General features: G+C 37.7%; 6 protein-coding genes across 12 annotated transcripts in view; all 6 read right to left on the bottom strand.

Annotated features, from left to right (window-relative positions):
- Positions 1–577, bottom strand: part of ola1 (Obg-like ATPase 1) — a 9,150-nt gene extending 8,573 nt beyond the window's left edge. The window contains exon 1 of one of the 2 annotated variants that reach the window (XM_079840740.1): positions 461–577. The gene's annotated coding sequence lies outside the window, so the exon portion shown is untranslated. The remainder of the gene's footprint in view (positions 1–460) is intronic. The other variant, XM_079840739.1, reaches the window with a different exon arrangement.
- Positions 578–916: 339 nt separating this feature from the next.
- Positions 917–18,647, bottom strand: gpr155b (G protein-coupled receptor 155b). Its single transcript, XM_079840738.1, has 17 exons — positions 18,496–18,647; positions 13,921–14,392; positions 13,636–13,814; positions 13,329–13,549; positions 11,526–11,694; positions 11,280–11,435; positions 9,487–9,570; positions 8,911–9,031; positions 8,678–8,762; positions 8,416–8,506; positions 8,112–8,313; positions 6,599–6,670; positions 6,392–6,495; positions 6,138–6,233; positions 5,977–6,041; positions 5,754–5,891; positions 917–2,816 (listed from the first exon to the last, which is right to left on the bottom strand). Exons 2-17 carry the CDS (start codon positions 14,336–14,338, stop codon positions 2,768–2,770), a joined length of 2,250 nt encoding a protein of 749 aa, XP_079696864.1. The 5' UTR covers positions 14,339–14,392; positions 18,496–18,647; the 3' UTR covers positions 917–2,767.
- Positions 18,648–19,626: 979 nt separating this feature from the next.
- On the bottom strand, positions 19,627–38,645 carry wipf1b (WAS/WASL interacting protein family, member 1b). Of its 2 annotated transcripts, XM_079841249.1 has the most exons (9): positions 38,585–38,645; positions 38,250–38,323; positions 29,194–29,273; positions 28,131–28,260; positions 27,633–27,803; positions 26,452–27,204; positions 26,151–26,363; positions 22,299–22,412; positions 19,627–22,115 (listed from the first exon to the last, which is right to left on the bottom strand). In XM_079841249.1, exons 3-9 carry the CDS (start codon positions 29,236–29,238, stop codon positions 22,063–22,065), a joined length of 1,479 nt encoding a protein of 492 aa, XP_079697375.1. In that variant the 5' UTR covers positions 29,239–29,273; positions 38,250–38,323; positions 38,585–38,645; the 3' UTR covers positions 19,627–22,062. The 2 variants fall into 2 exon arrangements, with proteins under 2 accessions (XP_079697375.1, XP_079697374.1); XM_079841248.1 differs by lacking the exon at positions 38,585–38,645 and having other exon boundaries at positions 38,250–38,377.
- Positions 38,646–39,093: 448 nt separating this feature from the next.
- On the bottom strand, positions 39,094–51,688 carry chrna1 (cholinergic receptor, nicotinic, alpha 1 (muscle)). Of its 3 annotated transcripts, none has more exons than XR_013818355.1 (10): positions 51,431–51,634; positions 50,144–50,286; positions 49,962–50,006; positions 48,708–48,817; positions 48,369–48,564; positions 47,824–48,061; positions 44,201–44,424; positions 41,428–41,667; positions 40,697–41,237; positions 39,094–39,750 (listed from the first exon to the last, which is right to left on the bottom strand). XR_013818355.1 is itself a non-coding variant. In XM_079841763.1 (9 exons), exons 1-9 carry the CDS (start codon positions 51,474–51,476, stop codon positions 41,109–41,111), a joined length of 1,371 nt encoding a protein of 456 aa, XP_079697889.1. In that variant the 5' UTR covers positions 51,477–51,688; the 3' UTR covers positions 39,094–41,108. The 3 variants fall into 3 exon arrangements, 1 of the variants encoding a protein (XP_079697889.1); XR_013818356.1 differs by having other exon boundaries at positions 39,094–39,663; positions 40,777–41,237; XM_079841763.1 differs by having other exon boundaries at positions 39,094–41,237; positions 51,431–51,688.
- A 502-nt stretch (positions 51,689–52,190) lies between these two features.
- On the bottom strand, positions 52,191–54,556 carry atp5mc3b (ATP synthase membrane subunit c locus 3b). Its single transcript, XM_079839938.1, has 5 exons — positions 54,482–54,556; positions 54,185–54,272; positions 53,449–53,526; positions 52,768–52,958; positions 52,191–52,488 (listed from the first exon to the last, which is right to left on the bottom strand). The coding sequence occupies exons 2-5, from the start codon at positions 54,221–54,223 to the stop codon at positions 52,374–52,376; spliced, it is 423 nt and encodes a 140-aa protein (XP_079696064.1). The 5' UTR covers positions 54,224–54,272; positions 54,482–54,556; the 3' UTR covers positions 52,191–52,373.
- Positions 54,557–55,474: 918 nt separating this feature from the next.
- On the bottom strand, positions 55,475–67,881 carry lnpk (lunapark, ER junction formation factor). 3 transcript variants are annotated; one of them, XM_079841882.1, is made up of 14 exons: positions 67,832–67,868; positions 67,344–67,392; positions 67,220–67,261; positions 65,332–65,519; positions 65,056–65,114; positions 64,902–64,942; positions 64,687–64,770; positions 63,998–64,049; positions 63,699–63,911; positions 58,784–58,889; positions 58,583–58,653; positions 58,285–58,449; positions 57,570–57,656; positions 55,501–56,481 (listed from the first exon to the last, which is right to left on the bottom strand). In XM_079841882.1, the coding sequence occupies exons 2-14, from the start codon at positions 67,368–67,370 to the stop codon at positions 56,297–56,299; spliced, it is 1,320 nt and encodes a 439-aa protein (XP_079698008.1). In that variant the 5' UTR covers positions 67,371–67,392; positions 67,832–67,868; the 3' UTR covers positions 55,501–56,296. The 3 variants fall into 3 exon arrangements, with proteins under 3 accessions (XP_079698009.1, XP_079698010.1, XP_079698008.1); XM_079841883.1 differs by lacking the exon at positions 57,570–57,656 and having other exon boundaries at positions 55,475–56,481; positions 67,832–67,881; XM_079841884.1 differs by lacking the exons at positions 57,570–57,656; positions 67,832–67,868 and having other exon boundaries at positions 55,475–56,481; positions 67,344–67,599.
- Positions 67,882–70,706: the final 2,825 nt, after the last annotated feature.

Genomic DNA, 70,706 nt, shown 5'->3' with positions numbered 1-70,706 from the left:
TAGAAGCCACCCAACGTGTGACTTCGCCTGGCTAACTGCAGAAACTAGCTGCCATTTCACGACAGTGAAACTAATGGCACCAAGGTCCCAAAATAGCCCCCTCATTGAGTGTAAACTGACCGGCCTTATTCACTGTAAGAGAGGCTAAATATATGCTGCTCCCTGGACCAGAGAAGGCATATATCATAGCACTGCTTATAAATCCTGCATCGTAGCCAAGTGACAGCCGGGTTAGTAGAGGTAGGGGTGCTTCATCGTTTGCTAGGAAGCCAACATAGAGCCACATGTGCAGCCAGAGCATCAATACCCCTATCCCCAATTCAGTACTGTGTGCAACGTAGCAGGTTAGCATGCCGGTCATACGAAGGGGACAATATGCAATGAAAACAGACAATTTAAACACAAATACCACGTCTTAGCGATGTATTTATGAATATGATAAAGCCTACGCTTATATCACCTTGATATCCCACTATGTCTGTAAGCAGATGGGGAATTTCGCTGTACTCAAATGAACACACGCTGCTCCACACTTCGGCTGATGAAACGCAAAGAACGTGCATACCGGAAGAGTCCTGAATCCTCACATCGTGATTGGTCGAAACCAGTTACGATAGATTGACGTTAGGGTATGAGGGTATGACGTACACACACACACAATAAATGGCAACATTTCGTTGTATATCTCATCATTACAACAAAATTAAGGACATTAATTTACGATATTGCACAAATTTTACCCTGTTAAGCACTTTCTATCTAAGTTTAACCAAGACATAGAAGTACATGTTTTTGTTTGTTTGTTTGTTTGTTTGTTTAGTGCAAACAGAAACTGTACCTCATATTTTCTGGCATTGTCAATAAACGAATATTGCGTTAGTAACTTACTAGTACAGGCACTACAAACAAAGTTGTTAAAATGCATTTTTAATACATTTTTGATTTACTATTATTTTAAATGCTACAGGCTATTTCTATATACACCACTGGCACTTTAGTTATATAATTGTTGTTCAAACATGTTTGTGCTTTTTTTTCTCATAAATCTATATTTCTCATAAACCAATAAAACACACAACCATGTTGGGTTTCCATGTTTTATGGGGACATTCCATAGACAATGATTTTTATACAGTACAAACTAATTGCATCCCCCAACAATAACCCTAAACCAACCCATCACAGAAAACCTGCCTTTTTACATGTTCAAAAAACACAATTTAATATGATTTGGAAGCGGTTTTCCTCATGGGGAACAAAAATGTCCGCACAAGTTAAAAAATGACTGGTATTACTTTCTTTTTGGGGACATTTGGTCCACACACACATTGGCTTTTCATGTTTTATTATATAATGATTTTTATACTGTACAAACTGTATATTACTATATTACATTACTATATTATAAACTGTACAGTTGCCATTTAATAGGTACAGTTTATGATATTGTTTTTGACTTTAATATATGAACAATATTATAGAAATTAAACAATTTATGACTTCAACACCAAAATAATGATGTCCCCCCCCCCCGCCTTCTAATGTCATTTCACATATCTAGATATAAAGTTATGACATACTTTGTCACAGAAACATAAATGCCATCACTTGTATAGATTCTCACCAGCAAAACATTAACATACATAAAACATACAATTAGGGAGATTGCACACTTCAGGAAACAAGAAGGTACTTAAATCGCTCTGTAGATTGAAAATGAAGTGACCCCATTGTAAATTCCAGAGATTGTCCTGACTTTCTCCTTAGCTAGCTCTCAAAACATAACGGTGGAGGATCATTTTTAGGTTTGTAAACATGGCTTTGCTACAAGGCCATATAGTCTTGTCATCAAGACAAGGATCAAGTAGCGCAAAGCACACAATTAAAATCCCAGTCAGAAGTGTTTTTGCAGCACTTGGGTTGACAGCATATTTCAGTGTTTCAGTTACCATTTCATCATAATTCATGTAACTATAATAATTAGTGCAGATTCAGAGTCCTACAAATGTGTAATTTGCTCTGTTCCAAAAGCATCCTTGAACTTGACATCTTGAAACTCCTAAATGACTCATTAGAACTAGGGTTCTGCATAGGAGACTCAACTTGCAATAGACTAAAACTTCTAGTGTTTAACTTCTGCATATAATCTGATAAAATAACACTCATAAATACAGTACATAGCACTCAGGATAAAATACAGGATAAAATAATGAATTTTTAATTTTGTCTCACCCTCTTGGACTTATTTTTTTCACTGAGCTTGTAATAGTGCATTCTGGGATTGCCTTTCCACAAAGAACATATGTAATGCTGCCTTAAATTGGGCAAAAATGAGGTGTATTAGGAGGCAGCATAACCACGTTGCTCATCTATGATGACTTAAAATGCTCTTTAGGCTTTGGAACAGAGCAAGTGTGTGTAGTTAAAAGGCTGTTGAATGTGCATATATGAGATAAAGAGTTCTGTGCTTTTTGCATGCCATGCATAGTAATTCAAGAAGCACAACACATACTGATACATAAATCAGTCTATTTAGCTCTTGCTTCGGCTTGCGTCACACCACAAAGTGAGGATTCACTGAGCACATCATTCCTTTGATACAATATCACAGGGAGCTGGAAGCAATACAGATGTGTCACATGTAGTAAGACAACGTTTATCTGAAGCCATGTCCTGAAAGCAAGGCCACACCTTTCTGTCTTTGGCCACACCCACATACAGGAGCCAATGATCCCACTGCCCATACACCAGTGAGTACAGCTATCAATCAAAGGAAGGATTCACCCACAGGCCCAGTGAGAGATTCAGAAGATCCACTAAGAAGAAAGTGGAAAGAAAAGAAAAAAACAGTTAAGAGAGGAAAAAAGTACAGGAATAGGCCAGAAGAAAGATTTAAAGGTGACGTGTGGTATTTTTTCCCGAATTTGAAGGGGACCTATTATGCCCTTTTTCAAAGTCTTGGTTTTGTTTTTTGGGGTCTACTAGAATAGGTTTTCACACTTGAAAATTCAAAATAACATAATGTTTTACATAGTTTACATTGTTGCAAACTCTCTTCCCAGTCTGTCAGTAACACCCTGGCTGTTTCTGAATTCACATACTCTCGAGTATGTAATTACTTCACGGCGGCTGCTAAAAAAAGTATGCATTATATAGTATGAGTGTGTGTAGTATGAATGTAATCTGGACATTCTACATTCACCATCCTGTCATTATCATGTGACCTACCAGCGTCATTTATGGCGCTTCACTGCCATACACAAATCCTCTCCCATGGCCTCATGGGATAGTAAAGTGTCTATTGTATGCATGCTTCAGAATCTTGCCGGAAGTTCTCTTATAAAAGTACTGTGAAATCGGATATACTTCTTTTGTCACATACTGTTTTTCACCTACATATAGTAGGGAAGTATGCAATTTTGAGGCAGCCTCCGTTTAGTTCTTGTCTCTATGAAGCCCCTCCTTCTAAAAAGCGCAATGTGCTCTGATTGGTCGGCTGGACCAGTGTGTTGTGATTGGTCAACCACTTCAAGCGTGTTTCGGAAAGGTCATTCCCTTTACCATAATCGCAAGTTTCAACACACTACTGCTGCAACTCAATAAGGCCTTGCCCGTTTTCTGCGTATGCCTTGGGCGGGAATTATTTAAATTAGGAATATTGTGATGTGTACATTCATGGAAGAAAACTCAAAGGTAGGATAGGCAATTTCTGAGTGGCTAGCAATAGCAAGCTAGCTTTGAAAGCATAACATCCCACCCTCCCTTTAGAGCGCTCTCCAAAGCCATGTGTTGATAGTGTTGCCATAGAAACACATAAATCCGAATCTGTGAACAGCTCCGGGTAGAACTAATTACCGTTACGACATGGCGTGAATGCAGCATTAGCCCTTAATGGTTCAGGAGGAATTATGTTTTTGGCGCTCAGTGACTGTCTGTCTACAACTCTGCATAGCCTCACAGAACGCTCTGATGACGTGTGATGTCTGCGCGAGCAGGGTGCGCAGAGGTATGGAAATACATGTGTTGGACAGGTACACTGTAAATATTTTTTTAGAGGGTGTAACATTGTATCATTGCATTTGGTCCTGAGACTTACACAGAAGATATCTGTACACGTTTTAGACCACTTCTATTATTGATTGCCATCAGGATGTGAAGAGAGTTTCAATCAGTATAACAAAAAGTGTTTATGAAACAAATTGCCTACCATACCTTTAAGACTACAATTGAGGCATTTCAAAGAGTTCAGAAACAGTGCTTACGGATTTAGAGAACATAGGCCTGTTCACACCAAGAACAATAACTATAAAGATAACTATATTAGCATCCACACCAGCGGATGATAGCATTCTGCATGTACTGCAGTTTTGTCGTCTGCTGCTTTAAATGCTTGAGCTTTTTAAAGCAGAATAGTTTCTGATTGGCTGTCCATGTTTTTGTCATTCATCAACTGGAAAAAAATCATTCCGATAGTGATTCCAACGATATCGTTTCTCTATGCCAGTTATAGTTGTGGTGTGGACTCTGCTATTCTTTTACATTTAAAACTATTACTTTATCGTTATTGTTATCGACATTGGTGTGAATGTGAACCCTTTGGAGTCGACTTTGTGCTTTGTAACTTTGCAGATCTTTTTCATGTTAAAACAGAAACATTACACCCTAAAGAAAGTTGAAAATGTAAAAAAGCATAATAGGACCCCTTTAAAATACACACACATCCCATGCAGTTCAAAGTAGAGACAACTATAAATAAGCCCATTATATGTTGATTCAGTGAACGTGATTCCATCAAGTGCAACATGTTCCTGTATCAACATCTTTGTTGATCCTAGAACAACATTTCAATCAGCAAATCAGATTTGAGGGACAACTTTACAGTTTATGTCAAGTTTAGGCTTACAACCAGGGTTAGGTGCTTCTACATCAGTGTTATTCACCTATCATCCCCCTATGATTTTTGGGATAAGTTATGGGTAGGGTTAGGTTAAGGTAGGGATTTAAATTTTCAGACAAGAATGTTGTTCCAGGGTCAACAAAATATGTCTGTGGTACAATTTAGTTTGTTGAAGCATCCCGACAAGTCATTCAGAGAAATGTTGACTTAACAAATGGTTTGAGCGTTGTTATTGCTTTGGTGAATTTAAGCCGCATATCCACTGCAGGAACTTTCCCCAGGAACTAGGGATTTTGGGGTGGTACTCGGTGTGTTTCGACCGCAGGAACCAGGGTCTAAAGGTTTCCCCCTCAAAACGGCCCTGCTCGTGAGGTAGTACTTTTTGAAAGTTCCTAAACTACGTCATCGGAATAATCTTCACGGTAGTTTAGACCGTGATGGAAATGGAGACAGCAACAGGTCTGGGGGAAAAAAGTTCTAGGGAAAAATGTTCCTGGGACAAATTGTTCCAGGTAATTTCGGTGGAAACAGGGTTATAAATATACAAATGTTATCATGATATAAAATTATGTTATAAAATGTTATAATAAATGTTAGCTGGATTGCCCGCTTTACCCTATCATTTTCAGTCCCTAATTTACTATGAATAAAAATGGCCAAAAAATATTATAATGTGTTTGTGATTAACAACTAGAAAATGGGGTATATGTAAAAAGAAAAAGATAAGCGCAAAGGCACAATAGAAAACACATGTCCATCTATGTGAACATCTACAGTTAAAAATACTATGTTGCAAAATGATCAATTATTTCAGTTCTAACCAAATATAAAATATGTGAACATAACACATACTCACCCTCTATTGCGAACAATATCCTGAACGCACTGATCTTTGTGGTATCTCACAAACTGTGTACAGGTCAGTCGTATTTCCTCAGGAACAGCATCAGAATCGAGGCTTTCATCCTGACCAAAACCACACAGAGTAGCCAGCCTACAAACACACAAAGAAGCTGCTGAAACTACTTCCAAAATAAATAATAAATAAATAATAAATAACACAACCATGGCGGATTCACCTCTTTTTGAATGGAAGAATAATCAGGTGCTCGTCCAACCCAAAAATTCCAAAGGAAACAAAACCCTGATGGAGAAAAAGCATATTTTAAATTTGTATAGCAACTCAACTCTACTTCACATGTATCTAAGTTTGCAGTGAGAGTTGAGTTACTGTGGTCACCTGTCCATAATTGGCTACAGCACAAAAGAACTGCAGCTCGAGGTAAAGCCGCCCTGGATCTGCATTGAACAACCACCACAGGCAGCTGGACAGGTTCTGAAAAAAACAGTCCCAAATGTAAAAGAGATCTTTTGATGTTGGAGGATGTTGAGAATAGTGCTCTAAGTATAATTTACAATGCTTCATTATGTATGCGTATATGCATGTGTTTATGAGTGTATGTCTTTCTCATACAGTATGTGGAGTGGACATACAGCCAGCATGCTGACAATGAGAAGCAAGCAGAGGAGCACATGTCGCGCTATCTGTCTCTCCTCCTGCACATGCCTGGAGCTCGACGCCTCGCTCAGGAACATCCCTAGAACAGAAACACGCTCTCTTATACTCCCTGATGAAACTTGCCGATCAAACAGTATTTAATGCCTTGATAAGCATAAGAATGAAATAAAAAATATTTCAACCTGCTGAAGGCACTGGCGAGTCATTAAGATGTCCGACTATCATATCTGGCATGGGTTCACTGCAGCCAACAGCTGTCAACAAATGAGAAGTTACACTACAATATATGCATTTAAAAAGCACTTGGTTTTTGAAGTCACCGTACCAAATAAGGGATGTTGTTAAAGGGATAGTTCACTCAAATATTAAAATTGTCATAAATGTACTCCTCCTTATGTTGTTCCAAACTCGTATGTGTTTCATTCTATATGGGAACATAAAGAAAGGCATTTTGGAAAATGTTTCTGTGCTTTTTGACCATACAACAACAGTGTTGTTTTGAACCCCATTTATTATACTGACAAAACAGTTGAATTTTTAGAAATGTATTCTTAAAGGGGAGTTTTTTACACTGTTAAAGACTTGGATTCCCATGCTAAACATGGCCAATGTTTCAAAAAATAAGTTGTTCATATAATATAATAATAATAGTCATAATAAGTATTTCTGAACGTTTTTTTTGAGTATGGGCCTATGTGATGTCAACAAGGGCAGAATTTCCTTGTATGGGCACGTGTGCACACGTTGACCAGAGCAAGAGAGCAAAAGCACGCCCATCAACGCGCTCGGCTTTAGGGAAGTCGTTGGCTGCGCTGCACAAAATCAACAATGTCACCAAAAAAAGTGTGTTTTTGGTTGTCAGGGCAAGATAACCCTGTTCAACCCTGACCAGGCTCGTATTTTGACCTCACTTAGCGGAAGTAATGGCTGAGCTCAGAGATGATCACGTTCGTCTGAAAAGAGGTAAAATAATAGCATAAATACTGCTCGGTTTCTCGCAGAAACTGATCATTTCGCTAGATAAGACCCTTATTCATCGTCTGGTATCGTTTAAAGCCCTTTGAAGCTGTACTGAAACTGTCATCTGGACCTTGAACCGTTTGGGGCCCATTGAAGTCCATTATATGGAGAAAAACCTTGGACTGTTTTCATCCAAAACCTTAATTTCCTTTCGACTGCAGAAAGAAAGATATGGACATCTTGGATGACATGGGGGTGAGTAAACTATCAGCAAAAGTTTATTTGAAAGTGAACTAATCCTTTAAGGGGACAGTGGATGGAGTTTGTTTTTCCCGGAGCAGCAACGGAGTTGCGCAAGTGTTTTTGTTTGTTCCCTGCATTTCGGCGATGATTGTTTTATAGACAAGGGCCAGTTCAACTCCGGATTAGCAGAAGACTTGGATTAAACCGCTTGATTCATATGGATTTATTTTATGTTCTCTTTATTAATGTAGTGTAAGAGTTTTGTGTGATTCGACTTTCAATGGAGGGACCGAAATCTCTCAGATTTCATTCAAAAGTTCTTCATTTGTTTTACGAAGATGAGAGAAAGTCTAATGGGTTTGGAACGACATGAGCGAGTGATGACAGAATTACCATTTTTTTGGTGAACTATCCCTTTAAGTTAGTTGCTTTGCTTATTGTAGTTGATCTTCAACACTGAATATATGTACATATATATAATATACAATCTACCCGTGTTGGTGTTGGTTTGATCTAGCTCAGATGAGTTCTGGCTCTCTGGCTGAGGATGTCTCACATCGTCTGCTGTGCCTGTCATGGAGTTTTGATCTAGGGCCTGATAGTTCTGCTCCTCCTGGGCCCCTCGGCTCAAACTCAACAAAGACAGACCACTCAGAACGATGCTGCAGCCTAGAACTATCACAGTACACACAATCTGAAGAGAAAGGGACAGTTGACGGGGTGGTGGGGAACAGAGAAAAATTGTGACACGAGTTGTGATGTGTTGTATAAAACGCAATCAAAAATACCAACCTACCTGTCCCTTGCCGTAAAAGAAGGCGGAGTCTGTGTTGTCATTCATTCTTTGTCCAATCATGAGCAGCCCACCCACAGTCAGAAAAGGAATTCTAAGATAACAAAAATAAAACAAAAGGTGTTTTCTCCAATAAATATGGAATCCAGTATAATCTGCTGTTAATTTAATTTAGAAAATAAAAACATTGATTTATTTCGGAATAATACACACACGCTAGCATGTATGCACACACACTCACTCATGCACAGGTATATAAACTCACCCCCATCCAAAGATGATGAAAACGACGGGTTTCACTTTCAAGTTTTCATTTCTGCCCATTAAAGTAAGAGCGAATGCCAAAAGACCTATAACACAATATCTACATAACTGCTAAACACCGCTACAAGTGCACAACACAAAGGAGATGTATCACAATCTAAAAATTACACAATGAAAATAATCCTTATCCATCAAGTATTGTTTACTGTAAGTAAGTGTTTGATGATTTGTTACCTGTCCACATGTAGGTACTGTAAAGAGACCCATAAAGTAATGTAAAGGTGAGAACTTGGCCAGGCACTTTCCCCTGCTTCAGCACAAACTTCCACAAGATCATCGACACACACACTAGGAGCTGCAAAAGAGGAAATATATTTTACATATATGTTTAAATTTTTTTAAGAAATACATGTTAAAACGACTTTCTGGTTGCCAGGGCATTGCTTTGCGGCTGCTAATGTGTTCTGAGCGCGTTTTATTGTGTCACTTGCAATTGTTAGGGTATTTAGGGTAGTTGTTAGGATATTGCTAAGTCAAAAGATCCCACCACAAGAGATATGACTATGTCTATTGACATTTTTGACAGTAAACATTTGATTTACTTTTAGTAATAGCTCTCTCCTCACATGATATGAGGCATCATTCATGTCTGTAGCATAGAGTGGAACAAGTTTAATGCACTGAAGTTTAATTCTTAGGGGGTAGGGGTTTTGAAAAAGTACCATTAATTAAATAAATAAAGAGAAAGGTGAAGAAACAGGGAGGAAAAAAGCAAGTAAGTGAAAGAATTATAGATATGTGATTACGTACCTGTGCTAAGAACAGATTTGTGGCAAACATATGTGGCAGTCTCTTAAACTTCTTACTAAGTAGCATGACAGCAAGGGTCCAAACCTGCAACACACACACACACACACACACATTTTGGTAATCCCGATTCTGTAACCCATTGTTTCTGGGATAAGACATTTCTATTAACCTTTGATGTAGAACCTTTGATTTCTAATCCTCTTAAAATTCTTAGGCATGTTCTCTATAGTTAAACGTGCATATAAATCCATGTTATACAGAACAGTGCAGAATAAAATCAGAAATTAACCAGATGAAAAGAATAGGAGAAGAGAATAGAACCTGAATAAAACAGAACAAAATTAAATAGAATAGACACAAGTGACCAGAACAAAATAAATCAAAAGTGAACCAGAAGAGACAAAAGAAGAGAATAGAACCTGGATAGAATAAAAAAATAATACAACAGAACATTACAACAGTGATCAGAATCAAAAGTGAACCAGAAGAGACAGAAACGAACCTGAATAGATCAGAATAGACAGAAGTGAACAGAATCAGAAATTAACCATAATAGATAGAAGAAAAGAGAACCTGAATAGAATTGAACAGAACAAAACTGAATAGACAGAATAGACAAAATAATAATAGAACCAGATGAGTCAAGAGGACAGAATAGAATGGAATAGAACACAAAAGTGAACACACACCAGAACTAGATAGAATTGAACAGAACAGAGCAATAGACAGAATAGAAAATATAATAACAGAATAGATTTAGATCAAAATCAAAAGTGAACCACACAAGACAGGGGACAGCAGAGAACCTTAATAGAATTGAATAGAATACAATAGACAAAAGAAGTGAACACACACCAGACCTGAATAGAATTGAACAAAACAGAACAAAATTGAATAGATAGAAATGACAATATAATTACAGAATCAAAAGTGAACCCCACAAGACGGGACTAGAATAGAATAGAATAGAATAGAATAGAATAGAATAGAATAGAATAGAATAGAATAGAATAGAATAGACAAAAGAAGTGAACACACACCAGGCCTGAATAGAATTGAACAGAACAGAACAAAATTGAATAGATAGAAAAGACAATATAATAAAAGAATAGAATAGATTAAAATAGAATAGAACAGAATGAATCAAAAGTGAACCACACAAGACAGGGGACAGGAGAGAACCCTAATAGAATAGAATAGAATAGAATAGAATAGAATAGAATAGAATAGAATAGAATAGAATAGAATAGAATAGAATAGAATAGACAAAAGAAGTGATGCACACCAGACCTGAATAGAATTGAACAGAACAGAACAAAATTGAATAGATAGAAATGACAATATAATTACAGAAAATGGAAGACAATAGACAATATAATAACAGAATAGAATAGATTAAAATAGAATAGAATATAATCAAAAGTGAACCACACAAGACAGGGGACAGGAGAGAACCTTAATAGAATTTAAAAGAATAGAATAGACAAAAGAAGTGAACACACACCAAACCTGAATAGAATTTAACAGAACAGAACAAAATTAAATAGATAGAAATGACAATATAATAACGGAACAGAATCGAATGAAATAAAATAGAATAAAGTCAAAAGTGAACCACACAAGACAGGGGACAGGAGAGAACCCAAATAGAATAGAATAGAACAGAACAGAAAAGAACAGACTAGAATAGAAAAGAGAAGAGATCTAATTGAATAAGTCTTTATTTTCTCACTTCTAATCCGCTGTAAGCAAATGGCAAGTGTTCTTAAACAAATCAACCCACACACACTCACCAGGGCTATTAGGCTGACAATGCTGATGTTAAAGCTCACATCCTGTAGCTCCGCCACCAGGGACGTGGCCTCCAACCATGGAATGGTCAGTAACCATGCCGACACATACATGATGGGCGCTGACAGGAAGGTGCTAATGACCATACCAGAGGTCACCTACCACACACAAAACACTTGCACTGATCCGTGTTGACTAAATGTTTCATAGCAATGACTGATATTCACAGAAATTCATTCATAGCTTACCACCTCCAGCTCCATGTTGTACTGGGCAGCATAGATGGCCACGCTGGGAGCGGTGGGGAAGACTCCATAAAGAAAAGCATAATCAGACAGGCTAGAGTGATTCACAGAGCTGGAATTACCAGCATCCAAAAGCTCCACCATGTCCTTACACATCAACGGCATAACTAGCCTGGAAAACACAAACATACGGTCATAGATCTACCAAAAAATCCTGAATCAGCACTCACACATTTATGTATTTTAACTATATTTAAAATTTACATTAAAGAGGAACTTCACCCAAAGATAAAAAAATTACGCTTCAAAAAGTTCCTAAAGAGAGAAATTTTCAAAAACAACGCCTCTGGCTCAAACGTGCTGCTTAACACGAAATTGAACGTCATTGGTTCTCGTACAGTAAGCGAACATGCATGAGCTTCCGTTTACCATATCTGATTTGAGCACGTTGATGAAGGTTTATATGAGAATAAAACCCTGAATAAAATCCTGTCAGAGTGGTAGTTGCATAGCTGTCAATGGAGGGACAGAAATCTCTCAAGAGTTTATTAAAAAGATCTTCATTTGTGTTTCGAAGATGAAAGATGTCGAAGATGTCTTACCGGTTTGGAACGTCTTTTTTTGTTCAAAATAATAAACTGTATAATTGTCAGTTATTTATAAATGAAACAAGAATGAGATTTATGGTATGTAATAGTACTATTAAACTAAGTGTGTTTTAAATAAACAATAACCAGGTTTATATATTTATCATCAATAAATACAATCTATTTTACACATGATCTCACAATGATATTTCCACAACTATCCATATTTGAACTGTTATGATTTTTAACTGATTGAATTTTTTTCATGTTTTCGGAATTAACAGATTTATGCTGACTCTAAGGATTTTAAATAGATGCATTTTGAAAATATGATTTAAATTAAATAAAATAAAAAGTGCAGCCTGATGATCAGTGTTATTTTAGTATTATTTATATTATATTATAGTTTTCAGATTTGAATAAGCTATTGTTTTTTTTTTCATTTTTCATTTTAGTTTAAGATTTTCATCTAATAATTATATTTTATTTTAGCTTTATTTCAATTAAATTAATTTTTTTTTTTTTTTTTTAGTTAATAACACTGCTGATGATAGGTATGACACATTGGTCTGATGTTAACGTTTGCTTTAACTGGCATAATCATGATAGCTCAACTAATGGGTAAATTACCCCACTGCATTTCAAATTTGCTTGCTTACTAAAATAGTGTTTACAGGACAAGGTCGTCAAAGAAAATAGTATTAATTACTATTAATTATCAACAAGAACTGAACTTGGTAAAAAAAAAGCCCTCATCATATGCACCAAATGTCTGGAATGAACTCCAAAACACCTTAAATCTTGAATCACTTCCATCGATTAATACTTTTAAAAACCTTTTAAAGTCAACTCTGACTGAACAGTGTAATTGCTTTTAACTAAGTGCCTTTTACAATTGTATGTCTGTATTTTCTTACGTTAAGTATGTCTTGTTTGTTTTCTAGTATGTATAATGTATGTATAGAGGTTTGTGGTGTAGTATGTAATCTTTGTCATGTCTTTTATGGATATATTTTTTTGAAACTTTTGGCTGCCAGTCTTGGCCAGGACTCCCTGGGAGAAGAGTTACTGTAACTCAATGGGACTTTTCCTGGTTAAATAAAGGTTAAAATAAAAAATTGAATAAGAGTGTGGAGTTCAAAACTACAACCTTTGGTTAAGCAGCTCAGATGTTTAACCACAATGCCATAACAGCCGCATACAACTCCCTTTCACTCACAGTTTGGCAGTGATAAGCAGGATTAGGGAAACCCCAGTGGTACGTGTGAGTTTACCCATCTGTCCCACCATGCTCAGGCCCAGATAAAAGAGTGCCGTGGCTCCGAAAGAGCCTGCCAGTCCATCAACAAACTCTGCTAGTAAAACAGGGACATGTCCACCAAACAGGAAATGAGAGACAATTCCGACAATAACCATGAAGACTATTGGGTTCTTCAAAACCTGAAAAGATAGAAAAGGTGGGAATAACGTGAAAAAAGACTGACATCCACAGAAACTTCTGGATAAAGATAAATACACGCACGCACCTGCAGTATGACTGTACAGATCACATGCAGTTTGCTGTAGCTGCGGTCATTGGTTTGTCTTAGTCTCTGGATCTCACACAAAGCAAAGCCCACAGGGTTCAGCAGCATCAGAGACACAGGAGCCACCAGATATATATACTGCACGTACTCTGGGTGCGAACTCCTGTACAGCGCATCCACTGTGTGGGGAATATGATCTTATGATTAATCAAATGATATCATGTTTTTGTACAGAACTGTCTGCATGTGTATTTTAGATGTATGTGTGTGTGAGGGGATCCTCACCTATAGGATATCCCAGTGCAAAGTCATTACTCTGAGTGGCAAAGATAGCAAACAGCCCTGCTTTACTGAATTTGCTCTCAGGATTCGCCACCAACAACGTCAGCACACACACCAGCAGGAACACACACACTTTTGCGATCAAAACGCTCCATAGAAACGACCAGACGACATGCTCAAACTGCAGCTGCACCATGTTCTTGAAAAGCAGGGCAGGAAGTGCGAAACACGACACAAAGCTGCCCAGTCCTTTGACCTGTCCCACGTTGATAATGTCACTGCGACCCGCCACATATCCGCACAGAACGATGCCAAAACACTCCAGCAGAGCCGGGAAAAGTTTGTTGATAGACATGGCCGGTGCTCCAATAGGGCTGTGGGTGATGTTGAGGCCATGAATGGTGACATATTGGCCCTCCATGATGATGAGGTTGACAGTGACCGCCGAGATGATCTAATGGTGCCGATCAGAAAGCTAGGAATAAAAAAATTGAGGAGATAAAGACATGTCAAAAAACTTCAGAGTGGGTTCAACAAAAGAATGTGCTGCTGCCCTATATGCCACTATTTTCCAGCAGAAGTGTGTTTATGAATGTATAAAAATTATATTATATTATATTATAATATAATATAATATTATATTATTATACACTGCCTGGTCCAAAAAAAAGTCGCTGTTTGGATTTAAATAGGCAAATACTTAAAGGAATAGTTCACCCAAAAATGAAAATTAGCCCATGATTTACTCTCCTCAAGTCATCCTAGGTGTATATGACATTATTCTTTCAGACGAATACAATCAGAGTTATGTTAAAAATGTCCTGGCTCTTCCAAGCTTTATAATGGCAGTGAATGGCTGTTTCTGTTTTGAATTTAAAACTTTACAAACTGTAATAATCTCTAAGTTCCGCTAACTGTCGTACCCGCGTTCACGAGAGAACGGTGCTCCAGCATATGACGTAGGACGCTCTGGTGAGAATTAGCGATACCACTTATTTTGTTTTCTATACGATACCGATACTTTCAAGGCCAGTATCACTGATATCGATACCGATACGATACTTCTAAACTGAACTTTTTAATTATTACATTTATTAAATTATTAAAATTACAAAGAGTAAAATGGGTAAAGATATCCACTTAACATTATATTTGAAAGGTATTTTAACATTCAATATGCCTTAATTGCAACTTATTAGATCATATTTTTGTTTACACATGGTTAAAATATGTTTACTTGTAGTGGTAACCATGGAAATGTACAAATACTAGTTGAACTATGGTCACTGTAGTAAAAAATAAACCATGGTTCATTTTCATAAGGGACTGCCAGTGACAGGACATTGCACCCATAAAATGCAACCTTTTTATTCTGACATGATTTATATTAACATTAGTTACAGAACAGAACATGATCAATATCAACTTTTAACATTACATTTAAAGGAACACGCCAACTTTTTGGGAATTTATCTTATTCCCAGTATCCCCCAGAGTTAGATAAGTCCATACATACCCTTCTCATCTCCGTGCGTGCCATAACTCTGTCTGACGCACCCACCACTAGCCTAGCTTAGCACAAAGACTGGAGGTAAATGGCTTCAGCTAGTCTACTGCTCAACAAGTGACAAAATAACTCCAACATTTTTCAATTTACATGTTGTGATGTGCATAGTTACATTGTGTATTAAGACCGACGGAATATTAAAAGTTGTGATTTTCTAGATCGATATGACTAGGAACTATACTATCATTCCTGCGTAATGATCAAGGAATTTTACTGCCGTACCATGAGTCCAGCGGCGCAATGATATTATGCAACACCTGAAAATAGGCTAACTTCCGTCAACATAACCAACATGTAACAGACTTCATTGTGATTTATCTTATAATTAGTTTTTTCTGTACATTTTTGACATTTCTGTGTGTTTAAATAGGTTTAAGGTCTGCATTATCTGTCTTAATAAGTAGGGACTTTTGACAGATGTTGTAGTCTACGGAAAGATAGTGAGAGCTAGCGGTTCATCGGAGTGGTTAAGGCAGATTTAAAGTTTGCAGTTGTTAAGCAGTTGTTTACTGTCATCTGTAATGAGTATTTTTGTGTATTTCGCTGTATGTTAATGATAATGCTATGAAGAGATAGAGTTTGTGTACGAGGTGTTAATGCGCACTTATTTTCTTTATTTGTTCAGCTCTTACTGTGATTTTTTGGAGATCAAACGGTTTCAATAAACTCCATGAAACATCAGTAAAGTCTGGCCATCATTCGGACAGGGTCCGCTACACAACGTGACAATCAGCTTGCACAGAGAGAGTGCTGGGGACTATTATCAGGTGCTGCATAATATCATTGCGCCGCTGCACTCATGGTACGGCTCAAAGTTCCTTGATCATTACACAGGAATGAGAGTATAGTTCCTAGCCATATCAGTCTAGAAAATCACAACTTTTCATTTTCCATCGATCTTAGTACACAATGTAACTATACACATCACAACATGTAAATAGAAAAAGTTGGCGTTATTTTGTCACTTATTTAGCAGTAGGCTAGCTGGAGCCATTTACCTCCAGTCTTTGTGCTAAGCTAGGCTAGCAGTGGGTGTGTCAGACAGAGTTATGGCACGCACGGAGATGAGAATGGTATGTATGGACTTATCTAACTCTGGTGAATACGATGAATAAGCTAAAGTCCCAAAAAGTTGGCGTGTTCCTTTAAAGAGTGTAATTGCACTATGTAGGCTACAATTTCTATTTGTTTATTGTGAAATAACTCAAACATATGTCTTCTGATGAACATTGTTCTGGGCTGTGTTTCCAAAAGCATCAATGGTTACTTATGATAGTTTTGGGAAACGCAGCTCTGTTTGTATACAGTGTCAGCAGTGAGCGAACGCTCTGCTCTCTCTGTGATTGACTGGTTCTGTCTTGCAGCATTTGCGTGTGTTCAGATCATGGTTCAGATGAGCAGGAAAATAGTCCTATACTACACAACTACTCGGTAACATAGGTTATTTGTATTGTATGCATTAAATAATCTTTTTAAATAAAATTACTAGTAAAAAAAAACACCATAGTATCGATATTTTTATTTGAGTATCGATACATTTCGATGCTCACATCAGTATCAATCTTTCATATCGATACGCCCATCCCTAGTGAGAATATGCTAGTTCTTGCAAGAACCAAGTCATGTTTTGCTCTGTCCTCTGCACTTCCGCGTTCGTCACCGAAACTTACGCTACGTCTGCGTCCCACGTCATATGCTGGAACGCCAGTCTCTCGTGAATGCGCGTACGGCAGTTAGCAGAAGTTAGAGATTACAGTTTGTAAAGTTTTAAATATGGATATTTTTGTTACACAAATGCATCGCTTCGCTTCAGAAGGCCTTTATTAACCCCCCGGACCCATGTGGAGCACTTTTATGAAGGATAGAAAACAGAAAAAAGCCATTCACTGCCATTATAAGGCTTGGAATAGCCAGGGCATTTTTAATATAACTCCGATTGTATTCGTCTGAGAGAAGAAAGTCATATACACCTAGGATGGCTTGAGGGTGAGTAAATCATGGGCTAATTTTCATTTTTGGGTGAACTATCCCTTTAAGAGTCGATGATTTGATAATTATTGCAGTGATTATTATGTTTCTAGAATTTTATATGTTTGGCAACAGTTCTTCTAACCCTACATGGTTGTTCCAAAATTTCCTTTTTGTTCCATATTCCAGCATAATTCCAGGACAAATGCTTAAGAGTCTATTTGGATCATTGGATCATTATTGCATCTGCTGCCCTATATGCCACTATTTTCCAGCAGAAGTTTGTTTATGAATTTATCAATTATAAAAATGATATTATATTTTACGCTGCCTGGTCAAAAAAGTCGCTGTTTGGATTTAAAAAGCTTAAGAGTCTATGATTGGATCATTATTACAGTGATTATTATGTTTCTAGCACATTATGTTTGACAACAGTTCTTCTAACCCTAATGATAGAGTGTGTAGCTTTTAATTTCTAAAACAACCATGTAGTAAGACACACCACAGCCATATTCAAGAACGACAATGTCAAGATGCATCAGGCTCAAACTGTGAAAGAATGGTTGCCAACATTTTAAATTTATACAAATGCCAAACATATAACATTCTAGAAATAATAATCAAGCATTTGCCTATTTACATCGACTTTATATTTTATTATAAACAATAAATTATTTACTGCAGCAACTAAAAGAGGCTAAGATTTGGTCAAGTAAAGTTAACATATAAAATTATATATAAATTATAAAATGCAATAATTATATAGTAAAGCAGAAATATATTATTATGTGATGATTACAATAGCAACTAATTACTATTGTTTTAATTTTTAAATGAGCAGGAAAAAAATCTGGACACTGACGAAATATAATATAGTATAAAATGTAAATCTTAAAAGATACAAAAAAAGAGTTATTTCTTATGATAAACAGGCCATTGAATGCACAACCAAATAGCTACAGTTGACATCTATACTACTATAAACGTTTCAGTCTTGCCTTGCGAAGTAAACAACAGAAATATAACGGTTGTCGATGACCTACCATGTGTTCACGTGTCGAGATGATCAATACATGGATTGCATATCATGTTTAAGAAAAGCACGCCCGAAACATCCATGTTTTCACTCTGCTCACAGAATCTCGGGAGCTTTGGCACTCCGTTACTTTCAATGTCAAATCACCCAATGACTGACGCGTGAGTCCGCCAATGACGTCCGTCAAACCCCGCCTTGTCTCGTCTGGTCATGTCGCTGATTAGTGGAAATGTAGACAATATACTGATATTCACGAAACATTCGCATGTGATTGGCCACCGTCGTGCGCGCTAGTGGATGGGCGTCATAATGGCTCTGAGTATTCATGGACATTGACAACAATATTTGTACTCTTTTTGTACTGTACACGAGGAAGACTTGGCTCATTTGTTTTACAACTGTGATTTATCTTTAACATTTTGGGCTGATGTTAGTTATTTTCTTTTTGGCCTAAGAAATGTGAATTATAAATTATCTCTAAAAGATGTTATGTTCTTTTACACACAGAAGCAAAACGTTTGAATATGTGGTGAACTTATACATTTTGCATGGTAAATATTGCATCCATAAACAAAAACTTGCAAAATACATAAATGTAATTTATTCTTAACAGAGATGGAAACGCTGAAGGTCTTTAAAGTTAATTAATAACAAAAATAATGAAATTTTGTTCAACTTTATGGAGAAATTCTTAATATTGTAAATTCTATGAATCTTGAATGTGTCCATAGGAAAAAGGAAGACATTTTTTGCTGGGTTTTTTTCCTTTACCATTCAAATCAGTTTTTTTTCCCTTCTCTTTTTGTTGCTTTTTTATTTGCTAATTTGTTTGAGGATCTGCGATATCTGTCCTTTAAAGCATTCTTATGTTGTATGCTGAAAACAGTTATTTGAATCATTTGTTTAAAATTATATATATATATATATATATATAAATATATAAAATTTGGTCACATCATGGTCAGACAGAGTAGGATTCCTTTCATTTATTTATTAATTTATGAATCAAAAAAGGTAGAATCACTGTGCTCAACCGTTTTTTGGGTGCGTAGATCAGTGGACGTTGCAATACTTTCAAATGAAAAACTAAATAAAACACTCGCTTGTGTCTTAATGAATTTTATTTTTTTATTTTTTTCTGCAGCAAAGCAAATAGATTAATCAATTTCGGGAATCAGCCTTCTTCAGTGATATATGTGCTTTGCTGCAGAATAAAAAATAAATAATAATACATTAAAAATAAAACACAAGTGCATTGAAATGACAAAGAACATTAAAACGTTGCCAACTGAAAATGCAACAAGCGCTTTATAAAACCTGAAAAGCACAGAAATGCACAATTATTTAAATGAAAGGCAAATTCCAGCTTCTATTGCATGTTTATTTAGAAAACAACATATTTGGCACACCAGAATAGCACAAGACTGTTCGTAATAAAGTAAATATACAAATTAAACAACATAGTATGTTGTATGAAACTGAAATGTGCATCTGCAGGCACAAAGAGAACATCTGAAGTACCACATTAAGCATCTGGTCACACAACAATGTCATAGAGTGCTAAAACAGAACATAATAAATGAGTATTACTAATAATGTTGGTGGCAAATTGTTGTTTCTTTTTGGCTGTGCAATCGTCTGTCTTCTCTCCGTCTAATTCAAGATCCTTCAGAGGTTATGCTGTTTTGCATACATCACTTGTTTAAATGTAATTTTCTTTTTAATGTTTCATTAGAAGGCTTTAGCAACTCCTTTTTTATGTAAACAAACATAAGACAGCATAAACCAAGCCATTCCTTGGCTCCTTGATTCTTTCAATAAGTACATAAATGAAGGAAACAAATAAAATGTAATTCAAAGATTGATACACTTGTTGATTATACTTTTAGTAAAGCGCTTTAGTCAAATATACAGTAAGCTTTAGTCAACAAAAAACTAAACAGTACACTTCTTGACAGGCACGTCCACATGTCTGAGAAACATACATAAGGCAACATAATACTGCGCTAACATCAACAAAACAAGCAAGTGCATACATACATAATAAAATATAACACTTTTGTGTCTTTTTGCCTTATAGATAGAATCCTATAATACACAGAAACACACTTGCATGGGATTTTAAGGCAAATAATTTTTCATTTAAAGATTATGCCTATACAACATCAGCTCTCAGACTTGTTTAAATGGGGGTTGACCTAAAGAGCCTTTAATAAAGGACATCCTCATTTCCCCATAAACTCAGTCCACACTGCTACAGGATCAACATAACTCTGCACATTGGAGAACATTCCACATGTATAACGTGTTGGCCCTTATCACCACACATGCACACACAATGGTACTATAGCAAACACACATTCATTACATTACAGTCTGATATTGTTCTAGTCACTTGACAATTTACCTTTGAAATGTCAAGGCTCTATTCCTACTATGTTGTGTGAGAACAGGAAGGTAGGGGGCGTCAAAACTCACCAAAAAGTTACCAATGCTTTAATGAGAGGAATATAACACTGTTGCAGTCCTCCTTAAAATATTATTACATTAAACGGTTAGTTCACCCAAAAATGAAAATGAGCCCATGATTTACTCACCCTCAAGTCATCCTAGGTGTATATGACATTCTTCTTTCAGACGAATACAATCGGAGTTATATTAAAAAAGTCCTGGCTAATCAAAGCCTATAATGGCAGTTGACTCATTTATGAAGTCCAAAAAGTACATCTATCCATCATATAACTGCTCCACGCGGCTCCAGGGGGTTAATAAAGGCCTTCTGAAGCGAAGTGGCACGTTTGTGTAAGAAAAATATCCATATTTAAAACTTGTCAAACACTGGTCATGAATGAAGTCTAAAACAAGATTTTTTTTAAACAGAAATGGTGGAGGATTTCGATATAAGAGAAGGGGGGCTTGAGTTTGTTGACCAGCACTATCCGCGAGAGGCATTGCGTCAATGCCTCCCCCCCCCCCCGGAGCTGTATGGAGCAGTTATATGATGGATAGATGCACTTTTATGGACTTCATAAACGAGGCAACAATTCACTGCCATTATAATGCTTGGATTAATTAGCCAGGACATTTTAAAAATAACTCAGATTGTATTCGTCTGAAAGAAGAGTGTCATATACACCTAGGATGACTAAATCATGGGCTAATTTTCATTTTTGGGTGAACTATCCCTTTAAGGATTGTCTAACAAACACTGATGAAGTAGAAGACAGAAAGACAACTGAAACTTTCACCACTCTCCTAAAGGACTGCTGCAATAATTCATCTTGCTCCAAAAAATATTCAAAAATGAAGTCAAACTTAGCTGTAGTATCGCTGTAGAGCTCATCACTTGACATAGTCATAATAGCAAATATGTACTAATCTCTAAAACAAACAAAAACAAAATGCTATAAAAGATATGTTGTCTACAATAGAACACCATGTGCTGTTTTATGGTTATTTTATACATGTTTGATATTTTAATGAACTACTCTGGTTGAAAAATATCAGAAACAGACAGTACCAGAGAAAACTGGAAGGAAGGATTGTCAGGCCCTGAAAAAATAAAAGGTTTCTTTCACCTAGGTATGGGGGGGAGGGGAGGTGCACCTCGCTCTTTCTTTCCTGAACCTGAAACGGACAAAAATATACAAACACACACACATAAACAATTGGGTAAGACCATGATTGTGCTGAATGTTATTTAAAGTATTCATTGGCATGAGGAAGCGACAGCTGTTGCTCAGTTTTGTCTATGTGCATGCATAGCAACAAAAGCGCATAAGATGAGAAAACATGGCTGTGAGTGGTTACCTCGGTTTTCGTTCCTGGCCAGTTTGCTAGGATAGGTCTTCTGACAGGGAATGTAGGGCTCTGGAGGTGGAAGGTCCGATACAGGTCGGAACGTGAAGCGTGATTCCCACTCATCTTGGAAAAGTAGATCAAATGAACACACAATTAATCTACAACATAATCTGCAAATCCAAGTTACTTTAGTGTTATTTACAGCTAAATAAAAGTACATTAAAGTAAATTGTGACTTCAAGGAATATGAATGTGTATACATTTACATTCTATTGACACGTGAAATGCCGTCAATTTCCCCCCAAATAATTTGATTAATTCTTCAGTTTAAAAAAATGACAAAAAACTGTTTACAGTAATGCACTTACAAAATAAGTAAATGGACTGGAGCAAGGCAGATGTGAAGTGTTTATGTATAAGCACTTTTATTAATTATATGTATTTTTTATTATTTGATCTGTAGCCAAAATTATTGAGTGGTGAGATTTAGCCAATAAAGTTCTTGGTTAGTTAAGCACTGAAGTATACTTTGGCATACACTGATGTAAATGTCATCATCAGCATAGAATAGATCAGATGTGCCTTGAATTGTTTTGCACTAACTGGTTTGTCCACAAGGTGGCAACACCACTGCTCCGGGCCTTTGTTTCACGGTCCAAAAAAAAACTGAGGATGCTTCTCAATCAGCTCCCTTGTCTCCTGTAGCCAGACCTTCAGACTGATGGCAGAAGGTCTGGACTCTATCGCAGCTTTCATTGACCAAGAACCGCATTTTTGTTCCGCATCATGTTTGGGGCGTAAAAATGTAAAGTCGATGTCCCTGCATTAACAGACCAGCATGCATCTATAAATGATTAATTCAAGAACGTTGTGCAAGTTTACTGTAACAAGGGAGCCTTTTGAAAATCCAGCATTTAGTGGATCCTGGTAAGCACTCATTGTCACAGTTGTAAACACAACGTTCTACTTCCACAAGGGAGTTTGACGTCCAGGCAGACTGTAAAAGAATGCGGACACACTGTAGAATTCAACCAATCAAATGACGACTTTCAAACTCCTGAAGTGTTTCCAGAAAAATGTGTCATATGCATCAGACGTTCAGCCAACGGTCATTGGGCGTGACGTCTGGGGCTGAGACTATCAGCTCCCTAGCTTCCTAGGTTGTGAATCAGTATATTGTGTACATGAATGTGGCCAATTCCCTGATAAGTGCCCTGACTACTGAACTAGGGAGCTGATTGAGACGCACCATAAGAAGATGGAACAACTACTACAATGGCTGACAGAGTCATACAAATAAAATAAAAAAAACACCAGCAAATTAAGAAAACATCTTCATCAGTTTGACAACACATGTGCTGCAAATACTTCCAACGCAACCAAATACAGAAATGCACTGCAAATAACACAGACCACAACTGAAATGTTTCAAGGGGACCCCAACAAGTGATGAACCTGGCTGGGACCTGAGCTTATTGCTCAATGTTATTTTTAGTGTGTTTATTTTAGAGATGATCCGATACCCTTTTCCCTTCCCGACACCGATTCCAATACCTGGGCTCAGGGTATCGGCTGATACCGAGTACTGATCCGATACCTGGGTGTGTATCTGTATATACAGCTGTATATACTACTAGCCCTCTATGAATTGCTAGAATTATGTTATGCTGTGCTTCAGACTTATCCCTTAATAAAACATGAACAAATACATACAGTGAACTACTGTATTTATTACAGCATTTTTATTATCTGACATGCATTTGACAGTAATATTATTTATTTTTCTTAAGCGAAAAATAACTTCAAATGCAGCCACAAATCTAACACTGCAAACTGAAAAATATATTTTAGTTTTACAATATAACTGTATAAAAAAAACTGTGCAACAAATAAATGTAGGAATATTAAAAATGATATATTAATCAGAAAATAATCTCTTTACAACCATCTAGGCATAATTATTATTAGTAGTAGAGACGTATTATTACATAGAGACGTAGCTAAATCTACTGTAGGCTACAACAGTAGCCTAATATATTCTGTCAATTTCTTCACGTTAAACCAAACTTTTATTTTGAAGGGTTGCCGTGAACACCTTTGAGAGTCTGTGTTCATTATATGACAGTTTTCTCAAATGAAACAGTAAATTCTCATGATAGCCGCTTGATAGTGACACACGGCAGAGACTACAAAGACAGCGAGCGCCACGTGCGTGCGTGTGTGTGCGCGCGGGTGCCCGCCATCCACACAGAGACAAAATACTGCTAAACAGCGGACATACTGCTAACTGTGCGCTCACACGTCAAAATTCGCTCTGGCTGCCCTGCCATCAACGGTGGTGTGAACGCTCAGTAACGCGTTTTCATTTCTTCTTCGCTGCTCTAAACAGTGGTGGCTTGTGGCAACACAGCACAACTTCCTGTGTTTGCAATGCATTCTGAGCAGCGAAGAAGAACCGTGTAGCAGTTAGGCAAAGCTAGCGGTCATAATAACTAGGTCTTGTTTAAGAAAATGGTATCGGATCGGTACATGAGTTCAAGTACTCGCCGATACCGATGCCAGAATTTGTTGTGGTATCGGTGATATTTCCGATACTAGTATCGGAATCGGAACAACTCTAGTTTATTTTAACATCCTGATCGTATGTGCGTTGTATTTGCAGCGAGTTTCTGTTTTTGGTTACGTCATGAGTATTTTCAGCACATGTGTTATTAAACTGATGAAGATGTTTTCTTAATTTGCTGGTGTTTTTCTATTTGCAGGTGTGTTTTTTTTAGTTGCAGCGCGTTGAGCTCTCTCGGCCACCGTAAACAACAATCAAAGACTGTAACAGCAATAGATGCCTGCATTGACAATTTTTTTTCAGTGCATGGGTTGCACTGTCATGAGCGTCGGAAGCAAAAAAAGATGTGGGTGGGTGGGTCCTCCCCCAGAAATATTTTACTGGAGTAGATACCATTTACATTAGGTGCAAATAGCCTGTCTTGTTTACTAAACGTTTGGTTGGACCAGACAAAATTACAGAAGACACTGAATCATTTACAGCGGCAATAGTGTAGGGCCAATAGCGTAAGAAACATGACAGAAAGTTGACGCAAAGCAACCCGAGGAATCTGCCTTTTGCCGAACGCGCTCTACTCTCTTTCATCACATATCAGATCGGAAAGGCATTTATTTTAAATAAAAATTAAGAAAAGTGGAAATAAAGTGTTTATCGGTTAGGGGTAGGTGAACAGACATGCGCCGAATAAAAGATGGTAAAAGTGAGCGGGTCCAATATCGTGGGTATTGTCCCACCCACATACAATGGTTCCGACGCCCATGCACGGTTTAAATTTTATCATCAGCACAGCTAGATTTTCTAACCGCGCATACTCTTCACACATGCAAAAGTAAGTGCCCCTTGTAATTAACAGATTAGAGCATGGTACTGCCATATAATGCCACCAGGAAAATGCCTACTGAGTCTAGTGTGAAAGAACCTGACTAGCCCGCACAAAATCCAGATTTGATTGGCTTTGAGATGAATTAGAACATGGACTGTAAGCCAGACTCAAATGCCCAACATCCACTGATGCTCAAATATCTGAATGGGAACAAATCCTCACAGCCAAATTCCGACATCTTTTTTGACAACCTTCCCTGAAGAGTGGAAGTTGTTATAGCAGCAAAGGAAGGAGCAATTACTTATCAACACCAGGTTGAGACCAACATTTCAACAAGCAAATGGGAGTAGTGTTCTTTTAACTTATGGTAAGTTGTACCACTGAGAAACATAATATTAGAATGCATGGCAAATTTGGCCATTGTTCTTGGTGAACTCTACAAGACACTTAAACAAGCATAAGAATGTCACAATACCTATATGATGCCCTTGATTGTGGTATCCATTACCCATAGGTGGGGGAGGAGGGGGCAGGGGTCCAGAGGAGGGTCTGTCTGGTGGGAGTGGTGGTCTACTGCCACCACGGTGAGGCTCCACACCTGGTCTGTTTGGCGGAGGAGGGGCTGGTGATGACCTCACACTTCCTCCTCCTCCTGGACGACCAGAAGGAGGTGGAGGTGGAAGAGGACCTGTGGACAAAAACACGAAGGCACATTAATGATCAAACAGGTGATTTCCAGATCATCCTGCAATAACTTGCCACTCCTCCTCCTTTACCTGTTCGTCCACCTGCATTCCTACCCAGTGCAGGCGGTCTCTCAGAAGGAGGGGGAGGAAGGGGTCCGGATCGCCCAGGCGGAGGGGCAGGAGGATGCGAGCCAAGTGACAGGTTCCGCTCGGGAAGGCGTGGCGTATGCTCCTCGGAAGAAAGCGAGCCTGGGCGTCCGGGTGGCAGTGGAGGTGCTGCACTTACAGGTGCCCGCAAAGAGGCGGGAGCAGGTGTCGGAGGAGGAGTTGGTTTACTACTTGCTGATGGAGGAGGTGGAGGGGGCGGGCTGTCCCGAGTGAGTGGCAAAGAAGAACGGTTTGCAGGGGGAACAGGTGGAGGACGGTCATCACCTCGACCAGGTGCAGGGGGAGGAGGGGGTCGTCCGGCGTGACCAGCAGAGGGCGAAGGAATCGAAGGAGGACGACCAAATATACCTGGCCCTGGTGGAGGTGCAGGCTGCCGTCCAGGGGGATTTGGAGGTGGAGGTGTCGGGGCAGAACCCAGGCGGGGAGCTCCTGGAAGTGAGGGTGGTCCCCTGCTCTGTGCGCCACTCTGAAACGGCCGAGGGGCACTTGGTAGAGGTGGAGGAGGGCCTCCAGGTGTTTCAGGGCGGGGTGGGGTCATCCGTGGGCGTGGGGGGTCAACGGATTCGCTGCGTTGAAAAGGCAGACGAGGGGCAGAGCCAGGTCCTGCTCCAAAGGGCCGTGGACCAGTGCTACGAGCACCAGGTGGCAGAACCGGAGGCCTGACACTACTAGAGTCTGAAACAGAGAGCAAATAATCTTGATAATCTAATATAATTGTGAAGTTCTTATAACAAATAATATTTGTTATATACAATGCAATATATTTATGGAATACAATTTAATATTTCCTTTAGAAAATGCAGAAAAAGGTATATATATATATATATATATATATATATACCTTTTTCTGCATTTTCTAAAGGAAATATTAAATTATATTCCATAAATATATTGCATTGTATATAACAAATATTATTTGTATCGAGATTGTGACCACAAGAAAAGATAACACAGTCAAGGGTTATAACATCCGCAGCCACACCGTTCTCAGCTATTCCATAATTGGTATTGGCCAAGATTTCTATATCAGTCAATCCCTAATGAGGGTGAAGGAACCAATCAAAGCACAGAACAGTATGTTTTAAATATTTGTGCGCTCTTACCATCTCGAGTGGAGCGTAGCTTTGGCATTCCCCCCTGGAAGAGTCCACCCAGACCACCTGCAGCTCCACCCCCACCTCCAAACCCTCCCCCTCCCCCTCCCCCTCCTCCTCCTCCTCCTCCCCCTCCTCCTCCCCCTCCAGGCCCAGCTCCTCCTCCACCACCTTTGGGTTCTGTCAAAACAAACACATATTTAATATTTTGGACTGGAGAGCAAACCTGCAACAAGTAAGCATTGCTGCTCGTTTCATATTTAATTGTAAAAGCGTAAATTAACATGAAGAATAAAAAAAAAAAAAACAATATGTGACACTATACAACCTGGACTGGAGAGCAAACCTGCAACCAGTAAGCGTTGCTACTCGTTTCATATGCAAAAAAAGTTAGCCAATCATAAGAAAGGTAATTTACATAGGAGTTTTAAAGGTACAGTAGAAAAGAAAACCTGTTTAAATATAGTAATTCGTTTTAGTGTAACTCCATAACATTCAGGTTCTTACTGTCGAGTACTGGGGCGCTACGGTCATTAGTAACCGCCTTCTTCAACCTTGCTCCTTTGCTGATGTCTGACAGCAGAGCATTCCTGCCCTTCTCCTCCGATTTATTCAAGACAGGCTTATCAGTGTTTGCCTGTGAGCAAAAACAAGCTTAGATATTTTCTGTAGAAATCATTAAAACATTGCTGCCTCATGCCTACTCCACTTAAAGCTGGAATACACTACACAACATTTGCCCAGATATTTGCCCCAATTTGCTGTCTGGAAAAGTCGATACTAGTTGACGAAAGTCCAATCCAGTCTGCAGATTTTAGGCAGCTGAGCGGTGCGATGAAAGTTGTCCTAAGTCGAAGGCTCCTTCAAAAGTGTCAATGAAGGATTCAACAGATGAATCCCTCATGTCCTACCCTACCCCAGAATTCATTACGCACCAGTGACGACAGGATTTTTTGGAGAAAAATTGCTGGATTACACTTTTATTGGGTTTCAACTTGCTCGAATAATGTATCTAATGATATAGATGTAAAAATAAAAATATATGTATAAAACCAGTTCGAATGTTGACATATCTTACCAAGATGTGATTTTATGTAGTTAATACTCTTTATTATGTACATAAATGAGCCACTGTGAACATATTTAGAGAGGGTTTGAACTGTTTTGTTTTCAGACCTTTGAATATAATTTTCAAAAACGTCCAGTACAAATGTTTCTGCCGCTCATCAACTGCAGCTGTCACAGTTGCTAGTCGACAAGAACAATCATCCGTAGGCTAGACCGTCCCATTTAACAACGCTTGGTCCGAAGGTTCGAATGCCCCCCCTGAATTTGGGACACAGCTAGTTTTCATTTGTCATGCATCTCCTAGCAATAAGGTGCATGTTTATGTGTGAGTTTGTTGTGTTTAGAACGACTTGAAAGTCTGTTAGTGTGATCCTCCGTTGTTTAGTGTTTAATGCCCACTTTTAAAGTCGGCAAGTATATAATGCCTAGTGTTTTAAAGCCTCAGATTTTAAAAAGTTGTGTAGCGTATTCCAGACCAGTGTGTGTGTTTATTTGTGTGTACCTGAGAGAAGGTGGGGGGAGGGGGAGGTGGAGGAGGTACCGGCATTTTTTCTCCTTGGTGTCACCTCCTCTCACTGAGACCTGACAAACAGAAAGATAATTTTTATACATCTTTTCAAAAATAAATTGTGTTGCTTGCAAAACTCATCATAGTTAAAAAATAAAAATAAAAAGTAAATAATTATTGAAAACCTTAAAGGGTTAGTCATCCTATGTACATATGACATTCTTCTTTCAGACAAATACAATCAGAGTTTTATTAAAAAATGTCCTGGCACTTCCAAGTTTTATAATGGCAGTGAATGGCAGCCCAAAATTTTAACCCAAAAAAGTGCATCCATCCATTATTAAAATAATCCACCTTTAAGTTGTTTAGAATCTTTTATTAGCCTATTATTTATTCACTGCTTATTAATATTTGAAAAACATTTATCTATCAATTAATTATTATGAATAATAATGTAATATAGACCATTTAATATATATTTTAAATACCTCAAAAAATTGTTTCAAACATGTTGATACAAAAAAATCTAATTTCTACATATATTCAAGGTGTAGAGAAAATTTGTTTATTACTTTTTATTTGATGGTTGCACCATATGACATTTTTAGAGTAATTAAATTTAAACTTTTCATATAAAATGGCACAGAAATTAAGTTTTTTCAAAACCATATGAAACCAACATCAATACAAAATCTACATTTCTAAGACCTCTGAGTGGCACAATCATTTTAAACTAGGGCTGCGTCCGAAAACTGGACAATGCTGCCTTCGGAGGACACATTTCAAGGTAGGAAGGCATCAAGGCACGTCCAAATCCAATGTTAGCTTCACTTCCGGTCTCCTGGGATACCTTAATCTGATCGATTTTTGAAGGCAGCATAGATGTATCCTTCGCTGCCTTTGATATCCCACAATCCTGTCCGTTCCATTCACTGACAGTTGAGCTAAAAAAATCAAGATGGTGTCTGAAAGTTGCGTTTGCTGTTCAGTTTGTGTGTAAATGTACATTTTGACCAACGTTTTCCACTTCTGATGTCATTTCTAGCGAGAAATTACTACTGTAGTAATTCAATATTTGTTAAGTTCTGACCAAAGCTTGCTCTACTTTGCTGTAGATCATTCAACTGTTATTCTGCCTCGAGTCTGTCCGAAATCAGTTTCGTGAGGTACCTTAATGCGCTTCCGCTGCCTTACAAGTCATTACCTGATAAGGCAGCGAGGCAACAAGTCAGCTGCCTAGGTTTTTGGATGCAGTCTAATAGTCTGAATAGTCTTTCCTTCCCTAATGTGATGTGAGTGAAGCAGCTATTCGAATAAGAAAAAAAAATTTAGGGCGGGACTTGATTTTGTCCATCAGGAATTGATCGTCATCCTCAATAAACCCGTCTCCAGCGTGATGACTCAGATCTTTCAAATATTGCAATTTAATAATTGTTTAATCAATACGGCATCCTCAATAAACCCGTCTCCGGCGTGTTTTGCCTCCGATCTTTCGAATATTCCGATCTATTATGACCTCTGACCTGTAAAGTTGCCAAAATAATAATCATACGCTGTTTGATCTGATCAGAGAAGAGATGTCACTGCAAGTGGGAGGGGAATTGATTTTGATTAAAGATTATGAGGGCACATGAATAATAAAAAGAAAAGATGTGCACGGATAAATCATTTATAATAATAAATACTACAATTTTCTATAAAAAAAGGAATTGTTCATTTTGATTTCATGGTGACTTTAAAAAAGAAATTCATGGACAGTCATATTTGTCATTAAACTTATCATCTTTGACCTTTTAATGTTGCTTAAACACCATAAACAGGAAACCCAACTGTAGCACAAATAGCAACAACTGAAACATCACCACATTTCTCAGTTTAAAAAAAACAAACAGCCTGGGCCGTTCTCTAAATCACTGGTCCTAACCACACCACATAACCCTAATAAAGTGGTCTAACATAGCCACAACGTTTTGAATGGGTTTGACAGTGAATGGCAAGTCTCAAAATACCCCATTGTACTATATACCAAGATCCCTTATTGTGCATGTTGACAATGCAGAAAGCACACTGTAATACTAGTTCTCATAACACTCTCTCACACACTCACATATACAACTAATACAGTAATAAATAAAGTGTTTAGCACCGCATGCACTATTCTATCACATTCTTTCTTCATGCCAACAATTACAAACTTGATTTTTCTCTGAATTCATGTGCAAGTTTGATGAAAGTCCCTTACTGCTGACATCCGGAAGAGATCACAAACAGGAAGAGATACAGCAATATACCTCTCACTTCTCATTCTCTTTCATAAACACAGATCCACATGAGTTAATATTGTCCAGACAAAGATGGCAAAGAAACAATAAAAGGTTTAAAACCAGAAGTGTGAACACAGATGAGACTCAAAGAGAACAAGCGGACGCACAAACATGCACAGTTTACAAGCTCTTTAAAACGTTTGCTCGCTCATCATTAAGATCTCTCAAGGGCGTCTTACAGACAGCCACATCACACTACATTTCTCTCTCCTCCTCTCTTTCACTTCACTGAGAAGTGAGCAAATCTCCTGATGGGGTGCAAAAAAGGTCATCATACAGTAGAACTCAGACATGCATATTTTCATAAACAATCATGTGGATTTCAGTTATGCTGTTCTTGACTGGGTCCTTGTAACTGATGATATCACTAAAATTCATCCACTACTTGGAAATCCCAGAAGTGGAGTGGAGCAATCATTTATAATCACTTCTAGAAATGTTTGAGATCCCCCTACCCCTCAACTTTTTTTGGGAAATAATCATTGGATTTTAAAAGCTTAGTTTTGCTTGGCTGTGGTAGGAAGGAGAAAAAAAAGGTAGTGTAAAATGACCAAGCAGATGATTCGGCCGCATGGTTCCATCGGCAGTAAACACTAAGAAAATCAGTTAGGACTACAGGGTTGAACGTTTCATCGGCCATTTAATATTCATGAACCATGCTGATTAGATTTATGATGTCACTGTACTTGAATGTCTGTTTGCTTGAGAATCCAAATCAGGGGTGCATTTCCTAAAAGAATCGCTAACCAACTATGGTCACAAGTTCAGTCATTACAACATAGTTCAAGGATTGAACATTCGCAAACAGTGAACATTCACAGCAATGATGGGGGACAAAAATAGTGAAGTAAGTAAAAAATTAATAGCTTTCTGTTGTTCAAGTAAATTAACTATAATAATCTCAATTCAATCAGTTATCAAATGTTATTTATCCACCCCCTTTGCGTGATGTACTTCAGTTTTTTGTTGAACCAGAGTTGTTGAACAAACGGTGGCAGTGCAGTTATGTTACTACAGTTTTGCGAAACAGTCGTGACTAACCAGTTCATTTCTCCAGTGATGCAACATACTTTGGTGGTTAAGCAACGAGTTGATTTGTTGTACAGGTAACATATAGCTAAACCAATAGCCTGAGTTTGAAGTGGGGCTTTGATTTTACAGCAAAATGAGCTGTAAAACGTCTTAGCTCCACCCCTTAGGATGCGAGGCAAGGATACACCTATGTAACCTCGCTTATGACTCCTCAGGAAGCTCCTCACTCATGGGCTGGATCCAAAATCGCCCCTATACCCTCAAATAGGGCATTATTTCAGGGGACAGCCATTTGAAGTGGTGTCCGAAACCATATTGGACGTTATCGAGTGCACTCATTCTATCGATAATTGCACCACAATAACGAGTGTACAGCCGATGTACACTCAATAGCTGTCTGAATTCACTCACTCATTTTCATTCACTCCTTCAAGTGAACCGTTTAAGTGGACAAACTTAGGGAATAGTGAAAGAGGGTTTAGAGGGTGATTTCGGATTCAGCCCTTGTTCCTCACAGTGCAATTCGAGAATTGAAGATGTCCTTTGAGAGTAAAAGTGAGTATGATCCGGGTCACAGGCTGGAGGACGTAGGAGCACGGAAGCATCAATTGGAGTATTGAGAAGCACCCAGTTGATCTTTTAGCTGCACCTCACCTTACCGATCCGCAAGATTTGCTGCTTGCAGTTGGGGAAGTGTAAAAAAAAAATTGAGCTGTCAAGTCGGGTACTTTCTGCTTCCTGTAGTGGTGCTTGTGTGTTTTTTTATCTTTGCTTATTGCAAACGAATATTGGTATTTATAGACGGCTGCTGCTGCGGTACTTTGATGGCACACATCAAAAAATGTAACAGACATGCACTGCTTCAAGTCAAATGCTGATCGATTTGATGAAGTTGAACACACCAGGGGCTAGGCATGAGCCGGTATCAAAATTTCATGTTGCGGTTAATTGCTGAAGCTTTTATCACGGTATACAGTATTATCACGATATTGAAAAAAAGTGGTGACATACTATAACAGATTTAATGACTTTCTTTTAACAAAAAGAACCAAACATTTAAATACAATAAAGCAATACATAAAAAAATTTATAAAGTAAGCAAATATTTAAAACAGATTAAAGTGCTAAAGAATTATAAAGAACAAAAGGTAACACTTTACAATAAGGTCTCACTAGTTAATGCATTAACATTAACAAAGAGCAAATAGCTACATTTTTACAGAAGTTATTATTCTTTGATAATGTTAGTTAAAAAAAGCAACTGTTAGTGTTAGCTCAGGTCCATTAAATAATACAGTTACAACTTTTGATGATTTTTTAATAATGTGTTATTATTTTGCTGAAATTTACATTGATCGAAGATTAATAAATGCTTTAGAAGTATTTTTCATTGTCAGTTTGTTAATGAATGAATTAATGTTAAATAATGGAGACTTATTGTAAAGTGTGTGTCCCAAAAAATGGATGAAAACAGAATTGATTTTACAAAAATAAAACAATGCAAATATTATAAAATGTGACATTAAAAGGCGTAAAAGTCACTCGTTTAAAAAAAAGTAACACTGCGACACTCGCAGGTGAAGTTACAGTGGAAGGCTTGCCTCCCCTGAGCCCATTGACTTTCAGACCCCCAAAGCGTGCGGTGAGTTTGATGGGGGGTAATTGAGAATGAATCGCAATGCCACCATCATGTTGGATATGATTGGTTCGTGTGATAAATCCCACCTCTTGTTTTCATGTTCTCGAATCGGCCTGAATGAAAACAATGATGGCGTCAATGGAAAGACTTGATAAGTATACAGCTCAGCCACTTATATATCACCACTTTATGTCACGTCAAAATCAAACTTGAAATGGCCTGAAAACATGTTGACTGTGGGGGTTTTTAGTGAGCAATCATCTTGAAGAAAATTAAAGGTACATCTTTGTGTCTTTGCTTGATGACAGCTAAAAGCTGACTATTAAAAGAAAAGCCGTACATTAGTTCACAAATAATATATATCGTCTAAATTCTTACTGCCTTCAGTTATTATTATTATTTACCTATTATTTTTTGCAATTATGTTACTAGCCTAGAGGTGCAAAAATTACCTCATCTTTAAGATGCAGATCACTGCAAAAAAAAAAAAGTGTACATGACAGAGGGGAGAAAAAAAAAGTATGAGAGGAAAAGAAACTAATATGTAGTGAAGAAGAGATGAGAAGTGGTGCACAGTAAATGTTCCTGGACACAGATTATATTTACATTCCATGTGTCTTGTGAAAGAGAACAGTGGAGATGGACTATGGAGAATGTGATGCTAGATATACACTGCACTGTCCGGATGGTGCTCTACATCCAGCAGTCTGAAATGTCATCATGTCTAAAACAGGGACTTTGGCTAGACATTATGTTCTTTTTGGAATTAGTCAATGCCAAGTGTGTGTTTTAGTGTGCCAGTGTCTTATACAAGCCCATAATGCATTTCACCTCTGTAGCAGTCAAGACTGTCAACCCTGCATCCCAATTTGCATACTATCTGTTCTAAATTGTATGTGAGATCCTTCCATAGCAACTTGTAAGCAAACTTTCACATTTGACATTCACATATTGTTGAACAAAACATGAAATGATATTCTAAAAACCCATAGGAAATTCCAGAGGGAACCCACCGAAATTAATTAGCCTTCCAGGATGTCCTAGAAATTTAATTGCAACAGTCAGGTTCAAGTAAAAAAAAAGTCCACAGGGATTGATTTTTACAATAGCTTATAAATCTTAAAAGACTACAGCTACAAGGTTGTTGATCGATGGTACATGCTTTTGTCATCAGTCTGCATTATTTCAACTTGTTTTTTTTTTAAATATTCATAGAGGAATTCCTGGTGAGAAACTAAACAACCCATGATTCTGCAGAGAAATCTCCCTAATCAGAGAATCGAAATAAGCAAAATTGTGTCAAAAGAACTCTTTAGTGTCACCCACTCTCATAAAGCACTGCAAATGACGTGATATGGTCAGTCTTCCCTACTCTCTCAAATTACTCAAATATTTGTAATTATATGCATATTTAGCAATAAATGTAAAATATGTTGTTTCTATATGCACAACCAACATCTTTAAATCAATAGTTTTTATTTATTTATCTGTCATTCACAACGCTTCAGTTATTTAAGTCACCATGAAATCAAAATGTGACAATTCTCATTTTTTCTGGTATATTGAAGTATTTATTATAAATTATTTATCTGTGCCCATCATTTATTTTTATTTTTTTCATGTGCCCTCAAAATAATATACAAGAAGCGGTTTCACTTGGATATGTCACAATAGGGAAGAAAAGACTATCGCAACTTCTGCTTCATGCCGGCTTTAATCACCGGCCTTCTTTGTTTATTTGTCCGATTTTCAAAGTTTATAATGTTGTGATTCACCTCGTAGCTGGTTGCTTTGGTTTGTGGCATTAACAAATACTTTTTTTTAAATCTCTGTGGGAAAAATGACTGTGAAAAATACTTCCGGAACTAAGGCAGCTGAAAAAGTTGGCTGGCACTCTATTGAGATGCAGCCAAAGACCCTGAATTTATCGAATCCAGATGTAAGGCCAATGTCAACAATTAAAGGTTAAATTTGAGTTATCCAGACCTCTCTAAATAATGTTAACTCAAGTAAGAACTGAAGAGATGGGAGGAGTCTTTCAACCACAACCTGCCGCATCATACATGCAGAATCAGGCAGGAAGGGCCCACCACAGAGAACCATGCATTAGTTTATTTGAAAGTGTCATGTCAAATTGTAAAGCAGAATTTCTGTCATTTGCTCTTTGCAATGCTTGCTTATAATACCACATCAGAAGCAAAAAAGCAGCTTACGAATGCTCAGCTAGCATAATGCAAGCATGTTCCAGCAAATAATGTGCCCACTGTCTCTTATTCTGTCTTTCCATCACTTTGTAGGCAGTCTTTATTGTCCACTTCCTTTCTGAAACTCAGCATAATGTTGACACCTCTGGCTACATGCTAATGGATGATCTCAGATCCCGTCACATGATATCTGACTCTCTTTGAATGGCTGGTCACTAAACCACCAGACAAGAGAGAAGTAGAATGTATGACAACTGTCAAAGAGAGGAAGTTAATGCAGAGAAAGAACTCTATTTGTGTGACTTTTAAAGCCTAAAATTACTTGTTCCTACTCAAGTTCTAACAAAAAACTGAACTATATTTACAGCAGCACACTGTGATTTTAAAACAACAGTTGCTTAATAGTGTCACATTTCACACTTGCTGAAAACCACATGTAAAAATTAAATAAATCAAGAGCAGCGATTGGCTTTGCCATCAGCAGTCATAGTCTAATAAAAGTCTTTGAAGCAAGAAAGAAATCTCACTTGACATTTCTCAGCTTTTCAATGAGCAAAGCGTTTTCGTGGTAGTAATTTGTCAGGCAAACTGACATTGACAGCCCTAGTTTGAAAATTCTACATCAGTAAACACACAAATCTACACAATCCCAAGCCAAATAACACACAAACAAAGAGCTTTGAGGTAACCTATTTAAAAGGAATGAATAGAGCAAAACAATGATACTGTGTTTGAAATAACTTGTGACATTGACAGTGCAAAATAATGTGGTCTTTAATTTACAAGAAGAAAGGAGTTTTAATATAAAAAAGGAACGAAAAAGGGAACGGAAAAGCATATGACTTGCATTGTATCTCACTGTGGAGACCCCATGGCCTTTCAATTAGAAACACATGCTCACAGAAGTCCGACTCACTTCCACGAATCGATTCTTTTAAACAGTTCATTTCAAAGACCCGGTTAAATAACAGAAAACAGATTCATTAATTCTTTTATTTTTATATCATACTGTAATAGCGTCACCACGTGGTTTCTGACATCCTATACAGACTTACATTTATTTATTTTTTTACATTCATTTTTAATTTCGATTAAGTTGTATAACAATGGTGGTTTATTGCAGCCATGATTCAGCTCACAAAGTCATTTATCTACCTTAATACATTTCGATTTGCATTACAAAATACTAAAACCAATTTAATCTTTTTGAAGACATTTCTCCACGTTTTTATAAAACAGTTTAAAACCAACTCGTATGTGTTTTTGTTGTAAAGTTGTAAACATTAAAGCAACGTACCAACCTATCAGTGAAATCCACAGCTCACCACAAATATTGATTTTTATTAATTAATCATCACTGGTTCTTTGGAATCCAGCCCAGCATGTCACAAAAAGTATGAACAAATCGCTCGGTCCGATTTTAAACGATTCACTGAAAAGATCCGACTCAAAAGAACGAGTCGTTCACTAATCAGAAATTGCCTGCTCCAACAGCAACAACCAGATTTGAAGTATTTGTGAAACGACAACGGCCCTTTAAAATATTGTGGAATTTGGTTGAAAGACAAAACTAAAGATTTGTTGTGTCTCTAAACTACAGGGAAAAACGTAACTTAATTCCCCTGCCACATACACGCTCTAACTGGCAACCCTGTGGCGGAGACTTCCTCTAAAAGTTGGCACCGTGTGTGCTTTTGTGGGGAAAAAAATGGGTTTAAACGGAAAACTTAATAAAAACCCACTCAATGCTTACAAGTTTGCGGCAATAAACAAATCACGGAGATATCAAATCACAAATGAGTTCCTTGAATCGCGCGTTTTTAGAAAGCAACAGGCTGCGTAAACACTCACCGGTGGTTTGCGTCTTTTTCTCCGCGTCCTCCGCTTACGAAACAAATGCAGCAACGATCATCATCATGAAGCATCTGCACAAACACAGAGGAACTCAAGTTTTGGGCCACTCCTTCATGGCAGAAAACACACACAACTTCTCCCCACTGTTTCCGCCCAGCGCGTGCAGCCTGCCCTACAACCCCATCACATTCACTGGAATAACATTCAAAGCTTATCGCTTTAATACTGCATGTAACAATTCAGTACGTCTCAGCAGTATCACATCTCTTTAGATGAGGGAAGTACAGCATATGTTTTGAATAAGACGTAATATCTTCTAATTCTTTCTTTACCCAGTTTTTCTTCCTCCACCAACGCAACTCTTCGTTCCCTTTATCCGGGACATTCGTCTGTGATGCAACGTTTCCAGATGTGTGCGACTGCCTCGAGCTCAGCGCAAACATCTGTCAAACTGTATAGAGTAGACCGTTTGTGACAGAAAAGCTGAGCTCATGTGAATGTGTGGAGGAAGTAACAAACATGTCGATCAGATTTAAATCCAAATAGATAAACTCAAAATGTACTCATTTTAAATAGGACTTTAAGATAAATTGTATAGGGTTCTTTTTTAAAGTTTGGGATTTATGTAATATTTTTGTCCTTTGTCTAAAGACTATTTTCTACCCTGTGGGGATAGACTATACATTTGTTTTTATTAAAAAATATATATATTGATTTCTGGTCACTGTGTGAGAGAAAAAAGTGCTACAGACATAAAAAATAAAACATGTGCTGAACCCCTAGAGCATAGAATTGCAATGAGAAAAATAATTATAGAAAGAAAACCCAAACATGTTTTCTTCTCCAAACATGAAGTTTATGATGCATGTAAAGACAATTGTTTTTCAATCAGGCCTGTATGCCAAAAAAAGAAAATCATTAAATTAATGATTAAATACATAGACTAATCAAACCAAATAAAAACAGCAATATTGTCAACCATTTATTTGCTATTATTATTATATATTTCTTGTTTGTTAATGTGCTGTTATATACACCGTTTATTCGTTCTTTTCTCGGTTTAAATATCAAGCCATTCAAGTACATTGGTTACCACGGAAAACACAAACCACAAAAATAAAAACATGAAACAAATTTAACATATAGCTAACCTTAACAGAATAAAATATAATATACTCCGTAAAATAAATGCCACACGCTCTCATTTTTCTCTGCTTCTGTGCTTAATTCTGTCAAGATACACTGAACAAAACTTAACACTTTTGTTTTTGCCCCCATTTTTAATGAGCTGAACCCAAAGATGTAAGACTTTTTCTATGTACACAAAAGGCCTATTTCTCTCAAATATTGCTCACAAATCTGTCTAAATCTGTTAGTGAGCACTTCTCCTTTGCCGAGATAATCCATCCACCTCACATGTGTGGCATATCAAGATGCTGATTAGACAGCATGATTATTGCACAGGTGTGTCTTAAGCTGGCCACAATAAAAGGCCACTCTAAAATGTGCAGTTTTACAGAAAAACCAGTCAGTATCTGGTGTGACCACCAGTTGCCTCATGCAGTGCAACATGTCTCCTTTGCATAGAGTTGATCAGGTTGTTGATTGTGGCCTGTGCAATGTTGGTTCACTCCTTTTCAATGGCTGTGTAAAGTTCCTGGATATTAGTAGGAACTGGAACACGCCGATCCAGAGCATCCCGAACATGCTCAATGTCTGGTGAGTGTGCTGGCTATGCAAAAACTGGGATGTTTTCAGCTTCCAGGAATTGTGTACAGATCCTTGCATCATAGGGCTGTGTATTATCATGCTGCAAAATGAAGCGATGGTCGCGGATGAATGGCACAACAATGGGCCTCAGGATCTCTTCACGGTATCTCTGTGCATTCAAAATGCCATCAATAAAATGCACCTGTGTTCGTTGTCCATAACATATGCCTGCCCATACCATAGCGCCACTTGATCCACAACGTTGACATCTCAGCAAACTGCTCACTCACACAAAGCCATACACGCTATCTGCCATCTGCCCTGTACAGTGAAAACCGGGATTTATCCGTGAATGGAACACCTCTCCAAAGTGCCAGACGCCATCGATGTGAGCATTTGCCCACTCAAGTCTGTTACGACGACAAACTGCAGTCAGGTCGAGACCCCGATGAAGGACGACAAGCATGCAGATGAGCTTCCCTGAGACGGTTTGACAGTTTTTGCAGAAATTGTTTGGTTATGCAAACCGATTGTTGCAGCAGCTGTCCGGGTGGCTGGTCTCAGACGATCTTGGAGATGAAGATGCTGGATGTGGAGGTCCTGGGCTGGTGCAGTTACATGTGGTCTGCGGTTGTGGGGCCGGTTGAAGGTACTGCCAAATTCTCTGAAACGCTGTGGCATTGTGCTGTGTGATAAAACTGCACATTTTAGAGTGGCCTTTTATTGTGGCCAGCCTAAGGCACACCTGTGCGATAATCATGCTGTCTAATCAGCATCTTGATATGCCACACCTGTGAGGTGGATGGATTATCACCGATTTAGAAAGATTTGTGAACAATATTTGAGAGAAATAAGCCTTTTGTGTACATAGAAAAAGTCTTAGATCTTTGAGTTCAGCTCATGAAAAAAAAAGTGTTGCGTTTATAATTTTGTTCAGTGTACATATGAACACAGTTCTGATACTGACATTCTGAGGGAAGGAGCAGCTGTAATAACAGATCTACTTTAAATGAAGAGAAACAAGTGGTGATGTGTTTTATTTTCCAGTTGTTGTCCAAGCACACTGTTTCCAAGCAGCCTCTTTGCTACAGCTCAGCAGAGAGTCGAGGCACTCCAGTCCCTGGCTTCAATTGGGCCTTTGGACTCTCACAGCATGCTGAGCTCGATCAGGCGTCCGGCAAACACACCTAAAGTGCCAATAATACACACCGCCATGAACACGCATAGAAGAATGTGATCCAGGACCATAGCGACAAACTTCCATTCCTCTGCGGCCTAGATGAACAGACAGAGTGAAAGAAACAAATAGTCAGATGAAGGAAGAAGAGGAAGGTAGAGGAAGTACTTCACAACTCCTGTTCAAAGAGGTGCAAAAGAACAAAAGTTGTGAAAGCTAGGAGGTAAAATGAAGGAGAAAGAGAGCATGATTGACAAGTAGAGCAAAAAATGAGATAAATGTTCTCACATTGTTGGACTCCTCGTCGCTTTTCATGGTGTCTGCGATGTATTTAACACCCTCGATGGCGCTACGTACATCAGGATTTTTGGTTATGGGAGAGTGGTAAGTGACAGAGGCAGGCATGGGTTTCCCTGAAATGTCAGAGATGTCAAAATCAGCAGGAAAGAGATGCTTTTCCTGTCGTTCCTGGGACGGTCGCTTCATGGTGGAGAAAAACATCAGGTTTGGAATGGTGTCTATGAAGATCTGTAAAACAGAAGAGAGTGGGAGTCACCATGCATACCTGATCAGAATATAAATAGGTTTATCAATAGCTCAAAGTAGGCAAAAATACCCACAAATATATGTAAAGTTTAGAAACAAGTAAACATCGTACTTTACTAGCTGCACCAAACGGGACTGCAAAAATAATGATTCTCAACCACTGTTGAGAACCGGTGGTCCCATCCTAAACTCATGCCCACTTGATGAGAGTCCACTTTAAATTTTTTGAGCCAACTGCATTTTGAATGTAACTTCCAAAAAAAGTACCTTTGTTAAAGGATTAGTTCACTTTTAAATAAACTTTTGCTGATAATTTACTCACCCCCATGTCATCCAAGATGTCCATGTCTTTCTTTTTTTTCAAAAGTTTTTTGATGAAAACATTCCAGGATTGTTCTCCATATAATGGACTACAATGGGCCCCAAACGGTTCAAGGTCTAAATGACAGTTTCAGTACAGCTTCAAAGGGCTTTAAGCGATACCAGACGATGAATAAGGGTCTTATCTAGCGAAACGATCTGTTTCTGCGAGAAACCGAGCAGTATTTATGCTATTATTTTACCTCTTATCAGACGAACGTGATCATCTCTGAGCTCAGCCATAACTTCCGCTAAGTGAGGTCAATATATCTATGATCAGGCTCGTATATCGACCGTAGATGCCTCATTCTACTGATCCGTGCAAGCGCTAATGAGGCATCTACGTATACATCTATGACCAGGCTCGGTTTCTCGCAGAAACTGATCGTTTCGCTAGATAAGACCCTTATTCATCGTCTGGTATCGTTTAAAGCCCTTTGAAGCTGTACTGAAACTGTCATTTGGACCTTGAACCGTTTGGAGCCCATTGAAGTCCATTATATGGAGAAAAATCCAGGAAAGTTTTCATCAAAACCATCAAAAGTCCTTCAACACTAAGAGCCGAAGAGGCCTTAAATATTAAGTTACTATACATACTCATTGACTTCCCTTCTGATTCCCATTACTAACCAAAAGTTCCAAAACAGGTTTTTATTTTATGTTATAGTTAAAACATGTTATGGCTTTGCAAAAGTTTATTTTTGACTGCAGAAAGAAAGACATGGACATCTTGGATGACATGGGGGTGAGTAAATTATCAGCAAAAGTTTATCTAAAAGTGAACTAACCTTTTAATTAAGTTGCAAGATTTTTCATAAATAAAATTAAATAAAAACTGTCAAAAAATGCAGTGTATCCACCCTTACAAAAAAGATATATACTTATTAAGTAAACTCTAGTAAAGTTCAAGTATATTGTCCAAGTATACTTATGTAGTAAGTACATAATTGGGACTTATGAATAGGATGAAGATGTCAATTTTTATAAATATATAATATTTTTTATTAAATATATATATTTTTTTCATTTAGTACTGCCCTTCAGAAGCAACAGAAGATACTTGCATGTTTCCCGGAAGACAAATTAAGTACAATTTACCTTGATTTTCAAATTCAATAGGTTTTCACCCCCCGGCTCTTAACGCATTGTGTTTCCTTCTGGAGCATCAGTGAATGTTTCAACCTTTTTTAGTAGTTGTGTTTGAGTCCCTCAATTGTCCTCAGTGTGAAAAGATGGATCTCAAAATCATAGTCATTGCTGGAGAGGGTTCAAATATGAAAAAGAGGCTGGAAAACTGAAGAATGTGCAGGACCTGGAGGATTTTTCTGAAGAACATTGGGCAGTTTAACTGCTCAGGACAAACAAGGGACTTGTGAACAACCATCACAAAACAAAAAAACAGCTGTGGATCATCCAGGGAACGACACACAGCACTGAGAATCAATGGTTCATAAACTTTTTATCAGGGTTATTTTAATAAATTCAGCTATTTTTTTGTCTTGTGGATATATGTTAACATTTTTTATGTAAAATATCTTATTCAGGACAGTACTAAATAAAAAATAACATGCATTTTGTATGATCCCTCTTATTTAGTTAAAATTATTCCCATTTTCACAGATTCTGCAAGCGGTTCACATACTTTTTCATGCCACTGTACATGTGAACTTAGAGATATACTGTTTTTGTTTATACAGTTAAACTAGATAAACTAGCTAAACTTTGCGGTACAGTGGCCCTCCAGGACCGAGTTTGAACACCCCTGTACTATATACAGTTTACTAGTTATATACATCTATTGTGAAGTGTCTTAAATGAATGAAACTGAATGGCAAACAGATTCAAACCTTTTTGCAATCCCGTCTGATTAGATCAATAGAGTAATTGACATTGCTAGTTCTGATTCAAAAAGCTGATTAAAAGATTTTTTCAGGATGTCAGTAATCACCGTCAGGATTTATCAGTAATATTTGACTGAGGCACAGCAGAATTTGACTGGGGCTCGTGTTCCAGTAAAAAGGGTCTAGTGAAACCCTTGGTAACACCTTCTGAAGATAATTTGCTGTAAACTAAACTCTCATGTCACTTCAAATTCCTATGACTTTTTACCATGGAACACAAAAGGAGTAACAAAGCTGCTCTTTTCCATACGTACCTTGCGGACCCAGGCAGGCATGGTGTGTGTGCTGGGAGAGCGGTGGTGTGTGTTGATGACAATCACAGTGATGATGATAGAAGCAATGACAAAGATCATGGTGAAGAGCATGTATTTGCCGATGAGTGGGACAGCACTGGAGGTTGAGGGGATCAACTCAACGATCACCAGCAAGAACACAGTCAGAGAGAGCAGGACAGAGATGCTGAGGGTCATCTTCTCACCTACACGCAACACAAGACAGAAACCTAGTTCAAAACGTCCATCAAGCTCTAAGTACCTGTCATTTGTAATATTTAACAAGGATCTGTCATGTTTTTTTTTTACATTTTCAACTTTCTTTAGTGTGTAATGTTGCTGTTTGAGCATGAAAAATGTCTGCAAAGTTGCGACGCACAAAGTCCACTCCAAAGGAAGTTATTCTCTATAACAGTGCACACGCCTCGATTGTAGGTTTGAGTTTTCTTCAGGGAACGTACATGTCACAATATTTAAATAATTCCCACCCAAGGCATATACAAAAAAGGGGGCGAGGCCTAGTTGAGCTGCATTGCGTAGCGTGTGGAAAAAAGTGCTATATGGCACTAAAAGAGGTTCTTGGCTCGTAATCATAGGGAACCACTTTAAGTGCAGTATGGCACCAATCTTGGTGCTTCAGTGGTTTTTCAGCGGTTCTTTGGCTGAGGTGCTATATAGCACCGCTACCATATACAAAACATGTTAAAGGGTTAGTTCACCCAAAAATGAAAATTCTGTCATTAATTACTCACCCTCATGTCGTTGGACACCCGTCAGACCTCCGTTCATATTCGGAACACAAATGAAGATATTTTAGTTGAAAGCTGATGGCTGAGAAAGGCTTCAGACAGGCCTCCATTGGCATTCAGTACATTGACACTTCCAAGATCCATAAAAGGCACTTAAAACATCGTTACAAAGTCCATCTCACCACAGTGGCTCTACAATAATTTTACGATGCGACGACAATAGTTTTTGTGCGCAAAAAAAAATCAAAATAACACCTTTATCCAACTTGTTCTCGACTTCCGTGTGTGCCTCCACGACGCATGCGCGAGAATATGACGTAGCGCCGGCGTTCGGGAATCCATGAAATACACACTTAAGCCCCATTTTGAGCACTACGCCGAGACCTAAAGCACGATCAATGTAGAATCCAACAGCTTAGACACGCGCGTCTTCGTCTGCTCGTAAACAAATCGCTTCTGGGTCATATGTCCGAACGCCGGATCTGCGTCATATTCTCGCGCATGCGTCGTGGAGGCACACACGGAAGTCGAGAACAAGTTGGATAAAGGTGTTATTTAGATTTTTTTTTGCGCACAAAAACTATTGTTGTCGCATCGTAAAATTATTGTAGAGCCACTGTGGTGAGATGGACTTTGTAACAATGTTTTAAGTGCCTTTTATGGATCTTGGAAGTGTCAATGTACTGAATGCCAATGGAGGCCTGTCTGAAGCCTTTCTCAGCCATCAGCTTTCAACTAAAATATCTTCATTTGTGTTCCGAATATGAACGGAGGTCTGACGGGTGTCGAACGACATGAGGGTGAGTAATTAATGACAGAATTTTCATTTTTGGGTGAACTAACCCTTTAAGATATGGTGCTATATAGCACCAAAAGTGGTTCCCCTATAATTACGGTCAAGAACCACTTTTAGTGCATTATAGCACCATATTTTTAGAGTGTATGGTAAAGGGCGTGACATTTCCGAAACTCGTTCAAAGTAGTTGACCAATCACAACACACCGGTCCAGCCAGCCAATCAGAGCAACCAATCAGAGCACATTGCACTTTTCAGAAGGAGAGTTCATAGAAACAGGAACTAAACCGAGTGTTACTGCCAGACTGAGAAAAGAGGTGCTGCATTAGTGTAAAATATGTGGTTTAGCGAGGTCTGCGACAGGAGAGAGAGCCGGGAGACGAGAGGTGAGAAAGTGGGTCAAGTGCAAATGACAAACACCTGTATCTCAGTAATTGGCGTGGAGAGACCAATGCTGCGTTCCAGTTTGTTTTTATTATGCCCTTCACTTGCTAACTTCCCTCCGTCTCGTTCACTCGGATGTGTGTCATTGCTTACGTTGCATGAGTGCCCACTACAGGCGGAACCTTTGCTATGGACTGAACTGGAACGTCCTAAGCCCTTGATCACTTGGAATCCACTATGGAGTTGATTTATTATTAATTTTTTTATTTTACGAAATTGTTTAATGCAGCATTCTATATGTATATAAGTGTGTTTGGGTTGTTTAAATGTTTTTTTAAATAATTTAAATATCATAGAGCTGTTTGTGGTGGGGTAAATTAAACGTGATATGCGGTGACGTCACATTCGTGTTGCATTATGGTATATGAAGCTGCCTGAAGTGAACTTATGAAGTAGACTCACTCCCTCGGTCAAAATCAAGGGAGCGAGGGTCTGTCCATATAAACTCCCCTCGTATACTTCACGAAGTGGAACGCACTTCAAAATGGCGGCAGGGATTCCCCCGAGGGGAAGTGCTTAGGGAAGTTCACAAGTGCGTATCTAAAACTGGAGTGGAAAGCAGTACAGGGAGAGAGAGAACTGGAGACTAGTGCGGATCTGGATACTGTGTATGAGAGTGGATTTTTGTGTTTTGATTGTGCTGTAGTTTCTATGGTGAATGCGCTGAGTGCTTGCCAAAGCGAACTTTCCGGAAATGTTCTCAAGTTTCTAAATTTTGTTCTGTGTTTATTTTGTTATTGAGAGGAAAGCAAGCTGTACATACTTACATATTCATCTAAACTTTGCCCAACGCAGTGTGGGCGGCATTATATGTTCGTTAACAGTATATCGCTGCTCACGTATTTCAAACTTAGTTTTACCCCTAAACGAAGAACAAAAAAGAACTTTGCCGTGAGTATATCGAGGCGTATGTGAATTAGGCCTACCTGAGTCTGTCTCTCAACAGTGTCCGGTAGCAGCATTTCTACTGTAAGTTTATCTGCTCCAAGAACAGCGCCGTTATTACCTTACTAGTGAGAAATGTCATGTAGCTTTTAAATTGTTAAACTATTTTACTGAAAAAAAATTACTGGAATTTTACTATTTTACTGGAAATGTGTCCGCACTGTATGTGTGTGCGCTTGAGTGTGAGAGAACAGGAGAAAGAGAGTATGTGCTTTCCGTACATATTAAAACGCAAATTTGTCGCAAAAAAAAAAATCGTATTGTTTACTATATTCGTTTGCTTGGTCAGTGTCGTTGTGGATTTTGGTTCTTTTGCTGTTGTACCTTTGAAATAACTGAAATCATATGGCAAAGTTATATGGAACTGTAATGCGGTAAAGACCTGCCTGGAACTACTTTAGCCAAGCGTTTCTCTGAAAATAACTGCACACCTTAAAACGTTCGTCAGCCAATCAGATTCAAGCATTCAACAGCACCGTTGTATAATGTATTTTGAACATTGAACCATGAAAACCTATTTCCCCATGTATATTTATATATTTAAATATTTTTTGCAGGTTTCAGCGAAAATAATTAAAGTTACCATGATATAATAAAATAAAAACACACCATGATGTAAGATTTTGGTCATACAGCAGGCATGTAGACACAAAAAACACACAGTGGGTTACCGGAGTCTGTGGGCAGGTAGAACACAAGTCCAGTGAGGAAGGAGAACAGCATGCAGGGGATGATGACGTTCACGATGAAGTAGAGAGGGAGGCGGAGCAGGAGGAAGTGATAAGTGATGTCGAGGTAGGGTGTATCTGGACAGCAAGCATAATACACCCAGTGTTTCCAGTTCCTGTAATCCTTCATCACCCACTCCCCGCTCTCCATGAAATTACTGAGGTCTGGTCTGTCGCTGTCCTTACACATACACAAAAAGATGCATTAATAACCTGGTTCATAATAAACAATGTACAGACATTAATAAAGCTTATTTTGCAGCGTGGAAGTAAGCTATTTTCTGTGAATGTGCCAGACTTCCTATTCATTAGCCACTATAAGTAAATAACTAGATGAATAACAAAGTAAACAGTAAAACTATTTGCAGTACAAGCCAGTGTGTTTATGATTATGTCAATACTTTTAAATAAAATTATAACAAATACCAGTTTACAATATCAAGCAGGATAAACATGATTGGTCATCATGTGTGTGTTGTTATAGTTACTGGGTTGATGGTGACAAGATTGCCATCATAGGTCCACGTTCCAAGTTTCATGCTGCAGTTCTGCAGGTCGAAGGGGAAATGAAGGACCACGATCTCACAGTAGCTCTTAAAGATTGCTGGGGGAGTCCATGTTATCAAACCCGTGTGCTCCAACAAGACCTTTGTCTCATGGACGATGGCAAAGTCTCCATCAGCACTGCACATACACAAATAAAGAAATATATCAGAGCAGGTATATGCACATTTCAATGCATGTATTTTACCTGATAACACACTACAGGTGCCCATCAGATAAATACATGCAATGGGTGAAAGCCAACTGGACAAAGTGACTCATACTTGTTATAAAGCACTAAATCAGGTTTCCAGATGTCAGTGGAGGGAATTCTGATCTTCCTGATGCCACCATAGTCATCAGGATTCCACTCCAGATTCACATCCTTCCATTGCTGAACATGAGAAAAGGAGAAAAAGATTGATTGTGTATTGACTCCTAGCTGTATCCACATGGGTAATGTAATTTTAAAGTCAAACAGAAGTTGCAATTTTTTCTTCCCTATTGTGACATATATCCAGGTGAAACCGCTTCTCAAAGACAATATTTTATCCACTGAGAATTGATTGGTTGTGGTTTGTTATTGCTGTGATCTCATGTGAGTGACATGTGAGGTTGCAGGAGGGGAGAGGTTATTGTCCCACCCTTGTTCCGTCGGAGAATAGATGTTGTTGTAAGGAGGAGGGGGATGTATTTTGATTGAAGCCACCATGAAATCAAACTTGACAGTTAAATTGTTTATATATTAAATAAATATTGCAGTATTTACTATAAATGCACATCATAATTTTTTTTATTTAATGCGCCTTCGTAATAATCAAAATCCCCCTCCCTCTTGCAGTGACATCTCTTCTCTTCTCTGATGATGTGTTTTTTGTTAAAGGGCGGGACAAACAGTCACTCACATTAGATCCCAGCAATAGCAAACCACAACCATCCAACGATCCAATCAATTCCTGTTGGACAAAATCAAGTCCCGTCCTGCATTTTTTCTCGTTGGAGAAGCCATTTCATTTGGATATACTTCACAATAAGGAAAACCTTCATGCTGATTTTAAAGATGGTTTGCATAGATAAATCCTTTATAATAAACACTGCAATATTCCATAAAAGAAAATAATTGTGCAATTTGATTTTAGGGTGATTTTATGGCAGCATTTGTTGTACTGCCTTTTATTCAATAAAAATGAACTTTTTTTTAATAAAACAAAATCATTGCAAAATGTAATGAGAATCATCATTAAAATGAAAGACAATACCAGCCACACCGCAATGAAGAGAATTAGCACTTTTTACATAAAAATGAATGTATAATGTGTAATAATGTAATGCAAGTTGAAATGTGACCAGGACATTTCTTGACTGGTTTCAAGGGACCCAAGTATTTGACACAATAAATGTTATAGTACAGAATGTTGTGTTATTAACATGGATTAAATCTCCGTTTTTCTTCATACAGGCCAACTTTCACAGTAGACATCTTGATATCTACTTTGATAGCAGCACACAGGAACTGAAACAGCTGCTCAAACCCACACCTGCTTTAGCCGTACATTACTGGAGACAATCTGATTAACTTCATCCTGTAAATAAGAAAGGGAAGGTGATGGAGGGTAAGAGAAAAGAAAAAGTATATGGTTTTGTAATGTATACTTTTTATTACAATAATAAAAATTTCATCTGAATTCAAGAAATAAAAATGAACAGAAATATGATTTACCACACTGATAAGCTGAATGAGTTGTAGTCCCACAGTAACCACTACTGGATCCTTAAAATGGCTGACAGGACGAACAACCTTGTTATATCCGGTAAACAGAGACTTTACTAATCTTGTCTCATCTTCCGAGCACAGTGCTGGTCCTGCAACACAAGCACACACACACAAACACACACACACACACACTACTTCAATGCTCTGTGAGAATAAGTCACCCAACTCCTCTTACTCACAAACACACACATCCATCCTAAACAGCAGGATTAAAGTTGATGGACTCAAGCAACTGCATATGACACACACACACACACACGCACGCACACACACACACACACACACACACACACACACACACACACACACACACACACACACACACACACAGTGATGTGACTATTATTTTATAACCAGAACTAACTGAAGTAATGCAGAAAATCTACAGGTAAATACATTTATTCAGATAACTGGGTTTCTTTGGTGTGTTGAAAATGTTTTGTTTCTTATACAGCACATCTCTGAGCCATAATTTGGGGTAAATATTTTTCCACATTTCCATTTAATTACATTATTAAATGTGACCATTTATTTTGCAATGTTTCATTAATTTCCACTGTTCCACAAATATGCATATCAAAAGTGAACTGACACGTAAATGAGTGAGCGTTTGAGTCCACATGTACATTTAGTGTTCTAGATAGTATACAAACATCAAAGAAGGAGCTTTCCCGGTTTAAGTTTAGGCCACAGTATCATTTGCCCTGATGAGCAGAGCATTGACTTCAGCCTCAGCTAAGAGATTAGGCATAAAAGCAACAGAATATGTAAAAAGAGAGACGACATGCTAATATCTGTTAGCAAATAGCACAAAATTGACCGCTGACACACTGATCTTATAAAATCCCCAAACCACTTGAATGACGCCGGCAGGCCGCGCACTTGCGCCTGTCAATCAAACAGGACGCATAGTATGCATACCATACACAGAAGCATAGACAACTTTAAAAGTGTTTAAAAACAACAACATTTGAACATAACAACGTATCGCTGTTGAAATGAACCTGTATCGCTTTCCAACAAACGTTTGGGTGGAATAGTACGATTACCCGCTTTCTGTACTTGTCACAGAGGTTATTTAAGCAATATAATTATATTTACGTAATAGCACAGATAGCTGTTAAACTAAAGCCTATATCAATGTATTTAAACTTATGGGCAATTTAAATACTTTATTTATCAGGGCAGTTTCCCCAATATAAAAATCTAATAGAAAACAAAGTGGTCACTTACCAAATAGAAAAGGCAAAAATGGCAAAATCAGTATAAAGTTATTCATCGCCTTATGAGAAAGTGCGTGTAGTCGTCTGAACGATCAAATAGTCTATAAGAGCACAGCTAGTTGACTGTGCGTCCTGACTGGAGCTGGAACTGTGCGTGAGTGTGTTGCACTATTGTTAAACACTCATGTTGCGCGAGCTGACAGCTGTCAAGTCTGCTCGAGACAAATATTGCTGCACGTGCGTGCATGGTTTTAACTTAAAGCGCTATGCGTGTACGGTTGCTGTTGCAAACAACCATCATCCAACTATATTCATGTCTTGAATGTAACCATTTCAAGTCATCTACCTAGTGGTTGTTCACCGTAATAATAGTATAAAATACTATTATAATTTTTTATAATTATTAAAAAAGTATAAAATACGTCTCCTGTCGCCCCCTTGCAGTTGCAACCAATTAAATGATCAATTATTGTGGAATATGTGAAGCAACATTTACTGATGCCATATGTGCATTTACTTATATTTAGAAACCAAATTGTCTCAATTCTTTTCTATATGGATACAAGTCCATTTATAACCTACAAGAAAACAAAGTAATGTGTAAGATTTGAGCCATTTTAGGTCCAATTATTATGGCACTATTCACCTTAATGTGAATTGAAAAACAAAAGTAACTCCTTTTAAACATTCCCAAATAGCTTAATCTGCAAAAGGACAAGCATGTTCATTGATACCGGATTGCAACACAAAAGGCATTCCAACATTTTAAATAGTGAAATACATGTATTTATTCTGTATTTGGATACATTTTTACAATACATGTTTTTATTTTATCAGCTTTCAACAAAACTTGGAAAATGTACAATTTTATTGACACCAACACAGAACTCTTTCGGTAGCCAGTGTAAAACGCGTGTCGTCACAGCTGTAGGAAGAGGTGGACGGAGCAGTATTTACATGGCGAACAGAATGAGGAAAGCCACCATCAAACAGAAGAGACCCATAGCCTCGGACAGGGCAAATCCCAAGATAGCATATGAGAACAACTGCTGCTTCAGAGATGGGTTCCTGCGGGAGAGAAGGAGAGGTCAGGGGTCACTTATCACCTGGTCTCTGTAATGAAGTTGGCTTTATGTCATGGACAACAGTGTGATGCATGAAATGGGTCAGGATGAGTTGCTAAAGTTGAACTAAAACTGAATATGTCTTACAAAATACTACACTTGCATTGCAGCAATATTCACAAGAGCAGTTCTTATATTAACTTTAAAATATAACTCAGAATTTAATATATAGGAGGGAGACCATTTAGGGGTCATTTCAGTGGTTTGTGTTGGTCTAGTCTACCTGGCATATCCAATAATGAGACTGCCGAACACTGTTCCGATTCCAGCTCCTGAACCTGCCACTCCCACGGTGGCGGCACCAGCACCGATGAACTTGGCGGCTGTGTCGATGTCACGGCTTATGGCGCTTGTCTGAAAACCCCGCACTGCAACCTGGGAAGCGGCGGTCTGTGGCAGGAAGGCTGGGCTGGCCTTTAGAAGAGGACACGATAATCAAAATGAATGAACTGCAACAACCATCACTCGACAAAAAGAAATTGCATTGCAGATCAATTAAAACGACAAGTATGCATGCAAGTTCATATAATGAAGGAATTAATCTTAAAGGGATAGTTCACCCAAAAATTATTGAACCATTGACTGCCATAGTATTTTTCCCCCCCTACTATGGTAGTCAATGGTTGCTCTTTCTTCAAAATATTTTCTGTGTTCAGCAGAACAAAAACTCATAAGTTTGGAACAACTTGAGGGTGAGTAAATGACAATTCTCATTTTTGGGTGACCTATCCCTTTAAGGCGATATATAAATCCTTGCATTGACTTTACAGGGTTTCAAAAAAGCAACACAGAAAATGCATAACGCATCTTGCTTTCAAACTGCTGAAAGGACATTAAATGTCAATTTACAACAGCAAGCAAGTGCCAAAGATGTTAAAAATCTGCCAATACATAAAACACTCACCTCTGCAGAGCTGACATCTGGCCTGGAGAGCACAGAGGCAGAGAGTGGTCTGTACAGCGCCCTTGAGCCAGAGCGGACCTGAGACACAGATCAAAAAAGCCATTATCACACAAGACATACGATTACGTTCATTAGGAGTGCACTTCAGACTGACACACAAGGCCCAACTGTTGCTTCAGCACTTGAATGAAGTGACATGTCAAGGAAAATACATTTAATATGCTCTACATTTAGAAATTATACATGACATTTGGAACGTGACTTGTAAAATAGTCAATTAAACATAATACATTTATATTTAAAGAATTAGAAGGTGTGTGGCAAGTACAGTGCAAGAGGAAAGCAACAAACCAGGACATAACCACTGCAGCCTTGATTAAATCAACCATCACCACCCTTTTTACCATTTAGCTCTAATGTAATACAGGGAGTTCCGTTTTGTTTCACATTTCAGCCGTCCATGAAACATTATGGTTTGCTGTGAGATTGTTATAATGACCTTGACTTCGCTGGAATCGCAGTTCAGATGATAGCATTAGCAACACAACAACGATCAGCTGGCCATTGACATTAACCATAATGACATGCAGACACGAGTTTTGCAGCCGCAATTTTTTTTATTTAGACGCAAATAACGCATGTAAAACGGAAAGAGAATAAGAGCTCCAGGCCTCTGGCATAATTCTCTGACCATAGCCATTTTATTGCACCTGCAAAAATCACCATAAATACTCACCAGTGCGGGTGTGGACACGAACTTAGCACAGGCGTACATGTTTGATTGAGTTCGCTGACTGTGGTGAAGAATAAACCCGCGTCTGTATCTATGGAAAAAGACGAGTTTAAGGTCAATGGAATATCAGCGCTTTCAAAAAACTACCTGGCACTAAATAGCTGCTTTTGCAAAGGCAGTACAATCAGTAGAACTTGAAATGGAATAAATGATTTGAAAAAATATATCTAAAGCGTCATGATGGTATACGATTGTGACAATTTAGCTTCGCCGGTTCCCATTTAGCTCTTCTTCACTTACCCGGCTGCAGAGGTCGAACCGCTGAGGAGCTACTGCGCATGCCCGACCCTCTATTTAATGAAGCTCCCGGATGCATGAATGACGCGTTTGAAGGTCATTCAGTGGTGCTTTATTTAAAACTGCACTGAGGGCAAAGAAAACATACAACTGTTATTTACTGCCTTTTCACACATCTATCAGTGTTACAATATGTATAAGAGAGATGACAAGCAGATCCAGTTTTACTAGAGGAGTGTAATAAAATAAGGTGAAAGCACATAGACAACCTTTGTATATAAAATATACACAATGCTTAACATTCAGTACTGCTCATTTTTCTCATACTTACTTATAGGCTAAAGGATACACAAGAATATTATATACACATGACTAGGATCATGAGATAATTTCTAGTTTTCTATAAATATTTAAGGAGAAAATATAGCCAATTTTGAGGGGTTGTCATATTGCAATTTGCTGGTTTGATATTACACTAAACATATCTCAAAGAACACATTTGTGATTATTTTCAGGGTCTGTGAAATCGCATGTTGTCACCTATCAAAGGACAGAACAGAAATGTATAGGGAAAAACTGACTAGATTTTTGAGTTATTTGCATTGCTAGGGCACAAATCAAACATTGTATAACAAACTGAAATCTACTCTAAAATTATTTATCTATAATTTATTAGAATATTTGCTGAGGCACAAGTCTCAGAAACATTCATGTGTCTCACTTAGCCTTTCCATATTGTGCTTTTTAATTTCTAAAACATTAATTTGGTTGACTCCAATTTGCTGTCTAGCTACTGGAGAAAAAACTCCCATTTCATGATGATGTTTAAAGAATCGTGGTTTAGAAAAGGAACAGTGATTGGCATGTACAGTCTGTAAAAGCAGCAGACAAACTGATAATTCCAGTTTCAAAGCACATACATTTTGTGTTGCTGTTGAGATAAGAATCGAATCACCATGAACATGAAAATGAAATAACTAATGCAGAATGCAGAGGAACAATAATTGATGAACTACCAAACTATCATTATCGTCCATTTTTTTATTCATGAATAAATTCCAGTGTCACTTCTAACATCATTTGACTTGTAAAGCGTAAACAACAATACAGAAAACGATGTATGGAGACCAATTATTTGAACAGATTTTGCTATCTTGTAAACTGTGCAGTAAGTCACGTATTCTTAACCAGAAAGGCACAAAACAGTTGAATTATACACAAATAAGTAAACAAACCATTGGCCAGAAAAATACAAGCAATTAAAACAATTCAAAACAAAAGTAATAAATATTTAAGATTCAAAATAGTGCATTTGGCGCAAAAAAAGAAAAACAACGCTTTTGACAAAAGAGCGTATTTTTGTTCAGCTTTCACTTTGCAGATTTCAAATAATTCTGTAAACACAATGATAGCTAAACTCATAGCTATGAAAGCTAAACATTTCTTGCTACATGTTTTTGTTCTTATTTACTATGCAATATTGAGTGGTAACACTGTAAAATTATTTTAGTCTTCAACACTTTAGCAACTGCAGTTTGTTTTGAACAAACCATGCACAGGTATTGTACTGGGTGACATCACCACAATGGGCCACACCACACCATTAATATTACAAATTGTAATGCGATTAGCCCACTATATGTGAATGATGTGGTGCATATATAAATAAATTAGCAGTAAAAACTCTTAACAGCCTTCAGAATTACTAAGATGTACTAAATGAACATGCTGTAGAGAGAAGAAACAAAACATGCCAAAAACCAAAAGCTCTTGTGAACAGCGTTGATCATAAACATGTTTAAAATGCATTCAAACAGTTTAGTTTGATTCCTCCTCTTCTTTCTGCTGTTCCCCCTGAGCTCCAGCTTCTTCCTGTTGGACATCCTTTGAGGGGGACGGGCTACGTTGAGGCTGTGACACCTCTGCCTCGGTTTCATGTGCGACAGAGGGATCTTCAGCGGTGGAGTCCTGAGGGTCAGCACATGTAGTTCTTTCCACCTCATCTGTAAAAATGAAACAATGAAATAAAATAATTGGCACTGGGGACTTACACTCATAAGAGCCACGGTACTGTTGTGGGTGTGTCAGAAAGTATGCATATTAGGCCTGTTAATGCATTATAAAATAAGAATATAATTTGTGGCATTATTCATTGAGTATGGTAATACATGTTTAAAAGGAGCACAATACGCATGATCAAAACTGTAAATAAGATGATTATTGATTATACAAAAACAAAAATTAAGACAATGAACCATGCACTTAACGGTTTGAAAATAAGATTAATAAGAACGGTTTGAATATTCAGCATTTTAGACATTCAGTATCTAACCAAACATTCGACCATCTTGCTAAATTTAATATTAATCTTGCAGATATCTTCTTTTTGATTGCTATTCCTATTTGTATATAGAGAAAAATAAAATCTATTTGCATATAGAGCAAAAAATAGCTGAATGTCAAATGCATAATATTTTCATTAAGAGTTCAAATCACACATTAGAAGACATTTTTCAGATATACAGATAAGATTTGCAGCCATTTACAAACACACCTTCTCGCCTTGTAATGGTGACTGATTATTGTGTTGTGTGGTTTTGTGTATGAGAGGGAATAGAAAATGATTGCAATCATGATTATGTTACCCATAGTAACTGAAAAGAGCAGGTGAAAACTTTAGCACCAAGGCATCATGCAGTGCATACACTACTGGTCAGAAGATTGGGATGAGTAAGATTTGTATTGAATTAAATGAATACTTTTATTCAGCAAGGACACATTAAATTGATCAAAAGTGACAGTAAATATATTTATCATGTTACAAAACAAATCTATTTCAAATAAACTTTTTTAGGTTTCTATTCATCAAAAGACCATAACAAACAACAAAAAATATTTTAAAAGAAAATGGTTATTTTAAGTTGAAATAATATTTCTAAATATTTAAAATTTACTGCATTTTTGATCAAACAAATGCAGCCTTGGTGAGCATAAGACACTTTCAAAAACAATAGAAAAATCACACCGACACCAAACTTTTGAATGGCAGAGTATGTGTAAGTAAAGTGAGTCTGCGTGGAGCTTCTGGGACCTGAGTGAATTCTCTTGAAACTATGAACTTTACTCCAGGGGGTGCCAGAGTGTGAAACCCGAGGGGAGCGGGCCGAGACAATACGGTCTAAAATACACAAATAAAATAAAATACAACATACATTCATACATACACTAACATACAAATGATAAATGTAAAGGATTTCAAAACTGCATGTATTGACTTTCAAAGTTGTTTGCTCTCCTCTTGGAGGCTTTCCAGTTGCAGTTTCAAGACAAATGTGACCCTGGACCCAAAAACCAGTCATAAGTCACACGGGTATATATGTGGCAATAGCCAACAATACATTGTATGGGTCAAAATTATTGAATCTTTTATGCCAAAAATCATTAGGATATTAAGTAAAGATCCTGTTTCATGAAGATATTTTGTAAATTTCCTGTCGTAAATATATAAAAAATTATTATTAGTAGTAATATGCATTGCTAAGGATTTCATTTGGACAACTGTAAAGGCGATTTTCTCAGTATTTAGATTTTTTTGCACCCTCAGATTCCAGATTTTCATAGTTGTATAGTTGTAATAGTTGTATCTCTGCCAAATATTGTCATATCCTAACAAACCATATATCAATGGAAAGCTTATTTATTCAGCTGATGAAAATTTGTGGTCCAGGGTCAAAAATGGCATGACAAAATGGCCCAATGATTTTATGAGATCATCATAATGATGTCACTGGCTGTCAGCAGAATACCTTCAGGGGCATCACTGTCCTCTGGTGTCTCGGTGGCGGCAGAAGATTGTGTTTCAGGAGATTCAGAGCGAAGCCTGCGCTCAAAACTGAACTCTGGGAGTCTGGGTGCCTGGGGGCGTGTTTTTCTTGCCGGGTTCATGAAGTAGCAATAAGCACAACGGAATGCTGTAACATTAAAACATCACACGTGAGTATCAAAAAAAGAGGATCCTTGGGTAAGGAAACACCACACTATCATTTTGAGTATCCTCAGGAAAAAAAGTGCACAGTTCCATAATGTGCTCTGACAGGCTCTTACCTACATACTCAAATTCCTCCTTCAAAGCCATACCATTGTGGGAAAAACACTGCTGGCAAATCAATGCATATCTGAATGTATAAGGATAAATGGGGGAAAGGCAAGAGACAAATCATTCTCACATGTACTGACATAATTATGGCCAGTAGAGTGTTCAGTGTGTTTCTCTGAGTAGCTTGAATGTCAAGCCGGTTGTCATACCTGTTCTGAGGTCCATCTCCAACCAAATACTCAATGACTCTGTCCACAGAGCTACGCTCTCGTGGAAGAATGGGTCGAGCAAGAGGTGGCCCAGGGGGATGCATACCTGGAATGATCAAGAACATAATCAACACTTCATCATTGCACAAATCAGAAAACGACATGCCAGAACTTCAAAATAATGCAAATGACATCAAATATGGCAAAGCAGTGAGAAGTCTATAATATTCAGTCTGTTTAAGCGCCAGGAATGCAGTTATCCTCGATTAAGAAGCTAGGAATACGTTTTAATACAGGCTTAAACTGTATGAATCCCTTTATAAACACTTAAAGGGATAGTTCACTTAAAAATGTATTCTAAATTAATTTCCTCACCCTCATGCCATTCCAAACCTGTATGACTTTCTTCTGTGGAACATAAAAATATATTTTTTAAAGAAATGTCTAATTTTTGTTTTGTCCATACATTGGAAGTCAATAGTAATCAAAACTGGATATCAACATTCTTCAAAATATCTATTGTGTTCTGCAGAAGAAAGAACGTTTAAAAGGTCAGGAAGGAAATGAAGGTGACAGAATTTTCACTTCGAGCCAACTATTGCTTTAGAAAATAACACCTTCATGATGGCCATAAATTGAGTACTTTTGCACACTTTTATATGTAAACATTTATTAAAGAGAAATTGCAGCTAAAACTAAGGACGCACAATATATCGAGTATCAACCTATATTACAGTTTGGAACATGTATTTAGTAATAGTCAATATTGATTAATTATGCATGCTCATTTCCCTGACTTTGTACATTTACTCACTTAAAATGTATCTAATAATAATAATAATTGAATAGCATATCTCAAAACAAATATCCATTTTCTTCTCCATATCCAACCATCTGTACATAATTTTGTAATGCATTTAAATTATTTGTAGTATTTAAATGATTGACTTTGTCACTTATTTAGTTAATCTTATTTCTTATTTATCTCAGCCATTTATCATTTAAAAAAATATTAGCAGTGCATTTCAATCAAAAGCACAGCCATTATGATAAAAGACACCAATGTTCATAAAACAGGTACATCTATTCAAGAAACACGCAACTTTTTGAGACTTTAGCTAATTCACCGTATCCCCCAGAGTTAGATAAATACATACCTACCATTCTCATCTCCTTGCGTGCCATAACTCTAGGATATATACACACCCACTGCTAGCCTAGCTTAGCACAAAGACTGGAGGTAAACGGCTCCAGATAGCCTACTGCTCAATAAGTGACAAAATAACGGCAACATTTTCCTATTTTCATGTTGTGATGTGTATAGTTACATCGTAACTAAGACCAACGAAGGAAAATTAAAAGTTGCGATTTTCTAGACCGATATGGTTAGGGACTATTCTCTCATTCCTGCGTAATAATCAAGGAACTTTTCAATGATATTACGCAGCGCCTGAAAATAGTCCCCAGCATGCTCTCTGTACAAGCAGGTTGTCACGTTGGTTATGTTGACGGAAGTAAGCCTATTTTCAGGCGCTGGGTAATATCATTGCGCTGCTGCACCCACGGTACGGCAGCAAAGTTCCTTGATTATTACGCAGGAATGAGTATAGTTCCTAGCCATATCAGTCTAGAACAGTGTTACTCATTGCGCAGCTCGCAAGCCTCATGCGGCTCGCCCAGCTTAATTTGCGGCTCGCATGGCAGTAAATACGGTGAAATGATCATGCAGTGAATACATACATTTCTTAAAAACAAGCAGGGCTATAACATAACCCATTAAAAACTCAAAGTGTCTGCTATATAACAAACAATTTATATTTAAAAAAAAATACCCCAAAACAGCGGCATTACAAGATGGAAATATAGACTAGAAAGGATATTTAAACTTGCTCTGCCTCACATCCATGACTCACAGCAGAGTTTTGGCTGCCTCCCAGCTTTTAACGCCGAATGTGCGCTTATTGATCAACACGTTCTCATGAAATACTTATTTATTACACAAATTGTATTTATTGTGCGATTTATACGCCAAAATGACTTTTTACGTGCATATGATACGCATTGTCAACTAGGATTACGCGCCAGCATCATGAGTTTTCACGAGTTCTCTTTCGCTCTTGAACAAACTATAACACACAGAATTATGCCTAAATGTTCGTTTTGTCGAGTATCCTCATAAGAACAGTATTAAATGAGTTAAATAACGTCTAATAAACTAATAAAGACGTGTGTGACAGCGTGTCAGATCCGCATCATGTTCGGTTGCGGCAGATCTTAAAGGAACAGCAGCGACTAATGATATCTGGTCAGGGCTCGACATTAAGCCTGTTCATCAAGTAAATCTGTCATTCACTTGTCCGAGTAAAACATTTGCTTGTCCGGATTTTTTTTGTAAATATAATCTATACTGAAGCAATATTCTCACCAGTGTTTAATCAGCTTGACATATTTAAATATGCATATTTGTCATATTTGTACCTTTTTATAAAGGGCATTTTTCCATAATCTTATTAAATATAGGGTATGCTTCGGCTTTCCTTTTATATTCTTAAATTTGATCAATAAATTAAATTAGAATAAGACACTATAGGCTGTTACCAATCAAATTAAATCATTTACACTGAAAAATTACAACTGCATTAAATAATGTTATGAGATTATTTTAAATATTTTTGAATATACAAATAAGAAATGTTGGAATGATGAAACTAAACCACCAGTAGGTGGCAGCATGTGACCGTCTTAATGAGCGAGTCATTGAGTCGATTCAGTGAAACGGCTGAATCATTCAAGAATTTGGCGGTCGTTTACGAATAGGCCATTGAATCTTTGATTCAACCGATTCATTAAAACGCTGAATCATTCACTAACACGCACTGTTGCTGTGAGATGCGTTACGGTTCTGCTCGCTGCTGAAATAGAACAAAAACAGTCCATATTGCTTCTAAAATGTAAGTGACTTAATGTTAAATTGTTTACGGAACTGGCGTTTGAAATCAGTGTCATTGTAAGTCGTGATGGTATTCAGGAAAACAACATGTATGTTATAAATATAAAAACTGCACAATTTTAACTGTGTATGTTAGCTGAGTTTCTGTGTGTGAGCGGCGCTCATTTGTTTTCGATTTTCTCCTCGAGAGGCTGTGTGAGCCTCAACAGCACAGCCTTGTTAACGTCAGTTCGTTTTTTATTATCCACTATCGATCGCCACTTACACTAACTGAATGCAGAATCATTATTGCACTTTGGTGATTCCCTAGTTATTTTTTGTTTTGACGTTTTAACCAGGATACTTGTCCGTCGGGTCGGGCAAGTAAAATTGTTTTTCACTTGCCCCTTTAAAACTCCACTTGTCCCGGACAAGCGTTAATGTAGAGCCCTGCTGTTATTAATGTTCATCACTCACTACTCTTGACAAAATAACTTTTGTAGCTTTAATAAGGATTAATCTATATTTAATTCATAATAAGTTTGAAGCCTAATAAATGTTTAAAAAATTCAGTTCACACTGTAATATTGAATGGCTATAATTAATGTTTAAAGGTCCCGTTTTTCGTGTTTTTTTGAAGCTTTGATTGTGTTTACAGTGTGCAATATAACATGTGTTAATGTTTCATGTGTAAAAAAACACAGTATTTTTCACACAATTTACTTATCTGTATACCGCTGTTTTCACTGTCCTCAAAACGGCCTGAGAATTTCCTCGTTCTATGAAGTCCCTCCTTCAGAAATACGTATCGAGTTCTGATTGTGCCAGCGATTCCCGTGTTGTGATTCGACAGCAGCTTAGCCCACGTTGCCCGAGAAGGCCACGCCTCTTACCATAACGGGGAGATGAACGCACTCAAACTACAGCCCCTGAAGGCCAAACAAAGGTGATTTGACTCCGGGATGAAAATAACAGCGTCTGATGGCGACAAACGCAACCGAACCCGAACCGGACCGAGCGCAACACTCCCTCTTCTCCACGAGGGAGCAACAAGACCATGCCCCCTTTTCCGCGTATTCTTGTGGGCGGAGGTTAGTCAACAAACTGCTCTACTGACGTAATTAAAGCAGGAAATACCAGGATGTAGTCCAACCCGGCCGTTCGCTGTAGGCTTTGAAAGGGAACTTCTGTTAAATAAAATATCTCGCTTGGCATTGAACTTTGAGCTTTATAATTTTACAGGCGTTATTTATGCTCTAACAGCAACATTACACACTAACTAAAGTTTGAAAAATGGGATCACGAAGAACAGGACCTTTAAAATTAGGGGAAAAACTATTTCATAGAGACATCAGTATCAGTGATACTGGCCTTCATTCATAAAAAACAAATATTGCCATTGAACAAATATTTAAAATATACTGTCTTTGTTTTCCTCCATTAATTTGGTGATTTACTGTGAAATTATTACATCATTAAATATATATAATTAATAATGTATTTATGACTGGATGTAACTTTTGATACTTTGCGTTAAAAGTGGCTCTCTCCTATTGATTTTGTCCAATCACTGTGGCTCTCCTGAAAAAAATAGCGTAGACCACTGGTCTAGAAAATCGCTACTTTTCATTTTCTGTCGGCCTTAGTAAACGATGTAACGTTATTTTGGAGTTATTTTGTCACTTATTGAGCAGTAGGCTAGCTGGAGCCGTTTACCTCCAGTCTTTGTGCTAAGCTAGGCTAGTGGTGGGTGCGCCAGACAGAGTTATGGCACACACTGAGATGAGAATGGTATGTATGGACTTATCTAACTCTGGGGGATACGGTGAATAAGATAAAGTTCCAAAAAGTCGGCGTGTTCCTTTAACATGAAATTCAACTGATATATTATCTGCTATTTTATCAGAATTTCACATCTGTTTTACAATATTCATTTACTAATCCATGCAAGGACGTGTAAGTACTATAAGTATGAGTGTACCAAACCTGATCCAGGTCCTGGTGAATAGGGATTCATGCTTCTTCTCATCATTTGTTGTGGTGTTTCTGCCTGGCTCGCTCCGGCCGGACTGGCTCCAGACCCGGCCAGCCCTTTCTCTGGAGGTCCTCCTGGGGCAGCACGAAGGGGTGTGCCTCCTGGGGTCATGAGACCGTGTGCAGGCCCGGGAGTTGCCATGCCAACATGCCGCTGACGTAGATCTGGATGTAATGAGTGTATAGAGTGCATTGTGCATACAGAAAACACACCAACTTGTTCAAAAAAAACAAACTCAGTAAATACAAACCTTGTCCTGGTCTAGGGGTCATGTGAGGTCTGACTGGAGTGGCTTCTGCTTCCTGTAAAAAACAAACCAAGAATTCATCCACCACAACTCATATTAAACATGTTTCAAACATAAATCCCAACATCTGTTTGAAACCCTATTCAAGCTTTAAAGGGATAGTTTTAAAATTAAAATTCTCTTTCATCATTTACTCACCCTCACGCCATCCTGGAGATTTTTAGGAAAATAATTGCTCTCTGTGAGTCTATATAATGCCATTGAAAGGATGCCGCTTGGTCAATGTTCAAAAAGCTACACACAGCGATGGTAAAAACGATAGGTGTGTAAGAAAAATATTTTTTTTTTAAACTAAATGATTTTAAATCATTGCTTCTGGTCTTCTGTCTTACGAGCGTTCACGAGGGATGTTTTTCTTACACACACCTATCGTTTAACTTCAGAAGACTTTGATTGATCCACTGAGGTCGTACGGAGTACCGTCACAATCGCTGTGTGTGGTTTTTCAAGCGTCAACCAAGCAGCACCCATTCACTTGCATTATATGGACTCACAGAGATTATTTTATTAAAAATCTTTGTTTGTGTTTATCTGAAGAATGAAAGTCATATACATCGAGGATGGCATGAGGGCGAGAATTGTCATTTTTGGATGAGCTATCCCTTTAATATTAATATTAAGACTGCACTTACTGCTTTCTTCTTAGATTCTGGATCGAATCTCTCCAATATGAGTTTAGCATTTTTGTAGGTCTCCGTTTCCATCACCTCCTCAAGCTGACAAAAACAGAATTCATTTGTTTTATGGAACATACAGACAATTTTAATCATCTGGAATATTAGAACCCCTTAAACAAGCTTAGCTCCTTAGATAGCTTCTGTTCTAATGTGTCTGAAATCACACTTACCATTTTCCGTTTCTGTGTTTTTAAATCATCTAATTTTTCATCTGAAGCAGAAGAAACCATAAAAGCAATCAATCTCTAAAGCTATTCACTAAAAGGAACAGACTCAAAAACATCAAAATCTTAAGATGAAGAAAACAACAAAAAATAAGCCTACTGTTTCTCTCTGTGCGTTTGGAGAAAAGGAAGATGAGCACTTTTCGTAGTAGTAACACTCTATGAAGAAACGGAAATAATCAAATTAAGCAAGAGAACAAAACTATAGTTGTCAATACAATAACATCTATTATACCTTTAAAAATAGGTATAATAGAATGCAATACATATAACGTGTAATAATAAGTAATACATGCGTAATTACATCTGCTGCACTAAATAGTAATACAATAAGCATGCTTGATATCATTGTCCAGTAATAATACTTAGGACTCACAGTGCTGGAAAGGCCAGCAGAGGCAGGGCAGTGATGATGCGAGCGCTCCACTGCTCAGGGAAGTACAGGTAATACACACACAGACATATGATCAGATACAAAGCAGACGAGTAGAAGAGAAGCCGGCCCACCCACAACTTCAGCAAGCGCTGATTCTTTGTCCGGAACTCCTCAAGGTCTTTTATGTCCTATGGATTCAAGGAATAGTGCAATATTGTAAGTTCATAAGCAATGCCATTATGTTAAATGCTTTGTGAGCTTTTTGACTTGAGTATATCTGAGCGAGGTCTGATATCAACAGTGTACAGTCTGATTCAAAGAGCGGCCTCTCCATCTTTAGATTTTTTAAAGAAACAGTGGGAAGAGGATTTGGGAAGTGTAGTCGCAGAAACAGTCTGGCAATCAGCCATTAGACATGGACTACTGCAATGTAAGATAATCCATAGGCTACACTTTTCTAGAAGTAAACTGGCAAGAATATTCCCAGAAATAGACCCAACATGTTCTAGATGTCACAGATACGAGGCCACTTTGGGTCATATGTTTTGGACAAGCCCAGTTCTAGGACTTGTAGACTTGTAGTGTAGGTTTTTTGTCTGTTTGTTTTGTTTTCCAATTATGTTTGCGATGTTGTATTAACATTTGAATTTGGTGTTATTGTAGTTCAAATGTTTTGTCTAAAATGTTAAATGCTTTGTAAGGTAACGCAAAAAGCTTAATATGTTGTCATTTAATCCCATAAAGCCTACTGTATTATATTTCAAATGAATTTCTAATTATCATCAAAACTTTGCTAAAGAACCTGATGTACACAATCTTATACATGCCTTCTGTCGTCTGATTGATAGTTCATACCTTGTTTGTAGAGCAAAAGTATTTTAGTATAATTGTAAAAATGTCCACCTTCAGGACATGTGTCCTGATCTTTTACACGTGTCTTGATCTTTTAATCAGATTTTGGTTTTGTTATTAATTTTTCAAGATTAACATCTATCAATCATAATTGTTTTGCAATGCATTATGCATTTCAGAGTTTTGATCATGAAAGTAAGCTTTTTATTATTGGGAGACATAGAGCGACAATATATGCATTTTATGCAAGTAGTCTCAATTATCTTGCTTTGTGGCCATATACATATCAGCAACTGCATCAAATTGCAACAGTTTGGGCCTCTGAATAAAATGTGTTTTTCCATCTTGAGTACTAAATGGTCCATAAATGCCTGTTGTATCAAATATGACACAAAAAATAAAAGGCATACGCAAATGGTTTTTTTACATTCCCTTTTATATTTTGTCTATAGTTTAAACTGAAAACTGTTCCATTTTAAAAAAAAATTAAAGAAATTGTGACTTATTTTATATATCAGGCTTGAGGCTTTATCCCATTTTATTAGTTAAATAAGGTAAAGTTTAAATGGCACAAATAACAGATTTGTCGCAGTGTGCCATGTTACAGCATGCCATTAAAAAATCCTAAACACAACATAAATCGGTGAAACATTGACCCTGTCAATGCAGAACCGGTTACTACTGAATGTGGCTCTGTAAGCTCTGTTAGTTACAGTTGAAAGTTCGGGGTGAAATTAAACATAACAGCCCTGTGGTATTGCAAAGTGCATTCCAATAGCTCACTTTAAACCAAATCAGTGACCACTACTGGGCAGTTAAGGTCAACCGCAGCAATCCAGCAAACAGGTGGTCCTGTCAATACAGTCTCCAGACAGGCGGAGGCTTTGGGAGGAGAGCCAGGAATGAGTATAGCAAGGCAATGCAGCCAGTACTAGAGTTCAGATGATGACATACAGATCTGTGATGTGTGATAAGGTCACAATGGCTGAAAGAACTCTGTGGGTTTGAAAGGGCAGGACAACAGGTGGGAACATACCTTATCCAGTGACTCTAGAAGTTCCACAGTGGAAGGTTTAGTCTGTAAAAACATAACGATTACATTATTGAGAAGGGCTATATAAAGGGTTTGGGAAAAATGGCAATAAGAGTGACATACACACCTTCCACCGTGAAATTATGGCTCCCATTGTCAGAACGGCAAATCCAGAGCTTAAAGCAGAAACAAAACCTCTCTAATAACGCTTACAACACACCCACAGCCTGTAATGCATATTAAGAAACAATCCCGTCTTGGAATTGGGATCAGAATTGGGATCAGTCATTCAATCAACAACATGGCTTGGAAAAGCAAACCCCAAACGAATACCAAGCCTGTACATTCACCTGACAAATAAGAAAACATTGCAACTCTTATTCTGGAATGGGCTAACCCATGCAAGAATAAGAGTTGCAATGTTTTATTACAACAACATGGACTGACAGGCAGAAAACACCAGCCCTGCCTTTTTACCAGCATACAACTGTCCTGGATCTAATTAGCTCAATGGAAAACGGTAAGCAGTGTGATGTAAACATATTTTCATTACGTTAATATTCGGTGGAGCATATTATAAAACAAACATTTGCAAGAGTTCACTCGTTAACTTGCCTTTAAACAGAGATGGGAGGCTGAGCCCGAGCCTGTGACGGTGACGTAATAAGAGGTTTTCGGAAGTTAATTTAAACCTTCAAAATAAAAGCCCCGTAGCGTACAGTTAAAAGCCTTGCACCTAAATATCGCATATAAACATGATAATTAGTCTATTTATGAATTGTGTTTTGAATTTACGAATCAGATTTTGTAAATGTAAATTGTGCTGTGCTTTTATGAATTTTGTTTTGTAAATGTATTATTTTTGAGGCTATAGGACATCTTTGAAAGTGTGTTGGATGTACATGATCGTGTAGGCCTACATCGGTCCCACATGAATCAATTAATTTAAACATAATTTGTTATTTGATGTAACTTCAACATCATTGGAATTAAATAATTTTAAGTGACCGAATGAAGGAATCTCAAGTGAAATGTATAAGGCTCCCTGACATGATGCAGGCATTCAATTTCATACATTCACTCATCCGATATAATTTCACATATTTTGATGCAACATAGTCCTAACTTCATTATAATACTGCACTAGCTAGCAAGCAATATCAAACATTAGCATATAAAATGCAAAATATGAATACCTCCCACAGCAAAGCAGTTATGACATTTGTTGGCTTTATATTGATTAGTCCACCGACTAAACAAATGTCCCACTCTTACTGTACTTTAAATTGTTCTAATAATTCCAACATTGAACATTAAACACTAAACACTATCAAGACTCCCCTTTCTCATCTTGCTCAAAAATACATAAAACACGTTTACATATAAAATAACAACATTTATACTCTCTCACGATTTAGCCATATGCAAAGCATGCTGGGAACCAACAAGCCCCGCCCAGTTTCAATTAATGCAACACAAATCAAATCTCAACACAAACGGATTAAGTAATCTTCAATTTGACATAGCCTATATTTAAGTGGATTGAACACAATAAAATTAAATTCGGACAAAATGTATAGCAATTGTGTTGCTTTGGCTTTTTAACTAAGCAATTTGAACAAGCAGCAAAAATCTTTACAACAACAATAATAAACTGGTATAAGACCAGGAATTTAGCTGGCCAATTAAAATGTTTACCCCAATAGGCCACTATATTGAACTAAAATGGGTCACTTTGGCGTATAAAGAGATATTGATCGTTAATTTATAGTATACTGTTCGCTATCGAAAAGAATCTCAATTCAAACCTATATATATTTATTGTCAATGCAGTATAGCCAAAGGCTAAATGTGTGCATGCTATAACCACCACACACACACACACACACACACACACACACACACACACACACACACACACACACACACACACACACACACACACACACACACACACACACACACACTCATACTCATGCTTAATTTATTACTGATGGAAGTAGGGGGAAATTAATGCAATTAGCCTACACGTAAAATTACAATTTAAAATATGCCTTAAATTGTATGTCATAAATGCTGCTTAAAAATTTACCGTGCGATACACTGTCTCTCTCACGCACGCGCGCACATCAACGTAAAAATGAATTTAAATATAACGAATGTTTAATGTTATAGGCTGTATACTGTTATAAATTGTTCTTATTCTAATGCACAAATATTAATCGTGCCTCAACCCCCTCCCTGCAGACCCGCACACATATTTTAACACCTTTATATTGCCAAGAGTTTTTTTTTTTTTTTTCCTAATGTCAAGCTATAAATGAAATTGACCATGATTGTAGTTAAAATTGCAATTATGTTTAAAGTTATTTCAAGATAACAGGGAGAGATGCACCCACCTCTGCTCAAGCCTGGAAAAAAAATCATACAGGACCACAGCTATAGCACGTTTAATGATGAGATGTAAAATGACTTGAGAATATTTGTACAGACCCATTTTAGCTGAATACGTGTTGGAAAAGGGTCATTTTTTATATTTATGTGGGACTTGGGCTTTTACCTTTTTCATAACAAAAGTAGGCTATGCCCGGAACACGCAACCGTATCGATATCCTATAATGTGCAGAGATGCACTCTTAAAAAATAAAGGTTCCAAAAGGAGGTTTTCAGTGACGCATTGAAGATCTAGCCTATTTTCATTTCCCAAAGAACCTTTCAGTGAACAGTTATAAAAGAACCATTTTTTTCTTAGTGCGAACAACATGTTAATAACCTGAAGAACCTTTTTCAATTATAAAGGACCTTTTGTCTAATAGAAAGCTATGGATTTTAAGGGTTCTTCATGGAACCATCGATGCCTATAAAGAACCTTTAGTGCATGGCAATATTACCGGGCTTCGCCCTATATTTTGAGCTATTTCGGGCGTTTCTGTTTCCTACATTTGTTCGTTTTTGTACATTGTAAGTGGTTAGCAGGCAACGGCATTGTGTGGAAGAAAATCTGCGGTTTCTAAGCTCTTCTCAGCTCAAAAGTTGATTTACAGCTCAGGTTGTAAAACGGTTTTTACGAGCCTCGCGCGTCCGTCATTGGGTATCACAGATGAGACGCGCAACGGGCTCGCGGTAATATTGGCCCCTCTCTTTCCTTCCCACGCGCTGTGTTGCACAGAAAAGCTCAGAACGAGGACGCCTGTCTGCATTTCTCATTGTTTTTCATTTGTGCAGAATAGTTTATTTGCTTTAGTTTATTTTATGTTAGCCTATTTAAAATATGGTCTGTTTACCAGCCCATTTATTAAAGGGAATAGCCTATTTTAAATAGGTCGTTTTTACATCAAATGGTAAGTGCAGCTGCAAAATCAAATGTAATATATTTTTGTCTTTTAAATTGTGTATTGGCTTTACCAACGAATAGCCTAATTGTGGAGTTAACGGGAAATATTCGTTTGTCTGGTCATAGCTACACTGTCGAGTGAGAGAAATTTTAAAT

This window comes from Gobio gobio, assembly GCF_949357685.1.
Source record: "Gobio gobio genome assembly, chromosome: 17".
Classification (NCBI taxonomy): domain Eukaryota; kingdom Metazoa; phylum Chordata; class Actinopteri; order Cypriniformes; family Gobionidae; genus Gobio; species Gobio gobio.
This window is presented reverse-complemented; position numbering and strand designations above follow the sequence as displayed.

What these genes read in the sequence shown, in the direction of transcription:
- gpr155b (XM_079840738.1), bottom strand. Translation starts at nt 14,338, where the DNA reads ATGGAGGGCCAATATGTCACCATTCATGGCCTCAACATCACCCACAGC. An exon ending in TCTGTACAGTCATACTGCAG is followed by an intron (nt 13,550 to 13,635) that starts GTGCGTGCGTGT and finishes CTATCTTTTCAG; the next exon opens with GTTTTGAAGAACCCAATAGT. An exon ending in TTCATCATCTTTGGATGGGG is followed by an intron (nt 8,507 to 8,677) that starts GTGAGTTTATAT and finishes TTGTTATCTTAG; the next exon opens with AATTCCTTTTCTGACTGTGG.
- wipf1b (XM_079841249.1), bottom strand. Translation starts at nt 29,238, where the DNA reads ATGCCGGTACCTCCTCCACCTCCCCCTCCCCCCACCTTCTCTCAG. An exon ending in GCTACGCTCCACTCGAGATG is followed by an intron (nt 27,205 to 27,632) that starts GTAAGAGCGCAC and finishes TCTCTGTTTCAG; the next exon opens with ACTCTAGTAGTGTCAGGCCT. An exon ending in GGCCAGGAACGAAAACCGAG is followed by an intron (nt 22,116 to 22,298) that starts GTAACCACTCAC and finishes TGTCCGTTTCAG; the next exon opens with GTTCAGGAAAGAAAGAGCGA.
- chrna1 (XM_079841763.1), bottom strand. Translation starts at nt 51,476, where the DNA reads ATGAATAACTTTATACTGATTTTGCCATTTTTGCCTTTTCTATTTG. An exon ending in ATTTTTGCCTTTTCTATTTG is followed by an intron (nt 50,287 to 51,430) that starts GTAAGTGACCAC and finishes CTTGTGTTGCAG; the next exon opens with GACCAGCACTGTGCTCGGAA. An exon ending in CTACCTGCCCACAGACTCCG is followed by an intron (nt 44,425 to 47,823) that starts GTAACCCACTGT and finishes TGTTGCGTGTAG; the next exon opens with GTGAGAAGATGACCCTCAGC.
- atp5mc3b (XM_079839938.1), bottom strand. Translation starts at nt 54,223, where the DNA reads ATGTACGCCTGTGCTAAGTTCGTGTCCACACCCGCACTG. An exon ending in CAGATGTCAGCTCTGCAGAG is followed by an intron (nt 52,959 to 53,448) that starts GTGAGTGTTTTA and finishes CCTCTTCTAAAG; the next exon opens with GCCAGCCCAGCCTTCCTGCC. An exon ending in CTCATTATTGGATATGCCAG is followed by an intron (nt 52,489 to 52,767) that starts GTAGACTAGACC and finishes TCTCTCCCGCAG; the next exon opens with GAACCCATCTCTGAAGCAGC.
- lnpk (XM_079841882.1), bottom strand. Translation starts at nt 67,370, where the DNA reads ATGGGAGCCATAATTTCACGGTGGAAG. An exon ending in GGAGATGGACCTCAGAACAG is followed by an intron (nt 58,654 to 58,783) that starts GTATGACAACCG and finishes TTATACATTCAG; the next exon opens with ATATGCATTGATTTGCCAGC. An exon ending in GGACAGTGATGCCCCTGAAG is followed by an intron (nt 57,657 to 58,284) that starts GTATTCTGCTGA and finishes TGTGTATTTTAG; the next exon opens with ACCGTATTGTCTCGGCCCGC.